The sequence below is a fragment of the Garra rufa genome, chromosome 5, assembly GCF_049309525.1.
Source record: "Garra rufa chromosome 5, GarRuf1.0, whole genome shotgun sequence".
NCBI lineage: Eukaryota > Metazoa > Chordata > Actinopteri > Cypriniformes > Cyprinidae > Garra > Garra rufa.
Genome location: NC_133365.1, coordinates 45,463,815 through 45,526,259, shown reverse-complemented (window position 1 = coordinate 45,526,259; position 62,445 = coordinate 45,463,815). Strand labels below are relative to the sequence as shown.

General features: G+C 34.2%; 1 protein-coding gene across 1 annotated transcript; it reads right to left on the bottom strand.

Moving 5' to 3' along the window:
• Positions 1 to 14,496: 14,496 nt before the first annotated feature.
• Positions 14,497 to 21,798, bottom strand: atad1a (ATPase family AAA domain containing 1a). The gene is made up of 10 exons (XM_073841123.1): positions 21,717 to 21,798; positions 21,061 to 21,289; positions 20,837 to 20,935; positions 20,444 to 20,564; positions 19,003 to 19,203; positions 17,540 to 17,646; positions 17,358 to 17,447; positions 17,219 to 17,269; positions 15,671 to 15,837; positions 14,497 to 15,401 (listed from the first exon to the last, which is right to left on the bottom strand). The coding sequence occupies exons 2-10, from the start codon at positions 21,229 to 21,231 to the stop codon at positions 15,269 to 15,271; spliced, it is 1,140 nt and encodes a 379-aa protein (XP_073697224.1). The 5' UTR covers positions 21,232 to 21,289; positions 21,717 to 21,798; the 3' UTR covers positions 14,497 to 15,268.
• Positions 21,799 to 62,445: the final 40,647 nt, after the last annotated feature.

The window sequence follows — 62,445 nt, the reverse complement described above, 5'->3', positions numbered from 1 at the left end:
GGTTTTTAAAGATATTTCTTATGCTCACCAAGGCTGCATTTATTTGATCAAATAACTAAAAACTGAAAAAAAAAAAAAACTGTTTTCTATGTGAATGAATGTAGTTTATTCCTGTGATACAAAGAGAAAGGTTTTCTAATATACACTACTGTTCAAGTAAATTGGGTCTACGGGTCAGTAAATTTTTATTCTTTCTTTTTTTTTTAAGAAATTAATAAACTTTTATTCACCAAGGATGTGTTAAATTAATAAAAAGTGATTTTATTTGAATAAATGCTATTCTTTTAACTTGTTATTCATCAAAGAATCCTAAAAAAGAATCACAGTTTCCAAAAAAAAATTTGTCAGCATAACTATTTCCAACATTAATAATTCTAATAATAAATCAGCATATTAGAATGATTTCTGGAGGATCATGTGACACTTAAGACTGGAGTAACAGCTGATAAAAATTCAGCTTTGCATCACAAGAATAAATTATATTTTAAAGTATATTAAAATAAAAAAATTGCAATATTACAGTTTTGAGTATATATTACATATATTTCTTAAATATATACATGCATATGTATATATTTATAATGTGTAAACACAAACTTATTTTAAATGTGATTAATTGTGAGTAGTATATTAATGTAAGATATTACATAAGCCAAATTGTTGGCTGTTTGGTTACCTACATGCTTCAAAATATATTCTTTTATGTTCCACAGAAGGAAGAAACTCTTACATGTTTGGGACAACCTGAGGGTGAGTAAATGATGACAAATTTCATTTTTGGGTGAGCTGTTCCTTGTTTATTGGACGGATATCTGTGCCACCAAATCAGTTTTTAAATCTTACTTATAGTTATCTATGTACATTAAACTGCAATATGATCAATTATTTTAACATTGGAAATCACCTTTACTTAAAAGTAATGTTAACACTAGAAAAGGATTGATTTGTTAGATCAGTATTTGACTCTCTGCTTTCACTTTCAAACACACACATAGATACACACAGGAAGCTGGGTTCAGAGTTAATGATCCATGGCTCTTTTACTTTGATTTGGTGGATTAAAGAGGTTTTAGATAACGGAGAGCTCTCGCTCTCTCTCTCTCTCACACACACACACACACACACACGCACGCACGCACGCACGCACGCACGCGCACACACACACACACACACACACACACACACACACACACACACACACACACACACACACACACAAACAAACATACAAAATGGCGCTTTAGGTACTGAAACAAACACACACCCAAAGACCACGCACACAATTCTATAAAGTCTCCAATACCCACCTTTATCTGATGTCTGAAAGGGTCTCTCAAATCTCTCTCTCTCTCACACACAACCTTTAAACTACTTTCATCTGAAAACCTCTCAAAACGCCCCTAGACTCAATCAGCAGTGGTAATGGAACGGCAGCCTTTATATCCTGACTCCAGCTCTGCTCAGAAGAAGAGAGAGAAAGAGAGAGAGCAGTGAACATCCTAATCATTTTCATATTAAGATCTAGAGCTGTGATATAACCAAGACACAAATATAGAGCTACATCCTGTCAGTGAGAAAGGTCATCACTTCCAGAGAATTCTCCTTTCATGGCAAAAATGGTTTCATGGGAAGCCCTTTATGGTTTTTACAAGGCAGCCATTATTCACATGATTTATTAATCATATCTAGGCTCTACACAACCACAAAAAAATTGTTTACTTTTGCTTAAAGCATGTTCTCTCCACTACTTTTATATTTTTATTAACATCATTTATATCTCTGAATTATTTTATTCTGCAAGAATGCATTAAATGTATTGAAGTGACAGTAAAGACTTTACATTTTATATGTATAATACTTTAAATAAATGCTGAAAAACACTGAAAAAAAAATTCAACACTGATAATAATAATAATGTTTCTTGAACACAAAACCAGCATATTATAATGATTTCTGAAGGATCATTAAAAGCTAAGTGAATCTGGCTGCTGAAATCTCAGCTGTTATTATATAATTAAATTATTTTTTAAAAGTATTAAAACAGAAAAGTCATTTTAGATTTAAAGATGATTTCACAATATCACTATTTTACACACTAATCTTTCCCACTAATTAACTGTGAGCATAAGTATGGATTAAAAATAAAAATAAAAAAGGTTATTGTGACTGTTTATCTCACAATTCTGGATGTTTTTCTCAGGACTGCATGACACAAACTCACAACTGCGAAAAATAAAGTCAGAATTGTGAGTTTCTTGCAAATCTGACTTTATTTCTTGCAATTGTGTTATTTTTGCAATTGCAAGATGCCATTGTGAGTTTTTTTCTTGCAAAAGTGAGTTTGTATCTCACAATTCAGACTTTTTTCTGAGAATTGTGACATACAATTGTGAGTTATAAAGTCCTAATTATGAGGGGAGAAAAAGACTGATATGTTCTCACAATTTTAAGTTTATATTTACCAATTCCGACTTAACCTACTGGGGTTGACGGTGGTGTCACTTAGATTATTAATGATAACAGCGACAAGAACTTTTTGATAGTACACATAAGAGTAATACATCGTTTGAATCTGTAAAGGTCTGTCTATTTTTGTGTACACTCACAATATCAACAAAACATTGTGCTTTTGTAAAATAAAGAAAATAAACAGTGCGCTTTTAGCTGTCTGTCTTTGTGCACAAACTCAGCGAATACTTTACAAACAGGCACATTTATGTTTTTTTTTATACAATTGTGACATATAAACTTGCAATTCTGAGAACAATTCTGATCTCTTTGCGAGACAAACTTGCAATTCTGAATAATAAACTCACAATTCTGACTTTATAACAAACAATTCTAAGAAAAAGTCAGAATTGTGAGTTTATTTCTCAGAATTGCGAGTTTGTCTACATAGGAGTAATATATCACAAGGCTATTGTGACTATTTATCTCACAATTCAGACTTTTTTTCTCGGGATTGCGTAATACAAACTCGCAATTCTGACTTTTTTCTTCCGAATTGCGTGATATTTCTCGCATTTGTGAGTTTTTTCTCGCAAATGCAAGATACAATTGTTTTTTTCTCGCAAATGTGAATTTGGATCTCACAATTCTGACTTTTTTTCTCAATCTTTTTTTTTTCTTTCAGAATTGTGAGATTTTTTCCCCCAAATTTTAAAATTGTGCTAATTTTGAGGGAGAAAAAAAGATTGCATGTTATAAAGTCAGATTTGCAAGATATAAACTTTTGAGTTGTGAGTTTACTTCTCAGAATTGCAAGTTTGTCTCGTAATTCTGACTTTATAACTTAGAATTCTGACTTTATAACTCAGAAAAAGTCAGAATTGCAAGTTTATTTCTCAGAATTGCAAGTTTGTCTCACAATACTGAATTTATAACTTTATTCACTCAGAATAAAAAAAAAAAAGTGAAACAGTGAGCATAAATATGGCAGCCTGTTTCCACCAATGAAAAAAATAAATAAATAAAAAAATGTTATTGCAACTTTTTATCTCACAATTCAGACTTTTTTCTCGGGTTGCGTGATATAAACTGAATGAAATAGTCAGAATTGCTGGTTTCTCGCAAATCTGACTTTATTTCTCGAAATTGTGACTTTTTTTTTCTCAGAATTGTTAGATAAAGACAATTGCGAGTTATAAAGTCCTATTTGAGGGGGAAAAAAGACTGATATTTTCACAGAATTGCGAGTTTATATCTCACAATTCTGACTTAACTCGCAATTGCGTGTTACAAAGTCAGAATTATAAGACATAAACTTACAATTCTGAAAAAAAAAAACACAATTGCGAGATATAAACTCGCAATTCTGACTTTATTTCTCAGAAATGGCAGTTTATATCTCACAATTCTGACTTTATAACTCAAAATTGCGAGTTCACATCTTACAATTCTGAGAAAAAAAGTCAGAATAGCAAGAAGTAAACTTGCAATTGTGAGAAAAAAGTCAGAATTTAAGGATAAAAAGTCGCAATTACCTTTTTTATTTTTTATTCAGTGGCAGAAACAGGCCTCCATGCATTTCAAAAAACATATTAAAAAATTAATATGTCAAACTTTTAAAAGGAAGCATACCTCAAAAGATTCAAAACTGACCTAATCCCTACAGACCTATTTGAAAAATACTAATTCTCTTCTAACATGTTTGCGGTGTTTCTTGTGCCCCGTGATTATTTTGTGCAATTATAGGAACATGATGAAAGTGTTACATACTCAACAAGGGCTTAATCTCAGCTGAACACATCGCATACATTTCGGTTCATCTCTATCAGAGATGGAAGAAAGCAGAAGTCTCAGGAAGTGAAGCCTCCTTGGAATATTAAGGCTGATGAGGGATTTGAACCGCATGCTACTGAACAAATGCTTTAAGCACTAATGCCCCTGAGCTTTTTTCCCTAAGATCTTCCACACTGCAGAAGACTTCTCTTTTCTAAATATCAAAGGAATATTAATATACCAAACTTCATTATACAAACAGAAAATTCAAACATGCCCTTCAGAACTGCAGTAGGGCAAAACATGACACTCCATTAAAAGTAACACACAGCAACGTGAAATCTCGGGCACATCTTTTTCTATAAGAAGTGAGAGAAAGAAAAAGCAACTATTTATAGTGCAAACACATAAACAAACATCAAAAAGCAATGCACCAGGGGAATAAATGATGCAGTGACATTTAAAACATTTAATTCTCCATTTAAAATGCTGAAGGAGTATAATTTCTGCCACTTAAAGCTATAGTAAAAAAAAAAAAAAAAAAAACGAAAATTGACTGAATATTTACTCACCCTCAGGCCATCCAAGATGATTTTGGGAGTCAATGGGTTTAAACAGATTCGGCATTGAAATTTAGCATTACATCACTTGCTTACCAATGGATGCTCTGCAGTGAATGGGTGCCGTCAGAATGAGAGTCTAAACAGCTCATAAAAACATCAAAATCCACGACTCCAGTTTATCAAATAACATCTTGTGACATGAAAAAATCTGTCCCTTAATAAAAAACAAATCCATCATTAAGGTGTTTTAACTTAAAACCATTGCTTCTGGCCAAAATGCCAGTCCATAATCCGTAATATTGCTTCCTCTAATGAAAAAGTCCATCCCCTGTTGTTCTGGAGGACTTGTATTTTAGCCAGTGGCAACAGTTTAAAGTTAAAACATCTCAATGATGAATTTACAAACACACAGCTTTTCACTATAAGTGATGGACTGGAGTTATGTGGATTACTTTATAAGCTATTTGGACTCTCATTCTGATGGCACCCATTCATTGATCCATTGGTGAGCAAGTGATGCAAAGTAATGCAAAATTTCTCCATATCTCTTCTGTTGAAGAAACAAACTCAACTATTCCTTTCAGATCACTCATGGTCTCTTTAAGTGGTAACATTCCCCTTCTGTCACGATTTATCCACCTGTGCAGTGAAAGCTTAGAACATTCCTCTAATTACTTTTGCACTTCCTGAATGGTTTCCTCTCCAGGATTCAGTTCTCCAGGACCCCGGTGCTGTACTTACTCCCCGAGGACTGTGCTTCTCTGCCCTCGGCTTCATTATTCTGTTCCTTGCTCCCTGTAGTAGACAGCAGGTGCCGACGCTCTAGCAGACATCTTCATACTGAATGTATCATTAGCACTTGGGCTCAGTGAGATGACAACACGTTCACTCGGGCGCTTAAAATGAATAAAATAACTCATGAACGCATCAATTAAATCACAGTGGGGCACTGAATAATACTTGGAAAACAGCCTTAAGTGCAATGCAGTTTTCTCATCAGCTCTGTTGTACTTCCTATTGAGGCTGATCAGGGTCAACAGAAAAAAATGGAGTCAGATAAAGATGCGCATCAGTTCCTTTATGCACAAACATTGTCAAACGACAATAACAAAATCTGACTTGAATAGAGGGTTTGCACTTACGGTCCTCCTGAATACATTGTTCTACTAATTTATGCTGTCTAAACCATGGAACAAATGTGGGGAAGCTGCTAAATCATTTAGAGAAGGACTTAGTAAGCAGGAAAGGGCGCAATATTTGGACAAACTTAAGTTAATAGGTGGTAAAGATACGTACAAGCAGTTTTATTTAAAGGTTGTATCAGCGATTCTAGGCTGAAACATAAAGTGTCAAATTCAACTGACCTTTCTTCACGATCCGCTCGCTGCCTGACCAGAGAGACGCGTTTTTTTTTTACAGCTGATTTATGGGGCAGGCAGCGAGCGGATCGTGAAGAAAGGTCAGCTGAATTTGACACTTTATGTTTCAGGCTTGAAATCGCTGATACAACCTTTAAGATATTAGCCTAATATTTCACCTACATGACCTGTAATAATAAGAACAAACACAAATGTTGTCAAGATTCTTGCCCTGAAAATCCTGGTTCAGTTTGGCTAACCACAAACGCTGTTTGTTCCGCAGACAATTTTTTGCACTCTTTCTTATGATTTGTTATAACTTTTGGCAGTCTACAGTACTCCAAATGTTTTTTTCAGTCTGACCGATTAGTACAGTCCAAAACATGACAATAACTGGCCATTTTCAGCAGCAATAATCAGCAAAATATGCAAGTTTCGTTCGGTTCAGTGGCTTTGTTTATGTTTAGTGCCGTTTGATGAGACGCCGTGAAAACACTCTATTGAAGCTACAATGGTTTTTCCACAAAACTACCATAAAGCAAAGAAGCTAAACTAGAGTTAATTTACTTTAGCTAAATTTACTAGCTAGCTAAAAACACTGAAGATAAACATCACATAATCACAGACTTTAGTAGGGCAGAGGTGAAAAACAAATAAAGGTTTTAGAAAATTCTGATCTGAATAAGAGCGACAGTATTATTTTACAGCTGATTTTAAGTTTATAGGCTAAATTTACACAATTAATATGACGTCGACATATAAGTGAATGACATTATATAAAAATGAAGAGACAAACTTGCCAAAAATGAAAATTATGTCATTAATTACTTACACCGTTCCAAACCTGTAAGACCTTTGTTTATCTTCAGAATACAAATTAAGACATTTTTGAATAAATCTGAAAGCTTTCTGACCCTACAAAGACAGCAACACTACTACCACGTCCAAGGCTCATAAAGGTAGTTAGGGAATAACAGAACAGACCTGAAATGCTACGCCTGCACCTTTACGCAGTTTTGTGTATTTTCCACCCCTACAGTGTCTGCTAAGTGAGTAGAATTAATTGTTCCAAATGTACAGTTGAAGTCAGAAGTTTACATACATCTTGCAGAATCTGCAAAATGTTAATTATTTCACCAAAAAAAAAAAAAAAAGTCCCTTGTTTGTCCTGAACAGTTAATCTGCCTGCTGTTCTTCAGAAAAATCCTTCAGGTCCCACAAATTCAGTTTTTTTTTTTTTTTTTTTTTTAGCATTTTTGTGTATTTGAACCATTTCCAACAATGACTGTATGATTTTGAGATTCATCTTTTCACACTGAGGAAAACTGAGGGACTCATATTACAGAAGGTTCAAACGCTCACTGATGCTCTAGAACAGGGATCACCAAACTCGGTCCTGGAGGGCCGGTGTCCTGCAGAGTTTAGCTCCAACTTGCCTCAACACACTTACCTGGAAGTTACATATTAAGACCTTGATTAGCTAGTTCAGGTGTGTTTGATTAGGGTTGAAGCTAAACCGGCCCTCCAGGACCGAGTGTGGTGACTCCTGCTCTAGAAAACAAAAAAACAATGCATTAAGAGCTAGGGGTATAAACTTTTGAATGGAATCAAGACATGTACATTTTTCTTATTTTGCCTCAATATCATATTTTTTTTTTCATTTAGTACTGCCCTTCAGAAGCTACAGAAGATACTTACATGTTTCCCAGAAGACAAAAGAATTTACTCTAATCTTCACATTCAAAAGGTTTTCACCCTTGGCTGTTAATGCATCATGTTTCCTTTCTGGAGCATGTTATTTTTTTATTTAGTGAGTGTTTAAAACTTCTGTTATAGTTGCATGTGTGTTCCTCAGTTGTCCTCAGTTTGAAAAGATGGATCTCAAAATCATACAGTCATTGTTGGAAAGGGTTCAAATACACAAAAATGCTGAAAAACCAAAGAATTTGTGGGACCTGAAGGATTTTTCTGAAGAACAGCGGGCAGATTAACTGTTCAGGACAAACAAGGGACTTATGAACAACTATCACTAAAAAACAAACAAACAAACAGCTGTGGATCATTCAGGTAACAAAACAGTATTAAGATTCAAGTGTATGTAAACTTTTGGTCATTTTTATAAATTCATGCATTTTGTATGATTTGTTTTGTAACACACACACAAACATACTTAATTTGAATTTTTTTCTCTTACTCTGCAATGCAAAGCATGCTGGAAACTAAACAGTTTCACTTATGTCAACACCAAAAATAATTTGATCAAGTACTTGATTGATTTACTTTTGCCCACTGTAATTTAATCTAGAACATTTAACATTTTACAGAATTACATTAAAATAAGCAAAGAAATCAAATTTAGAAGAGGCAGTTTTGTTGTATACTGTAGATCGCAAGTAATATGACTGAGTAAATCAGACAATCCTGAATTTACTAACCATTTAAAGATGCAGCAATCAGTTACAACAGCATGTAGCCTGCTCCTCTCAATCATACATAAAAAACAGATCTTAATAACTGTTTTAACAGAATACGCAAACAACAGATGATGAGCCATCTTTGATATGATTTGAACACAATACACGCTGATGACGTCTGGTCTGTATATTATTGTTATAATAAATACGTGCATACCCCACCTATAGTGTCTGCCTGTGAAAAATTATCCTAAATACATACAAGAACCCACATCTTCCTCCTGCATACTTACAGTGGATTGCATTTGCATGTTATGTCAGTATTGCATTTCCTGATCAAAGACATCTATAGGCTACTAGAAGTAAAATACCTCATTAAAGCTAATAAAAGTGAATAAAATGTTTCAAATGTTCCCTCTCTTAAACATTTGGCTCAGAAAGGAAGATCAGTCATAAAGAATGCATATGAGTATCACTATATTCTCATTATATATGTGACCCTGGACCACAAAACCAGTCATAAGGGTAATTATTATTATTATTATTTTTTTTACTGAGATTTATACATTCTCTAAATGTGGTTTGTCAGAATAGGACAATATTTGGCTGAGATACAACTGTTTAAAAATCTCTAATTCTGTTCTCAAACTTTCTATTCATCAAAGAATCCAGAAAAAAAGTATCACAGACCCAGTTTACACAAAGGGAAGACGCAGATATTTCCCTGTGGTTTGGCCTCTCATTTACACGAAAACCCCGTTTTTATCACAGAAAACGATTATTTCCAAATTGGATAAATTTGGAAACGCCGTTTTCACGTTGTAGTGTGGACTGTGAAAACGGAGGCTTTTGAAAACGATGACGCACATTTATAGTCATGTGACGCATATTGTACCAATAGATATATTTATGTTTACACCGGTAATTGTGCCTGTGGTATTCAGTGTCACACTGCTGCTAAAAAGATTTACCTTGTATACTCTTCAAATTACAGTCCTAAAATGATGACAGAAAATTTACTCACAGTTGCTGTTCTGCAAAACATGACGACAACTGCTTTTCAGATAAAATATGAATGAGGGCGATATAGCGATATATACCAAATCAACATATTGATTTCTGTGACACTGAAGACTGGAGTAATGGCTGCTAAAGAATTCAGCTGTGCTGTCATAGGAATGAATTAATTTTTTTTTTAATTAATATTTGACAATATTACAGTTTTATTATAAACCTTTTGAGCATAAAAGCTTTTTAAAAAAATCAAATCAACCTCAATTTTGTTAAACAGTAGTACACTTTAGAGGAGATCCATAAAACTCAAGAGATCCAGATTTAATAGGATGTCTTTTCTAGCAATGGATCTGGATTGCTGCCTTAGGAGAGGAATTAAAGAATTAGTTCACCCAAAAATGCGAATTCTGATTATTTACTCACTCTCAAATCATTCCAAACTCATAAGACTTACTTTCTTCTGTGGAACACAAAAGCAGTAATTTAAAATAATTGTACTGTTTACTCTTTTCTGTGCAATTACAAGAAATGTGGACTTCCAAGCTTAAAAGACGAAGTAAAAGTACTGTGGCAAATTCATCTGATTCATCTTTGTGAACAATTCAGAATGGTTTTGAACTGGCTTAAATGACTCAGTCATTATATAAAAAAAAATTATTCATTCACCAGACAATTTTGTTTTTGTCCTACAAATGTGCCAAGAGCTAGAGTTGATTTCAAGATTTTTAGTATATAATGAATTAAATTTGTGTCCGACTCTGACATGAAAGTATTATGTGTGACCCTGGACCACTGTCATAAGGGTTACATTTTTTAAATTTAGATTTATATAAAGCTGAATAAGCCTTCCATTGATGTATGACTTGTTAGGATAGGACAATATTTGGTCGAGATATAGACAACTATTTGAAAATCTGGAATCTATAGGTGCAAAAAAACAACAAAAAAAAAACCACAATATTGAGAAAGTCAGCTTTAAAGTTGTCCAAATTAAGTTTTTATCAATGCATATTATTAATCAAAAATTAGGTTTTGATATATTTATGGTAGGAAATTTACAAAATATCTTCATGGAACACGATTTTTACTTAATAACCTAATGATTTGTGGCATAAAAGAAAAATCTATAATTTTGACCCATACAATGTATTGTCGGCTATTGCTACAAATATACCCGACTTGTTTTGTGGTCCGAGTCACATATGACTTCAAAAGACTTAGAATATAGAACATAAATCACATTGACTAATTTTAGAATCTTAAAAGCATCAATTCCCATTCGTTGCAACTGCAAGAAAACAAAACAACATTTTCAGAATTTCTCTAAAATTTTGTGTTTTAGGTCAACTATTCCTTTAAGCACTTATTTAAAGCTCTTTTACAACGTCTCAGAAAAATTCCAATACAAGTACTGCCCTCTTGTGGACTCCTACCACAGACAGTGACAAATCCGGGTTAAAAATCATATTTTACAACATTCAAGCTTTAAAAGCTAATCTAACTATCAGTTACATTATTCCCAAGCAATCAGTTATTGACTTTTTAGCAATGAACAGGCCTAACCTAAACAAAGCCAACTCACTAACACAAGTTCTGAATATTTTCTCTCTGTTTCTATTTTTGACTGTTTACCAAGGAACAGAGAGAAAGTGATGAAAGCGCTTTATGATGAAAAAAAATTATGACTCACGGCTATAACTGAAAGGTTATGCAGTTTTGATGCAAACGAGGCACAAAGTACAGCAAAGAGCTGAATGTGAACAGCTTCCCTTACGATTGCCTGTTGTAATCATATTTTAAGAACAGAATGCTTTGTACACGTGTGGCGATTGCGAAAAGGCCAAAGACTGATGACAAAGACATTAGGCACGGCGAGGGTTCGCATTTTTACTGAGTGATGCACATTATTCTGACAACAGTTATTTAATATATTCCAGATGGGTTTATTATGATTTGGGCAAAACTGTCATGCTGAGTTTTTGGTGCAAGAGAAGCTTTTTATCTTAAATTTAGTCAGACAACATGAGTGAATGATTTCTTTCTGGGCCAAAGACAAACAATCAGCGAAAGATTACGAAATTTAACAGGGAAACAGTATTTTCAATAAAACCATGTCAACATTTGCTAAAAATTTACTCACTCTCAGGCCATCCAAGATGTAGTTAAGTTTGTTTCTTCTCCAGATTTGGTGAAATGTAGCATTACATCATTTACTCACAATGGCAGTGAATGGGTGCCGTCAGAATCAGAGTCCAAATTGCTGATAAAAACATTTGTTTTGGACTGTTTTCACTTGTTAACAGCAATTGATATGTGCATATTTCTCTCCTGATTCAGATGAGATGACTTTTTCACTGGAGAAAGCAATATTACAGATATTATGGATAGAGATAGACTCTCTTAAGTTAAAAGAAACTTAATTAACTTGTTCATTTTGCAGCTTTTTGCTTCACAAGATGTTAATTGATGGATTGGAGTAGTGTGGTTTACTTGTGGATTATTGTAATGTTTTTATCAGCTGTTTAGACTCTCATTCTGACGGCACCCATTCACTGCCATTGGTGAGTAAGTGATCTAATGCTAAATTTCTCCAAATCTGTTACAGTGAAGAAACTCATCTACATTTTAAAAGGCTTGATGGTGTGTACATTTTCAGCAAATTTTCATTTTTGGTCAAACTATTTCTTTATAACCAAGATTTTATGCAATAACAGAAGGGGATTTTAATAACAAACAGCAAGCAGAAGATTTGAGCTCATTTCCTCTTCTCTTTTCAGATTGCTCATTATAAAACAACCTAGTACCTGATTACCAAACCAGAACAACAAACATTCGAAGCAGAACGGAGCCGCATTAAAGATGTAATCTGGTGCCAAATTGCAAAAGGAAGCCAAATCTCCCCACAAGCATGGAATTAGTGTGGGCACAGTTTGCCAAACAAGCACATTTACATGTTAAATATGTCATATTGGCAAGACGTTAAAAATGCACGACATAATAAACAAAAACAAAAACAAAAAAAACATGAATCTGAATAAATTAAGACATTTATTTGCAATGTTTGATGGAACGTTAATCAAGCTGCCAGACACATTTTCCCTTCTCCTATTATCAAAGTAACACATGGAGACATTCAGCTGGCTTATAACACAGCAAACAGGAAAACACTTGCTTAAATCTTTGGAGCGGTTTGACAAGAGCAAAAAAAAAATTGCATTTAGAGCTGGTGAAAGGCCAGAAACTTGTGAGGATGGACAAAACTGGTAGTTTTAAGAAAGAAGCTAGTCTTTGTGCCCATATTAGTACCTGATCAATTATATCATGTTGCTGGTTTGACACTTTGAGTGATATATTAGTTATCTTCCAAGCTAAACCTTTCTAAACACTCAGACTCATCTGAACATCATTATATAACAGATCTTCATCCAAAAAAAAAAAAAAGACTTCTTAGTAGAGATACATGTAGCACCATTTATCCCCGTGTCCAAGCTTGCTTCAAGTGGTCACTTAACTGTCTAAATAATATATGTGACCCTGGACCACAAAACCAGTCTTAAGTCGCTGGGGTATATTTGTAGCAATAGCCAAAAATACATTGTATGGGTCAAAATTATTGATTTTTCTTTTATGCCAAAAATCATTAGGAAATTAAGTAAAAATCATGTTCCATGAAGATTTTTTGTAAAATTCCTACTATAAATATATCAAAATGTAATTTTTGATTAGTTATATGCATTGTTAAGAACTTAATTTGGAGAACTTTAAAGGTGATTTTCTCAGTATTTAGATTTTTTTGCACCCTCAGATTCCAGATTTTCAAATAGATGTATCTCGGCCAAATATTGTCCTATCCTAACAAACCATATATCAATAGAAAGCTTATTTATTGAGCTTTCATATGTTGTATACATCTCAGTTTTGTAAAATTTAACCTTACGACTGGTTTTGTGGTCCAAGGTCACATATATGAACCTCGAGAGTAATACGCTCTTTAGATATTTTTACTTCTACTACTAAGTGCTGTTAATCAACATGACAAGTAAAATGTAAATGTCTTGTCAGCTGGATCTCACAAACATTTTTTTTACACCAAAACCAAAAGATAAAAATAGAGAAATTATTCTCTTTCACAAAAAAATAAAATAAAAAAACAGTCATAGTCAAAAGTTTACATACACCTTGCAGAATCAGTAAAATGTTAATTATTTTACCAAAATAAGAGGGAAATGCATGCTATTTTTTTAGTACTGACCTGAATAAGATATTTCACATAAAAGACAGTTACATATAGTCCACAAGAGAAAATAATAGTTGCATTTATAAAAACAACCCCATTCAAAAGTTTACATACACCTGATTCTTAATACTGTGTTGTTACCTGAATGATCCATAGCTGTGTATTTTTTGTTTTTGTTTATTGATAGTTGTTCATGAGTCCCCTGTTTGTCCTGAACAGTTAAAACTGCTCACTGCATTTTTGTGTATTTGAACCCTTTCCAACGATGACTGTAGGATTTTGAGATCATCTTTTAAAACTGAGGACAACTGAGGGACTCAAATTACAGAAGGTTCAAACACTCACTGAGTGGTGTAAACTTTTGAACATAATGAAGATGTGTACATTTTTCTTATTTTGCATATTTTTTTTTTCATTTAGTACTGCCCCTCCAAAGCTACAGAAGATACTTACATGTTTGTTAGAACACAAAATAAGCTATATTTACCCTAAATCATAATTCAAAAAGTTTTCACAAAACAATTTATGGGACCTTAAGGATTTTTCTGAAGACCAGCAGGCAGTTTAACTGTTCAGGACAAACAAGGGACTCACAAACAACTATCACTAGACAAAAAAAAAAAAAAAAAAAAAAGCTGTGGATCATTCAGGTAACAACATAGTATTAAGAATCAAGTGTATGTAAACTTTTGAACTTTCTCTTGTGGACTTTATGTAAACGTCTTTTTATGTCAAATATCTTATTCAGGTCAGTATTAAATAAAAAAATAACATGCATTTTGTATGATCCCTCTTATTTTGGTAAAATAATTAACATTTTGCAAATTCTGCAAGGTGTATGTAAACTTTCGACTTAAACTGTATATAATTTTTCTTTATGCATAATATTTTTTTTCTTTTGATTTTGGGTTGAATATAACCCACACATGCTCCTGACACATATTAACACGGTCATTTTATCATGGCTAAATTGGTGTTAACGAAGATCACACATGCATCATTCAGTTTAACTTCAGAGTAACAATCATGCATCCTAATAAGACAGTTAGACAACACTCAGTGCTTCAGGAAACCTGGTCCTGATTACTAAAACATTTACAGACATAGCAATGTTCATATTCGTCTCTCTCATATCCAAAAAAGTAGTTTGACATCTGCTTCTACACAATATGCAACCAACAGATGATCACAAAAGAAATAACTTAAACAAGTTAAAATACTCAAAAAATAAAAAAACTCCATTTAGTGTGACTATTAGTATTGATTACTGATATAATAAATATGCACATAGTTACTGTCTTGAGTATCTGACTGTAAATTAATTATAGTGTGACATTCTAATGTTTTGGATGTAACAGAAATATAAAATACATAGGAACTCAAAGGAAAGAAAAAGATGAGGCAGAAAGAAAGAAGTGAGAGAGAGAAAATGAGTGCATGAACGTGTAAAGCAAGAGGTTTTCAGTCCAGAGGCACCTCTCTCAGATTTGCTGGGTCAGCTGTAGCTGTGGCTTGTTTGGACTCTCTCATCTTATCTAGGCCAAACAGCAGGTCCAGTTGAGTCACGGGCCTCAGCTGCGTGCTCTCCACATGCCTGAAGACACACCAGAGGACAGCAGGACAAAATCAGTGAGGAGTTATATTCTTTTCCATTCACTACTGTATATTTACACAGCACTCTTAAGAATACTTCTCTTATTTCTTTTCTTTTCTTAAGAATAATTCTATTCTAACAAAATGAATCAGCTGAGCAACTACTTGTGATTATCGGGACAATTTTCTCCAGATAATAGAAACCTCCTTAGTACATGGTGTGACAGCTGCATGCTATGCACATAAAATAAAACTCTATCTTAGACATACTCATCTTCATCCAGCTGGAACTGTTGTGCAATCTGTTTCATCTGCTGTTTGCGGACATAGTCTCTAACGCGGTACATGGCGGCGTCCCTGCATAGCTCTTTCAGATCACTGCCAGAGTAGCCCTCGGTTTGCTCCGCTATTTCCTTCAGGTTAATCGCGTTACTTAACTGATGGAAAAAAAAAGATTCAAATAAAATAATTTATATTATAAAGCGGTAATATTGTGAAGTAGTTTTACTATTTAAAATAACTGCTTTCTATTTGAATGTATTTTAAAATGTAATTTGTTCTTGTGATCAAAGCTACATTTTCAGCATCATTACTCCTTCAGTGTCACATGATCCTTCAGAAATCATTCTAATATGCTGATTTGCTGTTTAAGAAACATTTATTATTATTATTGTTATTATCAATATTTAAAACAGTTTAAATAATTTTTTTCAGGATTCTTTGATGAACAGAAAGATCCAAGATCAGCATTTATCTGAAATAAAAAGCTTTTGTAACATCATACACTATATCATTCAAAAGCTTGGAGTCTGTATTTTTTTGTTTTGTTTTTTGGGAAAGTATAGAAATTAATACTTTTATTTAGCAAGGATGCTTTAAATTTAACAAAGGTGATGATAAAGACATTTATAATGTTACAAAAGATTTCTACTTTAGATAAATTCTGTTCTTCTGAACTTTCTATTCATCAAAGAAAGCTGAAAAACATTTACTCAGCTGTTTTCAACATAATAATAATAACAAATGTTTTTGAACAACAAATCAGAATATTAGAATGATTTCTGAAGGATCATGTGATCAATGATGCTAAAAAATTAGGTTTGAAATCACAGGCATAAATTACATTTTAAAATATATTCAAATAGAAAACAGTTATTTTAAATAGTAAAAATATTTCAAAATTGTACAGTTTTGCTGTACTTTGGATCAAATAAATGCAGGCTTGGTGAGCAGAAGAGACTTCTTTAAAAAACATTAAAAATCTTACTGTTCAAAAACTTTTGACAGGTAGTGTACACAAATGTGCAAAGGTTTGGGGTCAGTAAAATTTGTTTAATTAATGCTTTTATACAGCAAAGATGGATTAAATTGCATCTATTTTAAATAAATGCTGTTCTTTTGAACTTTATATCCATCAAAGAATCTGGTTTCCACAAAAATATTAAGCAACTGTTTTTAACAATTATAATAATAAAGGTTTCTTGACTAAAATCAGCATATTAGAATGATTTCATTCAGCTTTGTCATCACAGGAATCAATTACATCTTAAAATATATTCAAACAGAAAACCTATTTTTAATTATTACTTATGTTAATTATTTCCCAATATATTTCCAATATTACAGTGTTTACTGTATTTTTGATTAGATAAATGCCATTTATAGCGATTTCAAAACCTTTCTGACTCCAAACTTTTAAATGGTTGTGTAAATATATGGATTTTCTGCCACATCACTTTTAATATAAGCATTATATTTAAAGACAAAACATTTTGTGAATGAACTGTGGTGCAGATGAAGAAGAGCTTAATGTCTTACATTTTCTCCAGACAGAATGAGTCTGAGGATTTCTTCTCTTTGAGCTGCATTCTGAAAATGGACCAAAAATAATTATGTCTTATCCTAAATTAATTAATAAAAACAGAGCATTAAAGCGTGTTTGTGTGTTCAGACTCACAGGCAGGCCTACGTGGAAGGTCGTGGGCATTCTGCGTAGTATTGCTGCGTCCACATCCTGTGGTCTGTTAGTGGCCCCCATCACCATTACCTGGACAAAGACATCTCATTACACTTTAACCTCCTATCAATCACTTTTGAGGAAATGCAGTGACCTCTGAAACCTAAAAATGTGTGTGTTACCTGGCTGCTTTCGTCAGTGACTAATCCATCCCACAGACTCATAAACTGAGCTTTCATCATAGCAGTGGCCTCATGGTCCATACTGGAACGATTCCTCAAGAACGAATCTGATGCAAGAGACTTATTTTATGTAGATATACATGTCATAAATGCAAACTATATGAGACTATGATCCACACTCACAAAAATTGTCTTCTTTTTATTTTATTTTACATGCATCAACAACAAAAGACAAACGTTTCCGCTCAAGGCCTTCTTCAGAGTGTACTAAGTAATTTAATAGATTGACGGACCAAAATAAAATATTAAGCGACAGATGCACACTGAAGAAGGCCTTGACACACTATGCACACTATAAAATAAACTCAAATAGAAATTTGATTTATATTTACATAAACAATACAGTTCAAAAGTCTGGGGTCGACAAGATTTTGTTGTGTTTGAAAAAAGCGTCTGACTTGAATACAACTAAAACAGTAACATTATGAAATATGTTCACAATTTAAAATATCTACTACTATTTAAATAAACAAAATATATTTAATATTTAATGGAATTTACATTACTCCACTCTTCAGTGTCACATGAGCCTATAGAAATCATTCTAATATGCCGAGTTGGTGCTTAAGAAACATTTCTTCTTATTTTTTTCTTATTAATGTTAACAACACTTAATATATACGCTTAACATATCAGTGGAAAGTGAAACTTTTTTTTCTTTCAGAATTCTTTGATAAATAGAATTGTTTTATTGTTTTTGAAAGTTTTGGCATTTATTTAAAATAGAAATGTGTTGTAATCTTTTATATAATTAATTTAATGCATCCTTGCTGGATAAAAGCCTCTTTTTTTAATCACCCCAAACTTTGGAACTTTATTGTAGATTAAATATTTAAAAATATGTAAAAATATTCATACTTTACAGTTACATTAAAATAGCATACAGTGCAACTATTTATTATTTTTTTAAACAAGAAATTAAAGCTACTACTAAATTAAACTACTTAGAAACATTTGCAGACATTTTTATGATCTGTAATTTAATATGTGGTACTGGCTTTCAAAGAAGTGTAACTAATAAAAATCAACTTTTACTGCCATTTCAGCTAGTACACTATGATAAAATGCCTGAGAGACTATGTGTGCAGCGTCCACATTCTTCAGTTTCACAGATGATGGGTCACAGTACCGTATTATTCAAATGTCATCAGCACTAAAAAATACAGTACTCAGACTGAGCACTGAAAACACTGCAGTCATTATGTAAATGTACATGTACCACGTTTTCCATAAAACCCATGAATATAAAACACCTGCGTAAGGATTACAGGCAAGTTTATCACTGTAGTAGTGCTGAGTGAAATTATTCAGTACGTTCAACAAGCTGGCATTGTAATAGTTTTTCCTGTCTGTCTGGAATCCCTAAATATCTGGCAGATATTAAGACCATATTTAGTAGTTACCTATCTCATCAATGAAAATGATGCAGGGCTGAATCTTCACAGCCATTGAGAATACAGCAGCAGTCAGCTTCTGTGATTCGCCATACCACTTGTCAGTCAAAGTGGAGGCCTGGAGATTAATAAAGCGGCATCCAGATGCTTTCGCTGTTGCTTTGGCAATTAAAGTCTTTCCGCATCCTGGTGGCCCATACAATAGTACACCTGGGAATTGGAAGAAACAAATATGAATAACAATCTTCGCTTTGATATGACGGAGATGCACAGACTTGCTTTATTATACTTTCATTTAAAGGAGAAATTCACTTCCAGAACAAAACTTTACCTTGTCATTCAAGAAGTTTATGTCTTTCTTTCTTCAGTTGTAAAGAAATTATGTTTTTTGAGGAAACAATTCAGGATTGGTCACTTGTAGGGTAACCACAAGTTTGAATTTCCAAAATGCAGTTTAAATGGAGCTTCAAAGGGATTTAAAGGAAGGAAGAAGGGTCTTATCTAACAAAACAATCAGTTATTTTAAAAAAAAATTGACAATTTATATACTTTTTAATCTCAAATGAACTCTATGCATTCCAGTTCATGACAGTTAGGGTATGTCGAAAAACTCCCATATCATTTTCTCCTCCAACTTCAAAATCGTCCTACATTACTGTTTTACCTTTTTTGTAAAGTGTGTTTGACCCTCCTTGCATGTTCGCTTTGTGAACACTTCTGAATACTTCTGCAGCGATGTAGGATGATTTTGAAATTGGAGGAGAAAATGAGATGGGAGTTTTTCGACATACCCTAACTGTCATGAACCGGAGTGCACAGAGTTCACGCAGAGCTAGACAAGACGAGTTTTGAGGTTAAAAAGTATATAAATAGTCAATTTCTTTTGAAAATAACTGATCGTTTCACTAGATAAGACTCTTCTTCTTCTGGGATCGTTTAGAGCTCTTTGAAGCTGCATTTATACTGCATTTTGGAAGCCATTAAAGTCCAGTGTATGGAGAAAAATCCTAAAATGTCTGCCTCAAAAAAACTATTTCTTAGGACTGAAGAAAGAAAGACATGAACATCTTGGATGACAAGGGGGTGAGTAAATTATCTGTAAATTTTTGCATGTTTTCTGGCATTTTTAAAACTATTATAAGTGTTTTTTTTCCCCCTCAGTGCAGAGAGAGTGTAATCATGGTTGACAGATTGGGTTGATTAAATTTTACACTGGGCAGAAAATACATTCATTAAAAAAAGCTCTAATTCGGGGATTTAAACTCTTGACATCTAGCAACACCAAGCATGAATGTATGTGGTGGCTTGTTACAAATGCAAAATAAAATCAGAATAAATAAACCACTAGCTAATAATAATAATGCCTATTCAACTGAGAGAAGCAATAATTGCGATCATGATTAAAAAGTCCAAAAGAACTGTGATTTCAAATGATTTCTCCATGTCTCACCTTTGGGAGGTTGCAAGAGTTTGGAACCACAAAAGAGGTGACGTTTCTGAAAAGGCAAGATGACAGTGTCTTGCATCTCTGAGATGATCTCATCTAGTCCTGCAACATCTCTCCAGGTCACCTTAGAAGGAAACAAAGAAGATATAAGCTACCAAAGCTACTAATGACTTGGCTGGCTGGCAGGAGGCAAGCAGTTACAATGATTACAGATCACATCACTTCAACGACTTCCAATCTGTCAACACAATTTAAAATCAGTTGAACAGAAAGTGTAAAACGACAACCAATGACGTAAATAAATCATGTCTTTTCTTCAGAATTCTGATGTAATGAGAGGCAGAGTGTGAGATTTGATGAATGGTTTGCACTGATTCCAACAGTATCGGTGGTTACTTTGATGCTGCGAGGATCGACGAGATGAGTTGCGATGTTCATTTCATACTCCGTCAGACTGACACCCTCTACTCCTATCTGCTTCATCAAACGCTCAGCCTGAGAAGATAGAAGGAACATGATAGATAGACAGATAGACTTAAAAGTTATATTTAAATTCAAAGTCTTATTACATTTACTTTCACACATCATCAGCACACATCCAGTAGCTGAGATATCTTTACCCTTTTCTTGGCTTGGGATTTTTGTTTCTGTGTTGGGTCCAAAGCCTCCACCACCCATTTGATGCTGTAATATGTTGCAGCTCCAAAGATGGTCAGTCTCACCAACATCCCCACCACCTCATTCCGGGTGAGAGGGCGGAGGAGGGCGTCCCGAGGAATGTCACTTAACATTTTGGTCCGCCCCCGCTGTCAGCCCATTTGGCAAGAAAAACTAACTGGGTGTGTAAATCTAGAAAAAAGCAGGTAGAAATCTTCACAGTGCATGATCTAGTATATGACACTGACCTCTATCTTGCTTACTTGTCACACTTAAAGGTCAAAATTTAGGTGGATTGACCATTGATAACAATTCATATGCTTCATATTTAATTATGTGTGAAAGATATTTACAATAAAACAGTGTTATTATTCTGTTAGTATTAATATTCATAGATTCGGTTAAACAAAGAATAAGGACGTCAGCTAATAATATATTTTAACGGCAATGCATAATAAAAGAGACAGACATATCTTCATGAGGGACTAAATTAATTGTGCGATTAACTACTTTTTCTCAGAGACGGTAATCACGGAAATCACAGGCAAGTTACAAGCACTGTATCATAAACAAGACATAAACATCAAAACACAGTACATTCATAACAAAATTCACTCACATTTCACAGCATCACATTCATCGACTTGTGTAACCGCACTCCACGCACCGTCCGGAAACAATCACTATAAACACAGGTTCCTACGTTCGAGATTTTTTTGTAATTAATAGAAGATTCTTTTCTTTTCTTTTTTATTATTATTATCATTAATAGAAGATTTCAAAAATACACTACTCGTTAAAACACTACTCGTTTTTTTCCAAGTCTGCATTTATTTGATCCAAAACTGCAGCAAAAGCAGTAATATTGTGAAATATTTAGAATTAGAATACATTTTTAAAATGTGATTTATTCCTGTGATCAAAGCTAAATTTTTAGCATTATTACTCCAGTCTTCAGTGTCTCATGATCTTTCAGAAATCATTAATATGCTGATTTGCCGTATTCAGCAATATTATCAATATTTAAAACAGTTGAGTACATTTTGTTTCAGGATTCATTGATTAATAGAAAGATCCAAAGATCAGCATTTATCTGAAATAAAAAGATTTTGTTATAAAATACACTATACCATTCAAAAGCTTGGAGTCAGTATAATTGAACGACATTTATAATGTTACAAATATTTCTTTTTTAGATAAATGCTGTTCTTCCGAACTTTCTATTTATTTAAAGAAACCTGAAAATAATGTCTGCTCAGCTCAGCTACTTTCAACATAATAACAATATAATAGTATTAATAAGTAAAATGTAAATAAGTAAAATGTTTTGGAGCAGCAAATCAGAATATTAGAATGATTTCTGAAGGATCATGTGACTGCAGTAACGATGCTAAAAGTTCAGCTTTGAAATCACACGAATAAATTACATTTTAAAATATTTTCAAATAGAAAACAGTTATTTAGTAATAAATATTTCACAATATTACTGTATTTGCTGTATTTTGGATCAAATAAAAGCAGACTTGGTGAGCAGAAGAAACTTCTTTAAAAACATAAAAAAAATACTGTTCAAATCTTTTGACAGCTTACAATAAGAAATTGACATGGAAGACTCAACATATTAGATTAATTTAGATAAATAAACAACACAGACTGTTATTCAATGAATGAACGTAAATTGTCTTGCTCAAAATGTAGTTTAAAATACATTGAATATCGACCTACTGTAGCAAAATATGACCATTGTACACTTGTTTAAGCTCTTGTTGTCTGTATGTCTTTTATCTAAACTTAAATTTGATTGTATTTATTTTAGTTATTTCGTTAGTTAAAGTAGTTGTATGCTATAAGTTCCTACCACCAAACTAAAAGAAGCCCTGTGTGTTAAGCAAAACAGAGAGCTTATGAAGCAATTTTTAATTATCAAACGATTAAAGAGCAGATGTTGCTTTGGAACTCACAGGGGTTTTATTAAAAACCCACATCTGCTAATAAAAAATATGTAGGACAGCTTTATGCACAATGCAAAGTAGCCTACTCACCTAAAGTCTTGCGTAGCTGGTTGTATTGCACACACCATTTTCTCAGCATTTTATCATGACACAACACATGACCCTGACCACAAAGAACAGTCAGGGTCCATTTTTGGAAACTGAGATTAAACATTATCTGAAAGATGAATAAATATGTTAATTGAACATGATCTTTACCTAATATCCTAATGATTTTAGCATAAAAGAAAAAACGATCTTTTTGACCCATACAATGTATTGTTAGCTATTGCTACAAATTGCTACTTAAGGTTGGTTTTGTGTTCCAGGGTTACTAGGTTCGCTTTATTGACGTTCCGTGTCCTCAAATTGATTCTGACAGACAGTTATTAACGTAATTTTATCGGTTTACCAATCCGGCTGTCAGCTCCTTCAGAGACCACGTGAGGGCAGACTTGGCATATTCAAATAAACTGTGCCAGACAGAAAGCCCAAACACTTGAGATTGTATCAGCCTCCGTAATAAACCAGAAACATGGATGCATGTAATATATTGAAGGTTAATTAAACTGGAGAATGGATGCTTGCTGGCATCAAGGAGTCATTATCTACAAGAACAGGGACTGGTTTTGGCTGCAAGCCAGTGACTAACCTAAGAATTGCTGTGTTTGATTAGTTGCCATGGAGCTCGCATCTTGCTGTGATGGATGTAAACTGGGAGATGCATTCATCTAATTTCTTCAATCTTTCAATTAGAGGAGGAAACAGTGTGCACTTAGATAATGCGGCAAAAGAGAATTCTGTTATTAATCTGTTCATTTGGCATTTTTTAGACATTCCTGCTAGCGCCCTGTTGGCTGCTATTCAGAAATATTAGGCTCTCCAGTGATATCTGGGCTAAAGAACAGAGTATTCTCTTTATTAAAGAAATAGATAACTCAAAAAATAAAATTTACTAACTTGCAGAACTTACTAGCCGGAAGCAAAAGGTTGAAGTGAAAAATGTTTTAATGATGGATTTAATACAAACTGCTTTTCACTACTATTGATGTTCTGGAGTCGGGTGGATTACTTGTTATGTTTTTATTAGCTGTTTGGATTCTCATTCTGATGGCACCCATTCATTGAAGAGGATCCAGTTGTGAGTGGTGCATTACTGAAAATTTGTTCTGATGAAGAAACAAACTCATCTACATTGGATGGCCTGAGGGTGAGTACATCTTCAGCAATTTTTCATTTTTGGGTGAACTGTTTCAATAGATGGTTTGCACTTACGTCACAGATTGGTCAATTGCTTTAAACAGCATGGATTGCACAGTTAATGTACTACTGAATACATTGTTCTGCTAATTTATGCTGTCTAAACTACAGAAAAATGTGTGGAAGCTGCTAAATATAGAGAAGGACTTAGTAAACAGGAAAGGGTGCAATATTTTGATCAACTAAAGTTAATAGGTGGTAAAGATATGTACGAGCAGTATTAATTAAGATATTAATGTACTATTTCACCTACCTGACCGGAAATGATAAGAACAAACATGAATGTTGTCAAAATTCTTGCACTTCATGGTTTAGTTTGGCTAACCACAAACACCTTTTGTTCCTCAGACAGTTTTTTGCACTCTTCCCCTTGATTTGTATTAACGATCTAGTCTATAGTACTCCAAATGCTTTTCCTGGTCTGACCAATTAGTACAGCCCAAAACATGACAATGGTTGAGCATTTTTAGCAGCAATAATCAGCAAAATATGCGAGTTTCGTTTGTTTAAGTGGCACTGTTTACGTTCAATGCCACCAATATGGCTGACTGATGCTATAAAATTTTATTTTTAAGACAGTGTAGAACAGTGTTTGCAACCCATTTAAAATTCATTAAATACATTATTTTCCAATGAAAAATATTGAATGAGAATTTTTGTTTCTTAATACAGCTGATTCAGAAACAGCAACCGCCATAATGATGTGTCAGTGAAGTGCAGTACCGTTAAAAGTGCAACAAGAGACCTGCTCAGCAACCTCTATCATCCTAGTTCGACACCCCCCACTCCTCTGAGACTATTAGTCTCTCTCCTTCCCTGACTTCAAGTCACTATTGCATTGAACGTGACTTAAAAGGATCAAGTAGTTCCTTTGGGAAATTTTTATGGTGATTGTTCCTGTCACCTCTCTCCCCTCTGTTGATAGAAATACAAGCTATGACAGCAGTGTACACTTCAGAGGGAACTGGATTCCCAGAGCACCCAAAATCTAATCTTTTATTATGCTGAGAAATGAGGCCAACTTTTTTATGTCGCTGTAATTAAAAAGCCAATCAAACTGCATGTTGAGAAAAGTGGTGCAAAGATGCAGATGATTCCACCTTCATCCAAAATCAAGCAGGCTTTTAATTTATATTTTTCTTACAAAACCAGTCAAAAGGTACACAGGTATATTTGTAGCAATAGCCAAAAATACATTGTATGGGTCAAAATGATAGATTTTTCTTTTATGCCAAAAATCACTAGTATATTAAGTAAAGAAAGATCATGTTCCATGAAGATATTTTGTAAATGTCCTACCATAAATATATCAAAACTTAATTTTTTTAGTAATATGCATAGCTAAGAACTTAATTTGGACAACTTTAAATTTCTCAATATTTAGAATTTTTGCACCCTCAGATTCCAGATTTTCAAATAGTTGTATCTCTGCCAAATATTGTCCTAACAAACTATACATCAATGGAAAGTTTATTTATTCAACTTTTAAATGTATATCAATCTCAATTTACCCCAAATTTACCCTTATGGCTGGTTTTGTGGTCCAGGGTCACATATGTCATATTTCTCAGCTATTTGATTTAAACCATACAAAAGACAGCGAAGCATCAACATTCGTGGGAAAAAAATGGACAACAGTACAATAAAATAAATAAAGCTGGAAATAGGCTGTGGCAACTGTGAACCAAAAAAGTAAAATATATATGTGCAGACTCTATATCCACTTGTTCTTTCTGCCTGCTGTATCTCTATTGTTAGTGTAAATGAAGTTCCTGGTTGTCAGTGACAACCCTGTCCACCAAACACTGTACATGATGCAATGCTGCCAGATCTATTTCTCAGAATATACCTTTTATACGAGTGCAAGTCCCAAGGCTTGACCATGTGTCTGGCTGCATTTGGCTCGTTCTGTCTTTACTCACAGAGATGGAGGAAAACCTCTTATACTTTGCTATACGCTGCAGATCGTGGCGTAAACACACCGTGATATAATTACATTTTCAGTCAAGCTGAAAAAGGAAAATATATCTGTCACAACGAGTGCAGAGGCCAAGCTGTGCGACAGAAAGGACCTGAAAAAAAAAGTAGTATCAATAACAATTGGACACTGTTGTCTCTTTATTTTTTTTCAAGGGTGTACTTTGTTTTTTTTAGTAACTTTCACAGTGCATTACAGTTTTTCTTCAATGGTGCCCGGGAGTTTGAACTTCCAAAATGCAGTTTAAATGCAGCTTCAAATGGCTCTAAATGATCCTAGCCAAGGAAGATGGGTCTTATCTAGCAAAACGATTGGTTATTTTCCAAAAAATAAAATTTATTTATTTTTTAACCTCAAATGCTCGTCTTGTCTAGCTCTCTGTGTACTCTGTGTATTCTGGTTCAAGGCAGTGAGGGTATGTTAAAAAACTCTCTCATTTTCTCCTCCAACTTTAAAATCGTCCTACATCGCTGTGGAAAGTACTGACCCAGTGTTTACAAAGTCATAAAAAAAGGGAAAAAAACAATGTATGATAATTTTGAAGTTGGAGAAGAAAATAAGATTTTCTCAGAGTTTTTCAACATACACTAACTGCCTTGAACCGTAATTTTAAGAAAATAACTGATCGTTTCGTTAGATAAGACCCTTCTTCCTCTGGGTCGTTAAGGGCCCTTTTGAACTCTAATTCTGACGGTACCTATTCACTGCAGAGGATCCATTGGTGAGCAAGTGATGTAATGCTAAATTTCTCCAAATCTGTTTTGATGATGAAACAAACTCATCTACATCTTTAATGGCTTGAGGGTGAGTGCATGTTCTGCAAATATGAATTGCTGATTTTTCTTGATTTTTAATTGACACTTATTTGCTAAGCCAGAAACTCTTGTCTCAGTTTTGCTGCTGGAGTTTCTCCAGTGTGATGACTCCAGTCACCTGCATTAATCAGACGATACTTGATATTCATAAGCAAGCCACCAGCCCCAACCTTTTTTAATGCAGATATCTTATGAAAACTCATTTCTGTATGATGAAGAGATAGAATTGTCTATTAGTGCAACTGGAAACAAATTTGCAGAATAATGTTCTTGCCAGACAGATGTGCACAAAGCAAACTAGTAGTGAGCAGCCCAATCAAGAACATAATGGCGTAGCTGATTTGGCTCCTCATGCAAGAATCCGGTAATAAACATCTGATTTCCCAAATGAGCTTCTTTAGAGACTTATGGTAATGTCGGGAGAGGGTTATCACTTTCTTTGTGAGGGACATTTGGGTTTCAAGGGAATGAAGGCCCTTTACTGAACAAATACAATTGGCTCTTTCCAGCTCTCATTCGTCAGTGTGACAGTGCTTGTCTGCTGGAAATGAATGGATAAATAGAGAGAACACATTTAGGTTGCAGATTATTCCTGGCGCATGGAGACAACTCTGACGCCAGGGTGACAGAACATGTTTGGCGGACTGTCTTTAGCAATGCATCAACTTCAGCACAGTAGCTATTAAAAAGGGGGTTTCAAACTTAGGACCCCCATAAATTATGATACATTTTTTCATCATTGAAAAAACCAAGCTTTTAATATATTAGCAACATCACATGAGTAGAAGTGCGATATTGTTGATGTTGTTTAAACAACAGTATGACGGCATGAGTGTGTAAAACTTTTTTTGTGCAGAACTACTTCCTTCCACTATGGATTCAAATCTCATTTTGACGGTATAAGGTGGGCCTAAACCTTTGTTACTAATTAGAAAATTTCACTTTAGAACTAGTAACGAATAAACGTTGAGTTGCTTAATTAAAAGCTTATTATATTACTGTATTAAACGCTCACTTATGTAGAGTTGAGAATTATGAGCGATAGCTAGACTGAGCGAGTATGATTACCTGCATCTGATACAGCATTCATTATTAAATCCAATCTCATATTCACAATAAAATATTAGTTTGAATGTTAGCGGAGGAAAGCGATATCTTTGTCGTAATATCATTTCATCTGTTAAAGGTGATTTCTGATGCCAGCGCTGCTCAGTGCATTTGTTGGCTGCGTCGTACAATGTGCTTTTGAAAGTAAAAATAACTTGCTTATACTACTATGATTTATATAAAATATTATTTATTGTATAATAATATTTAATAAACAACAACAACAGCCATCATAAAAGTTGCTAGGCAATTCAATCAAATATACAAAGGCAGCTCTCTGAAATACAACGTTAATGTTACATAAAATACAACATGATAAGATTTTTTCTCAGCCAAAATGATTTGCTCTGGAACAAATAATAGATTAATGAGACCAAAGACTGCTTGTTAGATTTACCCAAAATGAATTACATGTTTAACCACTATAGAGACATCAGAGTCAGTGTCAGTAATATAACAAGCTGTTATTTTTATTAACAAACCGCATATTTGAAATCTAAGTACATTCTCACCTAAAAAGCTCTTAAAACTACATTCCGTGACACAAACAGTATTATTTTTAAAATTGTAGTGGATTTGGGGATCCTCCATAACACTCCCTGTGAGAAATACCACAAGCAAAGTGTTACAAACGGTGAAACAGTTATTTTATCACTGGAACATCACACTTTTATCAGCCAATCAGATTTGAGAACCAGACTGAACTGTTGTATAAAGTAGAATAGTATGCATTATATAATTAGGACAACATGTTTTTTTTTAAAAAAAACTTAAATAATTAGCTTTTATTTTTAATTGTATTAATACTGAGGAAATTTAGATTTAATTGTTTAGCTGTTTTCACATTAATTTTTCTAATGCAGTTTTATAGATAAAAATGCAAAACTATTTTTTAAAAATACTGCACGCTGCAAAAAAAAAAAAAAAAGACAAATAGTTTTTAAAAATCACTATATTCTGTTTTTTTATTTCTTACTATTAAAATAATTTTTTAAATAAATAAATTTACTCTAACGTTTTCAAGACAGTGATTATTTATGAAATACACATAAATACACAATCACTCAAACTAACTTGAAACAGTAAGAATGACTTCTTTTTGAGTTCCTGGCTTTCCAAAAATACCTTTTCACTGTGCTGGTACGCCTCTTGAGCTCTGACCTCCATTCCTTGTTTTATTGATTATTACATCCCCCTGTGTCACCCAGAATTCTGTTACCATAGTAACCCATAGAACTGATGTATTCATAGCAAATAGGGGAATTGGTCAACATCAACATTGTACATACTGATGAAAAATGAATCTGCTGAGTATTGGTCCATACTGATTTAGTAAGACCACTGAGGGTCTGTGACTTCTGAAATTTCACATTCTGCTCCATAAGATTGAACGTATTAAACGCACTTGATGAACAGATGAGAACAGGTTTTCTAGGTGAAACGCATCTGCAAATTGATTCCTCAAAACTCCTCACCTGAATTAAATTTCATGTCATGCTACATTTCCGGGCTGTCCTCTTTTTGGTTCAACAAAAAGTTCTTTTCATTATCTCACTGCATCCTTAATTCGGATGGCATCACTCTAAGACTGACACTTCCATCATAAATAACACGTCTGGCATTCCCCGTCGACCGCTTTCCTCCCAGAATCCACCAGGTGGCTGAACTAACAGCAATAAGTGTATCTCTCCCGCGAACAAGCCGCCATATTGATCACAGCTCATGTTTCTTCTGAATCAATCTCCATCACCCAATGGCCATTTTCCACATCATATTTCTCTTTTCACAGGAGGCCGATGTTTCTGAGGCTTCCAGAGAGGGAAAGGGTCTCAAACAAGGAGATTCCATCAAAGTAAAGGTCCCTAGATCCCCCACAAGGCACCACTGCTAATGCAACCCAACACATCAATGTCATACCTCCGGGTCTCTCAGGTCCGGAAAGACAACAATATCTGTAATGGATTTAAAAGATGTCAAAATAACTCAGATGCCTTCGGCAATCATGGCTTCATTCCTTAGAAAACTTTCCTACTCCTGGAAACTCTCAGTAGCCTACTTTCTATTAGTGGTAACCTACGTGCATTTAGGTGTCAGTTTTATAAGGCAGCTAGAGTTTCTGAAGAAAATGTACAAACCTTTTTACTTGTCAACAGATGATAGAATAAATGTGCAGTCACATTTACCGTTGCTCGCTGAAATTTCACAGGTAAAAAAATCACTACAATAGGAATCCGTGCTATTGGGAGTTTCGCATGAGGGGGCAGCCGTGGCCTAATGGTGAGGAAATTGGGCTTGTAACCCAAAGGTTGCCGGTTCGATTCCCACACAAGCAGGGTTTGAAGGTGGGGATTGTGAATGAACAGCGCTCTTTCCACCTTCAATACCATGACTGAAGTGCCCTTGAGCAAGGCACTGAACCCACTGCGCCGGTGTGTGTTCACATTGTGTGTGTGTGTGTGTGTGTTTGTTCACTTTTCACTGCTGTGTGTGTGCATATGGATGGGTTAAATGCAGAGGGCCAATTTCGAGTATGGGTCACCATACTTGACAATACGTCACTTTTTTAAAAATATATTTTTGATGAAATTCAAGAGTTTTCTGACCCTGCATAGACAGCAATGCAACTCGCACGTTCAAGGCCCAGAAGGGTAAGGACATCATTAAAATAGTCCATGTGACATCTGTGGTTAAAATGTAATTTTATGAAGCTATGAAAATACTTAAAATAACGACTATTCAACAATTTCTTCTCTTCCATGTCAGTTTCATTCACGTTGAGTCGTAAGCTCTAACTCAAGCGCCACTTTTTAATCACTTTTAGTGTGAATTTTGATTTGGCTCAAAAGGGAGTCAATCACTTGGGAATCATATTACACTGACTGTGCTGTTTAATTCACTGAAAATAACCAACTCACATATGGAAATGGTACTCCACTAGTCACACTAATTCACTAAAAAGTACCGGCTAATAACAGTCATTCATTCAGTAAAGGGGTGGACATTTTCTGGTAAATTTTTCTACAAACTTTCCAAAAGTTTCAGAAAATGTACCATTTTTTTCTGAAAGTTTCCAAAAATTCTGAAAGGTTTCCAGAAAATTGGACTACATTGGTTGCGCTGTATGTTGATGAACTAACTCACATTCAGGGTTGAGTTTCTTAAAGGGATAGTTCACCCAAAAATTAAAATTTGATTTGTATCTGCTTACCCTCAAGGCATCCAAGATGTAGGTGACTTTGTTCCTTCAGTAGAACGAAAACCAAGATTTTTTAACTCAAACCGTTGCAGTGTGTCAGTCATATAATGGCAGTCAATGGGCTCTACGGCTTTGAGAGTCAAAAAAAACATACACAGACAAAAACCAAATTAAACCCTGCGGCTTGTGACGATACATTGAAGTCTTAAGACACCAAACAATCGGTCTGTGCAAGAAACTAAACAGAATTGAACAGATCAAACAAAGTTTTTAATCGGTTGCAACAATCAGGATAAGCACAAGTAATTACCATTTTAAGTAGCCGTCATATACACATCTCTCTGCACTGTGTACACAACGAGTGACGTACACACTTGATAGATCGCTTCTGTGCATGCATCTACTATGCCAGAGCACGTTAAAGCGTCACGTGCCAGCTGTTGTGAACACGCTCAGGACAGTTGGACATTGCGGTGGATCAGAGGTAAAAAATTATATACATATTGTTCAGTTTCAGAATGCACAGACCAATTGTTTGGTGTCTTAAGACCACAATGTATCGTCACATGCTGCAGGGTTTATTTTGGTTTTGTCTGTGAATGATTTTTTTTGACTCTCAAAGCCGTGGAGCCCATTAACTGTCATTATATGACTGACATTCTGCAACGGTTTGAGTTAAAAATCTTTGTTTGTGTTCTACTGAAGAAACAAAGTCACCTACATCTTGGATGCCCTGGGGGTAAGAAGATAAACATCAAATTTTCATTTAGGGTGAACTATATATTTAAAAGCATCATCGGATGCCCATTTTCCAAAAGGTGATATGATTCTTTAGGGTCTTAATGAAACGTCTATAACATACTTTGGTTAAAATTTCTCAATGGTGGTGTAAAACATCATCCTTTTTACCTTGTCAAAACAGCACACAGCGAGCTGTTTCAATGCATGGCCCTATAAATGCTAATGAGCTCCCTGCCCCCTCTTCCATTGTGCGAACATAGACGCATTTAGGCAGATCGGGGGGCTCATTTTCTTCAAAAACAAAAGTAATCCTCTGCATTTTCAGCAGCTCAGATGTGGAGAGTAAATGATGACTGCTATGTTCATTATCACAACCAACAGAACACCTCAATCACTTAAGGAGACATTCGTGTCTACACTGTTGCGGCGTTGAAACAATGCCAGAGAGTTTACAGCTCACTCAGGGTGACTCTATGCTAAAACGCCAGTGTCAGTCAACACGTGTGGGAGGGTGTCACACAGCCAAGAATCTGAGAATGGCTTGATTTGAGAAAGGGGTTATGATTTATAGGGATTAAAAAAATTATAGGGTGGTTGTGTACACACATATATGTCTTGATTCACTAAAAAAGAGCCAACTTTAAAGAGTCAATCATTTGAGAATGAAATACCTGATGACTGTGAGTCATGTTTTTGATTCAAATAAAAGAACTGCCTAATAGAGAACTATTAACAGAATCAAATGTCATGAGAATCATTTGGTTGTACTTAAAAATAGAAATAAGAGGGTGATTTAGCCTAATCACTACTAATTACTGAAAAAAAAGGTATAAGTGTTTTAGATAGCTTTACTCTAGTAATGATCTTTATATCTGGATAACTTGGTTCGGGTGCTTGTTAGAGTCCCCATAGTGACTCTGAACTGTGAAACAGGGTTGAGTTTCTATTACTTTTCTTATCTCCAATGGCCGGTCCCTCTCTAAAGCTCTTAAATGGGTTTTTGGCCCAGAGAAAATTAATATTGACTTTCTATTGACACCAGACCATTGCTGCAGGTCCTCAGTATTACACCCAAATGCATTGTTCATTTCCCAGCGAGGCTGATTCAAATTTGCGGTCCAGCTCTTCAGAGTGTGCACTGAACCAGTTACTGAATGCAATGATGAGAACTGTCTGTACAGCTCACCTCTAGATTATCTTATATATTCAGATGGCTCCTTGACATTGAACTCTTTACTGACCATTTTAATTAAATTTTCACAGTATTATAATCTAGGCTAATTCAAGCCATTAAAAGGTCACTCAGAAGATGTAAATCACAAAGATTTATTGTGCATGAATTGGTAGGTGATGTTCAACAGGAAAACGTCATTTCTCATTCTTGGCATGTTATTAGCATTGAATATGCAGTAGGCAAACAGATATGTTAAATGCTTAATGATCACTTTGTGTTTTCTGGTGTCATGCTGTAAATAACATGTTGTGTTTGTTTTTTGCTAGCTGTCATTATGAAGAAAGAAAAATGCCATGACAATATCTTGTTAAGGCCCACTCAACAAACACAGTTCCACAGTAACTGGAAAACCTTTTTTTGTCCAATAAATAACACTGTCTCCTTTTTATGCTCTTTAAAAAAATCAGTCAGAAAGTTTCTCTCCTTTTTTGCTGTATGTACTTGCCTTGTCTATAAAAATATAACTTTTCTATCCATGAAACACTGTGCTTGTCAGCTTGAGTCAAATGGAGCTGTCAAGGAATGATTCCCTCATCAGGCCCGCTCTGTTGAACAGCTTTACAGCGTGGAATGGAGGTTTGGATAAGAAGCCAGTCTTTTCATTGAATGGTGGCCTGAAGTGACAAATTTTAGCAAAGGTTCACAAAAGCTGGCTTTTCTGATAAGCAAAACATATGTCTCAGGTGCCACAGATGTAAAAACCACAAACCAGATCCACATTACATGGTGCACATTGAAAAGTAAAACAATTGGCTTTATGAAGTGTGACTTTATATATTACTGTGAGAAATGAAAGCCAGCACTGTGGTTGTGAGTTATGTTGGACAGGATAACAGGGTCCTAAATCATGCAGTGGAATTCAGTGACACAATTCTGCCATAGTATGACAGATATAGTGTCTGAATTCATTACATAGATTTGCTACCGACCTCACAAGAACAAAATGGATTATATACTAAATACTACGAAACCTTGGCTTGTTATAATCATTTTTATAACAAAGTTTGGAAGTTTGAACTGTAACCCATTTTCTGTTTGTTAAACCATAATGCATAAAATGACAATAAAATGTTTTAAATACTGATTTAAAACATTAAGACAAGAATACTAAACATAAATGTGGCAATAACATGTTGTGCATGTTTTAGGTTGTCTCTAAACAAAGACTGGTGAGAACGGGCCTAGGTTGTCACTTTTTACTTCACTGAATATTTTTAAAGGTTTATTTTATCTATATACCACGTTGAAAAAATCAGCATATTCTGGTTATGCAGGTTTTGATGCTGGGAAGGACCAGCATAAACCAGCAAAGGACCAGCATAAACCAGCTAAGGACCAGCTTAAACCAGCATCCCAGCATCAAAACTACCTAACCAGCATATGCTGTTTTTTTCACCAGGGACATACCTTAAACCGTTTACTAAAACAAAAGATACTTAACATGTACAGAAAGAAAGATGCAGGTAATTTACCATATGTTTACCTTGTCCTTTTGTGACAACATGCCCCAACAACAGGCCATAGTCACACTATAAAGTCAAGTCAGGTCACCTTTAATTATATAATGCTGTAAATAGAGATTGTTTCAAAGAAGTTTCACAGTAATAAACAGAAAATATAGCTGCAAGCAGCAATTAAGGGGCCAAGCATAACAGTGGTAAAATGAAGAGCTAAGGAGCTGTCTTTAATTACTCAGTAAAGACCAGCATTTTCCAACCCTGCTCCTGGCAAACTACTTTCCTGCAGACTTAAGTTCCAATCCTGCTTCAACATACCTGTCTGTAATTAAGTAGCCCTAAACACCTTGAACACCTGGTCCAGGTCTGTTGGATTAGTGTTGAAGCTGAACTCTGCAATATGGTAGCTCCAGAAGCAGGGTTGAAGAACCCTGTTAAAGACATTTGTTGAAACATAATTTTATACAAAACTCAAAATGGCAGACTGTTCCGAATTGAACAAAACCAATCTAATGATTTTTGACCAAACGGGTCAGAAGTTACAAGCAGAAATGTCAATATTTGATATCTTTTGACCAGTATGTGGTGCTGTGCTGAAACTACGTATGTGCCTTCAGGTCATGCTTGTTATAACACATACATTCAAGTTTGGTCAGAATCCACTAAAGCATTACAGAATTATAGCCTTGTTTTGTTTTGTTTTTTTGGCAAAAACTTAATCAAATTTGTTAGCATGCTTTATGAAAATGGTTTGGTATATTAAAAAGCTTTTAATAACTTTTTGCCAGAATGCTCTGAATATGCTCTGAGCCAAATTGGGTGAAAATTGGACAAACTGTCTACAAGGTTGAAAAAGTAGATAATTTGGAAAATTCAAAATTGTGAAAAAATTTGACCATATAAATTCAAATTTTCATATGCGTTCAACTTGGTATGAGCCAAGGAATCAGAATTGCTTTTGGACTTTATAGTACTAGTAGAAACATGAGTGCAAATTTGGCCTGTTGGTGGCGCTAGAGAGTTTGAGTTAGAGACTCCAAATTTGCTGTGTTTAATGATGAGACTGTCCTCTATCCGTGTGCCAAATTTCATAACTTTCTTACAACAATTCCCATAAGATTCATATTCATAAATATACAGCATTTTACTACAAAATTCTAAATGATCCACACTCAAAATGGCTGACATAGGAAAATATTGTATCGTTTGATTTGATATGCCGTTTTGTATCTAACGAGATGACTCTTGGTCAAACTGTTCAGAAAATATACACAAAAATGGCACATTTATATATCTTTTGACCATGGCTGCTCATGTGCCCTCAGGACATGCTTGGTATAACAGTGTTTCGAAGATATAGCGTCATATCCATTTTTGCTCAAATTTCGTCAAATTTGTTAACAAACTTTATAAAAAAGGTTTGGCGTATCAAAAAGCTTTTAATAACTTTTTGCCAGTATTGTCTGAAGATGATCTGAGCCAATTCGGATGAAAATCAGACAAACCGTCTAGGACGAGTTCAAAAAAGTAGATCTTGACCTGTAAAAATTCAATTTTGGTATGCATTCCACTCAGAGGAAATGGAATTTTGCTTCTAGACCTCATGGTTCAAAAGTTATTATCAGAAACATGAGTGCAAATTTGGCCTATTGAAGGTGCTAAAGAGTTTGAGTTAGAGACTCCAAATTTGCTATGGTTAATGACGAGATTGTCCTCTGTCTGTGTGCTAAATTTCATAACTTTCCCACAAGCGGTTCTATGGGCTGCCATAAACTATCAGAGCAGAAGAATAATAATTAGAACAAAACCAACAGATACAATAGGTGCATAAATACCAGAATCAATGATGCAAACTTAGTTCAATCCAGTCAAATCCAAATTCAGTTCAGTATTGATAAAATTCAGTTCAGTAACAGTGTCAATATGTCATAATTCTCAGTTGTGGAATGAGTTCAATTCAGCTATAAAGCAGCTCTAAATAAGACAACAGCAGCATTATTCAGTTCAATTCAGTTCTCATCCGAAAGCATCCGAGCAGTCAAATAGTTAATATTACTCAGTCTTTTTTAACATCATATTGCTAACCAGCCAATATACTGCCTAGAGGGGTTTTGGCAAAACTTGAAATGCAAAATGAAAAAATGTTAAAGATAAACTAAAAAAAAACATCTCTCTCTCTCTCTCTCTCTCTCTCTCTCTCTCTCTCTCTCTCTCTCTATATATATATATATATATATATATATATATATAAATATACGCATTTGGAATTTTGACTCAGAATGTTACTGAAATACTGCCTTTGTGACAACTAGCCCCACTTTCCCTATTTGCACTTTCAAAAGTAACATAAAGGTCAGATGTGTTAAAGTGTTGGATGGTCTGCTAATATACTTCTTTGAATCAATTCCTGGCACCATCGCTGTCTTACAATGAATGTGCTGAAGGACCTGTAGGCCCATGGCAACTTTCTGCTCTGATGCAAGACTTGCGCATACCATGAAAATGATTTCTGTATTGTAGCTCAAAGAGATATTGTGAAGACATTTGCCGATATGAATGAGGGACTGAAAGTGCACCTTGCAACAGCAGGTCTTTTCTCTACTTTTTCATCTCTCTCCGTCAGACTTTCACACTGCCCTATTTTTCCCACTTCTCTCTCTCATCAAAAGCCTCATCCTCCCAGCTCTGACCCCTCTTCCTCTTTCTAAACTTCAGCCTCATTCCTCTCCCGGTCCTGAATTCATTTCATTTCCACCTAACCTTGTTCTTCCTAGACTCTTTTGGCCCACAAAATAATGTTTGGCTGAATTCATAATATAGCATTATAGTATTTCTGCCAAGTAAAGAATAAGCATAAAATCTAATATTAATGCAATCTGTGCAATAGTAATGAGAATTTTTAACTAACTCAAGATAGACACACCAGTATGTGGTTTCTTTGTAAGTCATTGACTCAATTATTCAACTGCTTCATTCAATGACACAGATTCTTTTAAAAAACACTAAATAATAGACCATAGTCAGTTTAAACACCATATTAAATATAACACTGACGAAAATGAATGTATAAAAAGGTCCTAGATTAATAATTTTTCACAAGAATCTGAATACCGTGTTCGGAAAAGGAAATGAGAGTACTGAACCCCTAAAGTGAAAAAATAAGAGATGGGAGGAAAAAATATATTTCAATGCTTTCTCTCGGAGTTATATCTTTGGGTATTTATACTTTATATAAATTGCGGGCATGAGCTGCTGTTAATATGCAGGGCACTGAAATCACTTTTGAATGCTTGCTTGCTTTTTACTTTCAAGATTCAAAATCTACTCTGTGTAGAAGAGTGGCAGTACTTACCAAACATTTATATAGTAAGTTAAATTTTATGTAGCATACTGTAATGTAACAGGAAACCGGTAGCAAGCGGCTAACCATGTCCCCTTAGTGGCTCCGTAGGCCCCGTTATTCATTTTACGTGCCTTTCTGAATACGGATTCACTATTCGGCCCATTCATATGACCACAACCCACAACTTTCAAAACTGTTTTATGAAGTTTTTGTCTACTTTTTCTACTTTTCTTGAAATATGTAACAACTAAACAGAGCTTAATGTCAGAAATTAAATATGCTGCTACCCCGAGGTCTATTGACTGTCTCAGTCAACTAGTTTGTACATAAAAAATTACACATTTGTGAATGAAACTGTGAATGAGTTGCTTGGATTTGCATCAGTTAATTCTTCTGTGGCTTCGTTTGGGCCTAATTTTGCTGGCAGAGAAAAAAAGTACTGGCAATTGTGTCTGAAATAAAAGTTACTCTGTAAGTTACTCTGAACTGCTGTATAAAATCAATCACAATTGCAATCAACTGTTTAATTTGCACAACTCTGATTACCTGTGCTGATATTTGGAACACTCTTGCTCATAGTGTTGCATGATTATAGGCTACAATTATTTTCACACAAATCTGTTATTGTATTTTAATCAATTTCAGATAAACCGGCTTGCTTCATGTGAAACAAAATTAACTGTGATTTAATGTTGATTGTGTGGCTACAACAAAACTGTTATCCCCATTTTATCTTCTCCTCTACTCTTGTTTTCTTTCTTCTCAGATTATCTTTAATCTTCCTTCCTGTACAGTCTGATATCTTTTTTTTTATTTTGTCAGGAAAGAATGAGGTTTAGATACCCTTACGATGTTCCTTAGCACGAGGTTATGCAACTGCGTAACGTCCCCACTCAACGCTATGGTTCAGTGGGAGAATATCAGTATCAGACTGATGAATAATACATCCTGATAGCTGTCACATTTATGGGCTATGATGCACTACAAACACAGGGTTCATGGTAAGGGTAAGCAAGTTGCTCACCACAATAAACATAAATTGTCCTGCTACTCAGCTATCACGGACTATGATTCTATAGAAGCAGTTTTGATTGAGATCATTGTTTCATGAGAAGGTCTAAAACATTAGCCTAGAATCTAGACGCGCCCCTAGCGGCAGCAAATTACATTTGCTTCTAAGGGCAGTCTAGTAACTCTCCGTTCACTTGAGATTTCCAAAAATCCAAAATCGACCGGGCCAATCACGAGTCGGTGGGCGGGTTTAACATGATGACGACTGACCTGCGACCATTAGTTCCGTCAGACGTTCTCTGGTTCCGTGAATTACGCGTGAGAGATAAAGCAATGGCTGCTGCTAGCGAACAACTTTCTTTCGAATCGGCTTTGGCCGCCACTCTGAAAGACTTGGAGTTAAGCTTTTCTCTGAGAAAAGAACAAGAAACTGCACTGAGGTCGTTCTTACAAAAGAAGGATGTATTTGGAGTTGACTACTTCACCTTCTTCGTTGCTCCGATTGGTTGTAGCGCTATCCTATTGCGTGGAGAGTGAGTTTGAAAGACAACCGTTTATCCCGCCCCTCCGGTTGAGCGCTGTCTATGGAGAGTGCCCAGACCCTACATTTATGTGGGTCTGGCTTGTCAGGCTACTAAAACATGTCAGCAAGGTCTGAATTTAAAAAAAGTACAACCAAACCAACTAATCATAAAATATAATGCAATATATTGAAACAGCAATGTTATAATGAAAATGTTATAAACCTACAGTGAGGGAAAAAAAATATTTGATCCCCTGCTGATTTTATACGTTTGCCCACTGACAAAGAAATTATCAGTCTATAATTTTAATTGTAGGTTTATTTTAACAGTGAGAGACAGAATAACAACAACAACAAAAACATTTTTTGCAGGTAATGAGCTGAGATTAGGAGCACTCTCTTAAAGGGAGTGCTCCTAATCTCAACTTGTTACCTGTATAAAAGACACCTGTCCACAGAAGCAATCAATCAATCAGATTCCAAACTCTCCAGGCCAAGACCAAAGAACTGTCCAATGATGTCAGGGACAAGATTGTAGACCTACACAAGGCTGGAATGGGCTACAAGACCATCGCCAAGCAGCTTGGTGAGAAGGTGACAACAGTTAGTGCAATTATTCGCAAATGGAAGAAACACAAAATAACTGTCAATCTCCCTTGGTCTGGGGCTCCATGCAAGATCTCACCTCGTTGAGTTTCAATGATCATGAGAACAGTGAGGAATCAGCCCAGAACTACACAGGAGGATCTTGTCAATGATCTCAAGGCAGCTGGGACCATAGTCACCAAGAAAACAATTGGTAACACACTACGCCATTAAAGACTAAAATCCTGCAGTGCCCGCAAGGTCTCCCTGCTCAAGAAATCACATGTACAGGCCCATCTAAAGTTTGCCAATGAACATCTGAATGATTCAGAGGAGAACTGTGTGAAAGTGTTGTGGTCAGATGAGACCAAAATCAAGCTCTTTGGCATCAACTCAACTCACCGTGTTTAAAGAAGGAGGAATGCTGTCTATGACCCCCAAAACACCATCCCTACCGTTAAACATGGAGGTGGAAAGATTATGCTTTGGGGTTGTTTTTCTGCTAAGGGCACAGGAAAACTTCACTGCAAGAAAGGGATGATGGACGGGGCCATGTACCGTCAAATCTTGGGTGAGAACCTCCGTCCCTCAGCCAGGGCATTGAAAATAGGTCATGGATGGGTATTCCAACATGACAATGACCCAAAACACACGGCCAGTGGAACATAGGAGTGGCTCAAGAAGAAGCACATTATGGTCCTGGAGTGGCCTATAATTCCATAGAACATCTGCGGGGGGAGCTGAAGGTTAGAGCTGCCAAATGTCAGCCTCAAAACCTTAATGACTTGGAGAGGACCTGGAAAAAGGAGTGGGATAAAATCCCTCCAGACATGTGTGCAAACCTGGTGACTAACTACAAGAAATCTCTCTGTGTTTTCCAACAAGGGTTTTGCCACCAAGTACTAAGTGATGTTTTATTAACGAGTTTCGGGAGGAGCTCGCGCAGATAATTAACACGGCCAATACATCATTAGTAATCAGTCTCCCTATCTAATCAACACAGGGAAAATCCCTATAAATAACACAACAATCCTACCTTCCTCATCTCTTGTCTCGTCAAACCCATCCTCCACCCTCACCTTCAGCCTATAGGGGGAGCGCTTATAGGGTTCGGGCAAGTGCTGAGCTCGGACCCCTCCCCCTGGGCGAGGGAGAGCCCCGGGCTCGGGAATTACCACCGAGCTCGAGGCCCTCTCCCGGACAGCACGCCAAACACGCACAACCTTTCGCTCAGTTTATTATCAGTAAGAGGGAACTCGTGAAGTCACGTTTTGCGAAGGGGTCAAATACTTATTTCACTCATTAAAATGCAAATCAATTTATAATTTATAATATAACTATAATATAAGTTTGTAACTTAATCGACTTAATGCGCACAGAACACAATGGCGCCAAAACCAGTCATTCGACGAGTGCAGATGTTAGTAAATTGTGTTGCGTGATTCATTTTAATATTCTCCTCCCATAAATTTTGTGTCTGAAATGCATAATTAGTAAGGTCAGGTGCAAAAAATACTGTGTCCACGCCTTCTTTAGTAAATCCTGACAGTACTATTTTAACGCCAAAAGACGGTTTGCTCTGGCACAAGCTGTTAGTAAATCTGGCTCTGTACAACAGTGAATCACTAAACAAACAGTTTCTCTCCAGACTATCAAGGTCACTTTGCACAGAAATTGGATGAAGGCATCCCGGATGGGAAGTCAAGGTTTCATTTGTTTGGTTTGACTGTGAAAAGAACTAGAGGTTCAGTTCACTTCCTGTGAGGATTTGGGATGTGATATTGTTCTTGAACAACGGGAGGCCTCCTTTAGCTCATTCCTCAAACGGAGGCTGGCGTTTCACCCTCAGTTCTTACAAAAAACCTGCATAAATATGATTCCTCAAACTTCTTTAGGATGTTTGGGATGAAAAACAAAGCTAGCACCTTAAAATGCCCAGTCATGCTGGCTTATATAAACAAAATGCAGTGTTTTAGTACAGTAAAATGCAGTTAATGAGTTAAATAAACGCAAAGTAGTAGTACAGTTGGAATGATGCAGGAAAGATTAATGAGCGTACGTTGGCATATCATTTTAAAAGTTGTTGTAGTACAAAATCATTTGACAAGCAGTAATTGATTACAAGAGTCTGGCATCAGGTACAGAATATTGCTTTTATCTCTGAATGCAAATTGTGTGATTATGATTAATGGGCACTGGCCTCGGGAGTTTTGACTTTTGCTTATTCTGCATCTGGGGAAAAGCAAAAGTTGATGCTGCATTTGGAAACAGAACGGCTTGGAAAACACAAAATTGCCCTTGTGTCATTCAGCCATCGGTGAGGCTGTCACTGGCGCAGCGTTTTAAAAAAGTAGGGTACAACAAAGGCAGATTTAATAAAAATGCCATCGGCATGACTGGAAAGGTTTAAAAGCTGAATTAATAAGCAAAATCTGCTTTTAATGTAGAGAAAACCCATGATGAAAGGTTAGTTCAAGAGATATCATTTCTAAACAAACCATTCCCTTTACATTACCCATGCTAGGCTAGCAGATCACCAGAACTTTTGTATAGAACAAAGAGAGAAAAAATGTGAGGTGAAATTTGATCAGATTCAAGTTTAGAGCTTCACTTTTAACTTCAGATGGAGAAAAAACAATAACTGTGAAGCAAAGCCCTGAAGACAGTTCAGAGATTCTGATGTTCACTCAAAGCTGTTATTCTAACAGAGGAAATATGACCTTATAAAGCTGGAGGGAGGGACACTTTATCTATGTCATCAATCAAACTCAGAAAACAATTTAATGCCTGTCAATAGAGAATGTTGCATGGCGTTCAGCACAGACGCCTCCAGAAGACATGACTAGTCAAGCAGACGACTGACGCCTTCTCTAAATAACCTTTTGAAGAAAACTCAAAACTGAGATTTTTTTCTCCTTGTTATATAGATACAATTAATGTTCAGTTGATATTGAGTTTTCATTGATCTTTCTGTTTGGGGTCCCAGAGATCGCAGTATCATATTTGTTTAAAAATAATATTTAAAAACAATAGTAATTTCTAGGGCTGCCCCCTTGTAGTGAACTAACCATTAGTAGATTATAAGAAGCTTGATTTCTGCTCAATCTAATGATAACCTAGTAAAATGTGCGATATTTAAGTGTCTGTGCGGAGTGTGGAAGCTGAACAGTAGTGCACTCACTGCATATCAGATGGAGGCGCCGGTGCGATCACTTGCTCTTAAAATACTCTGTCATTTCTGGTCATACAGATAAAAGTAATACATCTTTTGAATCTGTAAAGACTGTACATTTATTTGTGTACACTCACAATAACAACGAAATGTTGCGCTTTTGTAAAATAATTAAAGCCAACAGGATGCGCTTTCTGCAGTCTCGGTCTCGGTGAACCTGAGTGCGAAACTTTGGTTCATTTAAAAGACATTTCAAAGAGTTTCAATTCAAATAGAACCAAATATTCTCAGATTATGTAATCCGTATGAAACATGCATAAAGGTGCATCCACTACTTACGAATATTGTGTCTTGATATTATTGTGGTCACATGATGATATGAAACGATAGGTCTTCCGGGAAAAATTGTAGTTTTAATAATATATTTAAACTTCTTATTCTAACATAAAAAGGTCTTTAAAGTTGTGTTTTGGGCCATTATGCTTTGACACAGTATCTGTCAAATGAATTTAAAACCGAAAGGAATGACACATTTTAATTTCCCTACTCTAGTGTAAATCAAAAATAATATACCTATGAAATATTCATTTTCATTTATTTTACATTGCAATTGTTTTACAATATATGGCTATTACTGTCATTCACTCTTAAAAATAAAGGCCCCAAGGGGGTATTTTTGCAGTGATGCCATAGAAGAACCATTTTTGGTTCCCCAAAGCACCTTTTAGTGAACATTTCTTAAAATAACCATTTTGAAGAACATTTAAAAAAATCTGAAGAACCCTTTTTCACTATAAAGAATCTTTTCTGCATTTGAAAGGTTACATGGATGTTCAAGTATCTTCAGGGAACCATCAATGCAAGAACTTTTATTTTTAAGAGTGTTGTTGTTGTTGTTGTTATTATTATATTCTAATTTGTTTGGCTTCCTAAAACACCAGTGTGAATGTAATTTAGACTGAGACAGTATACCACAAATAAATAAAGGGTTGAGTCCCCTTTAAAGTTCAGGTATAAGTCAATTCATTTTTAATTCAAGTTTTATTAGTTAAGAAGATGGGTTGGAGCTCTTAATTTTGAACTTTCAAAGTGCATTAGATTAATAGATAATTTAACTTTAAAATTCTTTATGCCTTTTTTTAAAAAATATTGTGTGGTGGACTTTGTATCGCAATATTACTGCATTGTGAGATTTTGCTATTGTTACATCCATATGTACTACAATACTGAGATGCAGATAAGTGCCACTATTTGCAATAAGTAGTATAAATATCACAAAATCCTGTTATTTTAACATATTGTAAATAGAATGCATAGCTACTTGCATATCGCTAAAAAATACTGGGGGGTTTTGTGTGTAAACAGAATCCAATGCTATTTGCACTTAGTGGAAATAGCATCCATCTCTATTTGCATTTTGTGTAAATAGCATATATTGCTAAGAAAATATGGTATTTTCACTTAGTGTAAATAGCGTGTATTGCAATTTGCACTTAGTGTAAATAGCTTCTATTGCTATTTGCTTTTAGTTTAAAAAGCCTCTGTCGCTATTAACACTTGCAATTAGCTGCTGCATTTAATTTATGTTTTTCTGATCTATTCAAACCCCAGCAGACAAGGTTGAACATCTCTGTTGCATAACAAAGTAGACATGTACTTTCCATATATTTAACTTATCCAGAATAGTAAATAGTTGCTCCCTTTGGGGTCATATTCAAAACATGATATGCCAGAGAGAAAAGCACTGATAATCTGAAAATGCATTGCTTTTAATCATGCTCGAGTCTCCAAGTCCTCAAAGGGTTGATTTACAATACATTTTCTTAGAAGTTTCAACCTGACATTTCAATTTTCAATAACAAAAGAGTGCAGGACACTAACTTGTCTGACAAATGGTTTTCAGAAGATATTCCAGGTTTTTGTTGAAAAGTCATTTCTGTGTGATGGAAAGGAGCCCACAACTTTTCCCTATTGATGTGTTCTGAGGACAAATGTGCCTTGATCTTTAGAGACAAGAGGGCTTTATGGAATGAATCGAAAAGAATGAATTTGCAGCGCTTTCCATGGCAATAAAGCTTCACCATCAAAGGTTCTCTTATGAAGGAAAACTGGCTCTATTGAAGACAGAGGGATTGTACTGCCATTCACTACACTATTGGCCTTGTTAAAGAGAATACAGATAATTTCAGCTCCTTACTCTGGGACAGTGAATGTAGTTTTACTTTTGTGAACATCAGCATTCCATTTTCCATTTTCACTGCTTCAGTTCTTTTTAGAAATGTAACCCAACGCAACATTTGACGAACTCATTTGCTCATATTTGACTAAAGCTATTTCTGGTAATCCAGTAGACCGTGACTGATTTTATTGCGTATTCTCTGCGAGTGCTTGACTATTACTTGCCATATTAGCAAAAAATGAATTTGCACACATTAGCCTGAAGTCCTTCTTGTGTTGAACCACTTTTTATATTGATGATAATCTTCTTCTCCAAGAAGCCTGGAAATGGTGATTAAATGTTGATTTTCCATCAGTGGAGCGGCAGATGAGATTTTACATCCGTGTATCCCTGAAATCAGTCGAGGACAGATAAAACGAGCCATCTGAAAGCAATATCCCCTATGTTTCAGGGGTGATAGGGTCTGCATTCTGTGTAATAAATGATCTTATTGCTTTTTAACTAGATGACAAAATAGGAATTTGCAATTTTGCTTCAAGCCACATCTTCATAATGAAGCGCTGTACTATCTCATCAGGTTTAGTGCAGTTCTTTAGTTCCTGGTGGAGAACTGTACTACTCCTGTGTGTATATTGTAATTATGAGTTTTGAGCACATGAATATTTAAGCAGTGTGGTTGGAAGTGGGAAACTTGGAATTCTAGATGATACAGTTGGCAAGTTGTGATGTTAGAAAGGGCAAGTCGATTTGAAACATGTTAGAAACACGTCTGTTATAATATTTTATATATACAGTTGAGGTCAAACGTTTACATCCGCCTTTCAGAATCTGCAAAATGTTAATTATTTTACCAAAATAAGAGAGATCATACAAAATGCATGTTGTTGTTTATTTAGTACTGACCAGAATAAGATTTCACATAAAAGATGTTTACATATAGTCTACAAGTGAAAATGAAGGTTGAATTTATAAAAATTACCCTGTTCAAAAGTTTGCATCCTCTTGATTCTTAATACTGTGTTGTTACCTGAATGATCCACAGCTGTGTTTTTTTGTTTAGTTTGTTTCCTTCAGGTCTCACAAATTCTTTGGTTTTCAACAATGACTGTATGATTTTGAGATCTATCTTTTCACACTTTTTCCTTCTGAAGCATCATTGAGTGTTTGAACCTTCTGTAATAGTTGCATATGAGTACCTCAGCTGTCCTCAGTGTGAAAAGATGGATCTCAAAATCATACATTCATTATTGGAAAGGGTTCAAATACACAAAAATGCTGGAAAACAAACAAAAAAAAAAAAAGTGGGTTTTTTCTGAGTAACAGCAGACAGTTTAACATTTCAGGACAAACAAGTGACTCATAAACAACTATCACTAAACAAAAAACACAGCTGTGGATCATTCAAGTAACAACACAGTATTAAGAATCAAGGGGATGTAAACTTTTGAACGGGGTCATTTTTATACATTTATTTCGTGGACTATTTATAAACATCATAAGGAAACACGATGCATTAAGAGCTAGGGGGTGAAAACTTTTGAACAGGATGAAGATATCCAAATTTTCTTATTTTGTATTTAAATATAATTTTTCTCCCATTTAGTACTGCCCTTCAGAAGCAACAGAAGATACTTGAATGTTTCCCGGAAAACAAAGTAAGTACAATTTCCCTCGATTTTTTAATAGCTCTTAATTCATTATTTGTCCATCTGGAGCATCAGTGAATGTTTAAACCTTGTTTAATAGTTGTGTTTAATAGTCCCTCAATTGTCCTCAGTGTGAAAAGATGGATCTCAAAATCATAAAGTCACTGCTGGAAAGGGTGCAAATATGCAAAAGATGCTGGAAAACTGAAGAATCTGTAGGACCTGGAGGATTTTTCAGAAGAACAGTGCTCAGTTACTATATGTAAACATCTTTTATGTAAAATATCTCACTTAGGACAGTACTAAATAAAAAATAACATACATTTTGTATGATCTCTCTTTTTTGTTAAAATTATTCACATTTTCACAGATTCTGCAAGGGGTCCACTGTATGAGACAGAGGACAGTTTACTATAGTGCACTTGATAATTGCATCAGCCCAGTGGTTTGCTGGCCTAAACTACAGGTTTGAAAACAACTCAGCTAGGCCTACTGTTTACATACCCAAAATGTATTTTAGTGAGGTCACAGTACCCCCCTGGTACTTTACATTCATTCATATTGTTTGATATCCTCTCTGTCAATAATCCAGTACATTTATCTAGTCTTTATTAAAGCTAAATTGTCCCCTCCAATTTCATACTTTTGTTTATGAGTCTATCATTGAGCGAGTGCCGAGTAATTTCAGAGTCCGTCACAAAACGCATTTCATTCCACCACTGATGTCAGGAAAGATGGAGCACTGCGCAATGTATCATCGCAGGGCTTGGACGATGCCCAATGAGGGGACGCCAACTCTGACAATTCAATTAAATCATCCAGCGGCCATACCGTGCCCAGCTGACCCGCTTGTCCGCACTGAGGCTGCAACAAAATGATGGTGTCATTTGCCTGAGTGTTAGAGAGTTAAAATCCATTTAAGCAGCTCAAGCAGCTATTCATCAGACTAACTAGAAAGGTACTAATAGAAGGCAGTGAGCTGAGAAGAAATCCATATGTACGATGAAATAAGACGCATTGTATGATGTACTCATTTAATTTTACTAGAAAGAACGCATTGTTCTTTTTGGAAGCGCATTCGTGGCACCAGAGCGTGTGCAGTACAGCTTAATTGTGAAATGAGGTGCTTTTCTGCTAATTGTCCTAGGCAGAGAGGGACTTGCCTCAAGTGCTAAATTACCAGTGTATTTCTGACTTCATTAGCAAATTGTTCTACTGTTGCTGGAGGCAGAATAACGATGCCTCTGTGCTTTTGTGCTTTTTTTGTCAGCAGCTGTGCCCAGGTGCGCTTCTCACCACTGTACGTCATTTGTTTTGTAACAACAAATAATTTCAGATCAAGTATTAAATAGCTATTTGGGTTTGTTACATGAGCTTTTCATCTAAGTGCGACCATTGTTTTAAAACAACGCAGAACAAAAAGTTTTCACACACACTTTCCAGACAGTTTGTGCATTAGTGGTGGAGATTTCTCAATGACTCTTTTGCAGGTTACATACATATGCCAGTAGGTGGAAGCATGGGACCATCTTTCTGAGCGAGTCAATGAATTATTAATTCAAACGATTCCTTCAAAACGCTGATTCGTTCAGGAACTAAACAAATGGAAATCCTGGTTCAGTTTAGCCAACCACAAATGCCTTCAGTTTCTCAGACAGCACTCTTATCCTTGGTTTACGTTCGGTGCCACCAATATGGCCGATTGATGACACGTCATTATTTTACACCGGGAAAAGGTGGGACTTTTATTATTTCTATTTCATAATAAACTGTAACATTTTCCCCATTTTTAGCGAGGAGTGTGTTATATTTTGTATAGTTTAATTTTATATATAAAACATATGGTTTTAGGTATGAGTTAGCATCTTACATTTCAAGAGTTTATTTCTGACTTTTAGACCAGACTTTCTGCCAGTATGCATATCAAACGTGGTCCAAAAAAGGTATATCTTCTAGAGAGACCTCAAATGCACTTTCAAATAAAGTATGGGAATCACATTCTCCAGGCTCACATCAGAGAGCTCTACTGTTTTTTCAGCCTTCTAAGAGGCAACCATTATAACTGTCACTTCTCATGATGCATAAAGGACTCTGAGCCGATTGGATGACCTTGGCAGAACTAATTTGCATAACCCTCAGCACCCCACCACCCCTGCCAGTATGCCATTCTCAGTTAAGGCATGAAAATGCAGCTTGCATTCTGTAAAAAAAAAACCCACACCCTTTTCCCTCTCAGACACACAAACATTACAAGACACAGACACTGTTAGTAATTTGCTGGAGAGCTTCAGATATTACAAGATCTGTGGTTCGTTGTAAATAGAGTCTATACTTATGACTTTGCAGAGTGCTCACTGATGCTGATCTCCTGCAGTGAATTCATCCTTTATTAGTCTTTAAAAGTAGAAGAGAAGTCGCAATGTAATTATTTGAGTATTGTCTATAATGCCGCATAGCTTCATGCAAGCTAATTAATGTCTTTGTGACTGCAGACAGAGAAAGAGAGGAATACAGACAGATGTTTGCGTTTGCATTTAGATTTTTACCATCATTACCGAATAATTAAATCTGAGGCTTTTTGAAAACAGAAAAATATAATTTACAAATAAATTGCACTTAATGATTGTGACTCAGATGTACAGGCGCATTGTGTCTTTTTTGATGTTCAAATGAAACCTGTAGATCACTGCTCAGATCAATGTTCATTTTCCTCATATAGAGGATATATCAAACTTATAGGTCTGATAGATTATTAGTTTTTGATATATTTCTGACATCAGTTGATAAAAATCAATATTTCATATCGGCTGTGTTCTTAACTTTCACATAAATCTCACGTTTACAGAGGATCTCTAACTTTTGGTGAATAGGTGTGATAGTCCATTCTTTAGAGTAATTGCAGTGGCTTTTTAATTACATTTTCAATCTTGGTCCAATCACATCCTTGCATTCCTACAATAGAGATTTACATTTAAATTGACATTTTATCATGAGAGCCTGGCAGAGGTAAGATGATGTTTCATTCTCTCAAGCTTTAAGTGAAAACTTTTCAGTCGCTATTGAATTCAATGCATCTGATACGAGTGCAGTAAGAGTTTAGAAGATTTTAGAAGGGTTTAGTAGCATTTTATGTATCTTTAAATCTATTGTATTAAGCGTTACTTAATTTACCGGGCAAATCAGATGCTTCCCAGAAAAACTGTATACCATCATAAAAAATTTTGTAAAAGAAATATATATGTGACCCTGGACCACAAAATCAGTCATAAGGGTAATTTATTTGAAATTGAGATTTATACACCATCTGAAAGCTGAATAAATAAGCATTGATGAATGGACTGTTAGGAGACAACTATTTAAAAATCTGTAATCTGATTATGCAAAAAAATCGAAAATATTGAGAAAATCGCCTTTTGGTATATTTATTTAAAAAAAATTATATATAAATTTACAAAATATCTTCATGGAACATGATCTTTACTTAATAACCTAATGATTTTTGGCCTTAATTTTCTTATGATGGATAGATGCATTTTATTTGACTTCAAAATCTCAACCGCCATTCACTGCCATTAAAAAGCTTGGAAGAGCCAAGACTTTTAATATTTGATTGAATTCGTCTGAAAGAAGAAAGTCATAAACACATAGGATGGCTTGAGGGTGAGTAAATCAAGGGGTAATTTTCATTTTTCAGAAAACTATCCCTTTAAAAGTTATATTTCTTTACTTCCTTTAAAAAAAAAGGATGATTACATTTGGCCTTGGGTGTAATTGGTCTCAAAAGTACATGAAACCCTTTACAATCCAGCCTAATTGGACTGGGAAACCAGCTAAGACCAGCAGATACAGTTTAAAGCAATATAGTCCGACAAGCTCTTGAGTTACAGTAAAACCAAGACCAATTTCGTATGATTTTGAAATTGTTCCAATGACATGCACTTAAGGCAGCACTGTGTAGATCAATAGAAAATCAACGACAACCATTTGAAAGCCTGAAATAAAAATACAGGACTTTGCAAAGATCACTTTAGAGAAGAAGTGCTACAGAATTATTGGAAAAATGAGGAGTGCAGAGGCTCCGAATCATATACGAGGGCTCTTAAATACACCGCACCCCACTTAGAGATGACCCAGCCATGCTGCAATTCAGCCGAATCTCTCAGTCAATGACCTTGACGTCTCAGCCAAAGAGAGTCCCTGATATCAAAAATAAAAAAAAACAGATGTGAGAACAGTGGCCTGCTGTGACCGGCAGGCAGAAGGCATTAGCCAATCAGATGTAAGGACATAGTGATATGGACACACAAGTGATTGTTGCTAATGAATATTCTGCACGTCTAAATCAAAAGCTGAGCAGAGCGGTCAGTTACAGTGGAATCCTAGGAATCAAATGAAACATTATAGACATTTAATGAATATCAGTCTTTGAGATTTTAAATGAGATTTACTCTCCATTCTCACTGTAATAACCAGTACAATGAAATTAGTGTAGCTGCAGCAGCCTTTTCTGGATTTCAAAGTCTTGGTGAAAGGGTTAATTCACCCAAAAATGAAAATTAGCCCATCATTTACTCACCCTCCAGGCATCCTAGGTGTATATGACTTCCTTCTTTCAGACAAATCCAGTCAGCGTTATATTAAATTAAAAATTATCCTGGTATTTCCAAGCTTTAGAATTGCATAGGTGGGTCCCAAAGAAGTCAATATTTGGCTGAGAAATATTAAGAAAATCGCCTTTAAAATTTTCCAAATGAAGTTCTTAGCAATGCATATTACTAATCAAAAATTAAGTTTTGATATATTTAAGAAACGGAATTTACTAATCTTCGTGGAACATGATCTTTACTTAATATCCTAATCATTTTTGGCATAAAAGAAAGAATTATAACTGACCATACAACGTGTTTTTAGCTACTACTACAGCTGCTATTTCTGGATTTCAAAGTCTTAGTTAAAAGGTTAGTTCACTCAAAAATGAAAATTAGCCCATCATTTACTCACCCTCCAGGCATCCTAGGTGTATATGACTTCTTTCTTTTAGACAATCCAGTCGACATTATATAAAAAATTATCCTGGCATTTTCAAGCTTTAGAATTGCATAGGTGGGTATTTCTCTTCATCAGTCCAAAACAAGTCCAATAAAGTGCTCAGAGCAATGAGCTTTCCATTGATGTATGGTCTGTTAGGACAATATTTGGCTGAGATAGAACTATTTGAAAATGTGGAATCTGAGGTTGCAAAAAAAAAAAAAAAAAAAGTATTGAGAAAATCGCCTTTAAAATTGTCAAAATGAAGTTCTTAGCAATGCAAATTACTAATCAAAAACTAAGTTTTGATATATTTATGGTAGGAAGTTTACAAAATATCTTAATGGAACGTGATCTTTATTTAATATCCTAATCATTTTTGTCATAAAAGAAAAATTGATAACTTTGACCCATACAATGTGTTTTTGGCTGCAACAGCAGCTTTTTCTGGATTTCAAAGTCTTGGTTAAAGGGTTAGTTCACTCAAAAATTAAAATTAGCCCATCATTTACTCACCCTCTAGGCATCCTAGGTGTATATGACTTCCTTCTTTCAGACAAATCCAATATGCGTTATATTAAAAATGTTCCTGGCAATTCTAAGCTTTAGAATTGCATTGGCGGCTGTTTCTCTTCATCAGTCCAAAACAAGTCCAATAAAGTGCATCCATCCATAATAAAAAAAAGTGCTTCACTCGGCTCCAGGGGGTGAATATAGGCCTTCTGTAACAAATTTGTAAGAAAAATATCCATATTTAAAACGTAATAATCACTTTAATCTAGTTTGCGGCAACTAATATGTAAAATATGTATGTGTTTTTCTTACAAAAATGCATCAATTCACTACAGGAGGCCTTTATTCACCCTCCAGAGCCATGTGAGGCACTTTTTATTATGGATGGATGCACTTTATTTGGACTGATGAAGAGAAACACCCGCCCATGCAATTCTGAAGCTTGGAAATGGCAGGATAATTGGAATACAACTCCGATTGTATTCGTAGAACAAGTCATATACACCTAGGATGCCTGGAGGGTGAGTAAATGATGGGCTCTTTTTCATTTTTGGGTGAACTAACCCTTTAACATTAATTTTTACATTTACGTTTCAGTAAGTCACATTTTTGACAGGTGTCCGTGGGCTGTGAGCTGAGGATGAATTTTCCAGATTTCGACAGGTAAATGAAAAGTCAGTGCTTGGTGACCAGTCACATCTGATCAAAGCGTTCTAGCTGACGTGTACGGTTTGTATGACCAGGTCATTCGCTGCACCGAAGACCAAAAAGTGTCTTGAAATGAATCTTGGCAGCTGCGGGGAGCCATGCAGAGACCCGAGCAAAGATGTGATGTGTGAAAATACATCAATGTCAAGAAGTTCTATTCTCAACGTTGATGCAGTCCAAAAGGACTGCAAAAAGTTACCATAGTTTGATACACTTGAGCCACTTAAGTTATTTGTTTATTTATATTGATGTGTGAAAAGTAATTGTTTGAATTGAGAAATTGTTAAATAATTGTATTTTAATAATAAAATGTTTCTTATAAAAATTAAAAATGATACTGATGTAATTCCCAGCATAAGCTGTTAGAACTTCAACCGTTCAACATTTTTTTTTTTTTTTGTTATTAAACTTGCTGAAAGGAAATTAATGGACTTGTTTTCGAGTTCAAATATTAATATAATTAATATAATTTCAGGATACAGTACCAGTCAAAAGTTAATATTTAAGATTGTTTATAAAAAAAAGCACTTTTTCTGATCAAAAATACAGTAACAACTGTAATATTTTAAAATATTATTACATTTTGAAAGGACTGTTTTCTGTTTTAATATATTTTACAATGTAATTTATTCCTGTGATAGCACAGTTGAATTTTCAGCATCATTAGTGCAGTCTTCAGTTATATATATATTAGTCAGTTATAATTATTCCGAACTTTACATCGCCAATTTATTTATCATCTCGTTAATCTCTCACATACACTACCAGTCAAAAGTTTTTGAATTGTAAGATTTTTAATGTTTCTCTTCTGCTCACCAAGCCTGCATTTATTTGATCCAAAGTACAGTGAAAGCAGTAAAATGTTGAAATATTTTTACTATTTAAAATAACAGTTTTCTATTTTAATATATTTTAAAATGTAATTTATTCCTTTGATCAAAGCTGAATTTTTAGCATTATTCTTCAGTGTCACATGATCCTTCAGAAATCATTCTAATATGCTGATTTGCTGTTCAAGAAACATTTATTATCATTATTATTATCAATATTTAAAACAGTTGAGTAATTTTTTTAGGATTCTTTGATGAATAGAAAGATCTAAAGATTAGCATTTGTCTGAAATAAAAGGCTTTTGTAACATTATACACTATCACTATGCCATTCAAAAGTTTGGAGTCAGTATATTTATTATTATAATATTTTGGGGGGATAGAAATAATAATAAATGCTGTTCTTCTGAACTTTCTATTCATCAAAGAACCCTGAAAATTTTCTACTCAGCTGTTTTCGGCGATAATAATAATAATAAATGTTTTTGGAGCAGCAAATCAGAATATTAGAATGATTTCTGAAGAATCATGTGACTGGAGCAATGATACTGAAAAATTCAGCTTTGAAATCACAGGAATAAATTACATTTTTAAATATATTCAAATAGAAAACAGTTCTTTTCAATAGCAAAAATATTTAAAATTTTTACTGTTTTTGATGTACTTTGAATCAAATAAATGCAGACATGGTGAGCAGAAGAGAGTTCTTTAAAAACATTAAAAATCTAACTGTTCAAAAACGTTTGACTGGTAGTGTATGAGATTCTCTATGCTTTGTAATATATCCATGCAGTCAGCAGCTTTAAAAACAAATGATTGCTGTCGCTACTTTATTATAATTGTCAACGGTTTTTTTTTTCCAGGTGTATTTGCATACAAATACAGTCACGCAGGGTCTAGTTTTAATTGTGTCTTGGAGCGGCGTCTTTCTCTCTCTCCTCTGGAGATCTCATTACAGTTTCTGCAAGCTGTTCGACCTCAGCAGTTGTCGCACATGCTCATCATTATAACACGCCTTTGCTCACTGATCTGAGAACGGTTGTGGTGGACCACCTACAGTGTCTAAAATTATGTTGAAAGTGCTCAGTCGAGATCAGCGCATCAAGCCAGATCCTCACCTTTATTGTTCGGATTTACTCTTATTATATTTACATCAAATGAGCGACAGCTATGTACCTAGAGCCAACAGACCTCTTGATTCACTTCCTATTTTGCCAACAATAGCATTTTCTCACTTCTATTTTATTCCCAATGGTTTTTTAGGCCTCTAAAGCCAACTCTTACAAAAAAATACTATATTGTGATGGTTTCAGATGATAATACCACAAATATATCTACATATAGATAGATACAGTGGTACTTAGCCCCATGCCCTATGTACATTGACAGGTGCTTTAAGGAATACCATAATAATAATACAGTGCAAAATAATAAAAAAATAAAATAAAATAAAAATCACTGTACTCACTTAATTGCTTATGACTGTAATTTCATTCTACATTATTAATATGGTGATGATTATTATTATTATTACAATTTACGGCCTGTTTATTTAAGAAGCAAGGGCACATTCAATTTATTAAAAGTAGTAATTTCTAGAATTTTTTTTTATAGTTTCCACAAAAATATTAAATCAAATTTCATAATTAATAATTTAGCACCAATAATATTTAACCACCAAATCAGCATATTGGAATGATTTCTGAAGGATCATGTGATGTAATTGCTATTCTTGATGACATAACACATTTAACATTTCAATATTAATTAATACAATGAAAATTTTTTTTTAAATTAAATTAAATAAAACAATAATCAATGCCAAACACTGAGACACAATGAAAGGTAAATAAATAAATAAATAAAATAAAATAAAATAATAATTGCCTTATCATTGAGACACAAAGGAAGGAAAAATAAAACAAAATAAACTCATCATTAAGTCATAAAGGAAGAAAAAAATCACTGACTAATCATTGAGACACTAAGGAAGGAAAAATAAAATAAAATAAATAATCATTGCCTTATCATTGAGACACAAAGAAAGAAAAAAGTAAAAGTAAATAAATAAATAATTATTGTCTAATCATTGAGACACTAAGGAAGAAATAATACAAAAATAAAATAATAAATAACATACAATAAAATAAATAATATAAAAAATTATAAAATAAAAATAAAATAACCATTGCCTAATAAAATAAAACAAAATGTAAATAAAAAATATATATATTTAAAAATAAAATAAACATTGCATAATTATTGAGACACAAAGGAAGGAAAAATATAAATAATGAAATTAAATCAAATTAAATAATCATTGCCTAATTATTGAGACATAAAGGAAGGAAAAATAAAAGAATCATTAAGACACAAAGGAAGAAAAAAAACAATTGCCTAATCACTGAGACAAAAAGGAAGGAAAAATATAAATAATTAAATTAAATTAAATTAAATAATCATTGCCTAATTATTGAGACACAAAGGAAGGAAAAATAAAAGAATCATTAAGACACAAAGGAAGAAAAAAATAATTGCCTAATCACTGAGACACAAAGGAAGGAAAAATAAAGTAAATAATCATTGCCTAATCATTAAGACACAAAGAAAGAATAAAATACAACAAAATAATCATTTCCTAAACATTGAGACACAAAGGAAGAAAAAATAAAATAATACATACATACATATATATATATATATATACTGTATGTATATACTGTACATAAACTATCAGACAAGTGTTTGGAATAATTGAGATTTTTTAATATTTGTGAATATTTTAAATACTTCTAAATGTATTATTACAGCTTACTTATTAATACTTTTTATTTTTAAAAGGGCACATTAAATTGATCAAAATTAAAGACATTTTTAATGTTACAAAAACATTCATCAAAAAATCCTATAAAAATACCACAAAAAATATTACATTTAAATTAAAAATATTGGAACCATAATTAATAATTTAGCACCAATAATTAACCACCAAATCAGAATATTGGAATGATTTCTGTAGGATCATGTGATGTAATTACTATTCTTAAATTACATATACCACATTTATCTGCCCTAGCAATAACCCATGTGTTTAATTAGTATAGAGAAAAACACAAAATAATGTGAAACAACCTTTAGTTCAGCAATGTCCTGTTTTATCTTGATCAGACTTTTTTTCTAGCCAGTACCTCAGTGAAAGTATTCTTGGGAAGGTGTCCTCGTGACCTGCTTCTCTACTTCTTCTCATTCCCATCCTGCCTTCCTCTTCAAAGCTCCCCATTACTCTGTCCCACCATCCATCCTGAGTGTCAGAGGAAAGAATGGAACGGATAATGTGAGTCATACATCAGTTTCCACTCTGTTGTTTTGTGAGGGGGGCTGCCCTTGTCAAAGGCGTGAACCTGTAACTGTCCTCTTTGGGCAAATTGAAAGCTGTCTCTCTCCTTTTGTGTCCTCTGGGTGTTTAACAAGTCAGGGAGTGAAAACATTAACATTTTACAACTTCTACTTTTATCCTGCAAGGCCAGACTACACAACAAATTTGTTTTTTCTCTCTCCCTTTAACATGAAAGAGATGCTGTTATGGAGACACTAGTTATCTGAAGACATTCACAATCATAAGGTACACATATCTCGTCTGACAGAGTTAAGATAAAAGAAGAGGCATTTATCTTGCTTTGTTTTAGACACAACAAGACTTAACGTGACATTTTTTAGAATTTGTTTAATGAATCATTTTTTACCACAGTTTAGCAGACATTTTGGTCCCTTGTGAGCTTATTACAAGGATGTTTTTTTTACAGCAGCCTTGGTTTAAAGTTGGCATGAAATTAATATTCATCATATGTGTTAAATCATTTTTAATAAATAAATTAATTATTGACATTGCAAACACTAAATAAATAAATGGTAAAATATTGATTATATCTACTATAATATAATACAATAAAATATGTGATTTATATCTAAAAAGTGTAAACAGATTTTTTTTTCTGAATAAACATCAGTGAAGATGATTTATTTTTTTAAATAGATATTTTTTTAAATAAACAAACAAATAAATAATTGATCGTTGGTAAACCATCTATTATATCTACTATAATATGATAACATTTTAGTAAAAAATAATTTATGTAATAAAATTTAATACATAATTTAAATACAATTTAATGATAAAATAATTCATAAATAAGATGATTATTGGTAAAACGTCTATCATATACAATATTTTTGTTCAAATAAATAAATATTTAAAAAAATGACTATTGATAAAACACTGATTACATGTACTATAATATAATAAAATATTTGTAAATTTTTTTTTAAATAAATACATGCATAAATAGGATGATTATTGGCAACATGTGTTATATCTACTATAATATTTTATCAAAACAAATAAATATTTTTTAAATAAATAAAATGTCTATTATATCTACTATAATATTTTTTATCAATATAAATATAAAAAATAAGAAATAAATGACTATTGCTAAAACATTGATTATCTACTATAATAACTTTTAGTAAAATATATATATTTTTATTTTCTACTATAATATTTTAATCAAAATATACTTTTTAAATAAACAAATCAATGACTATTAATAAAACATTGATTATATCTACTGTAACATAACATCTTTTAGTAAAAAAAATATATATATTTTAATCAAAATAAATAAATATTTAAAAAATAAAATGTCTATCATATTATCTTCTATAATATTTTTATCAAAATAAAAAAAATTAAATATATAAATGACTATTAATAAAACATTGATTATATCTACTATAATATAATAACTTTTAGTAAAAAAAATTAACACACACACACACACACACACACATATATATATATATATATATATATATATATATATATATATATATATATAATTTTTTTATCAATAAATAAATGACTATTGATAAAACACTGATTATATCAACTATAATATAATAGCTTTTAGTTAAAATATTATATATATACATATATAAATAAAAAATATATAGTTTTAAAATAAATTGTCTATTATATCTACTATAATATAATAACTTTTATGAAATAAGTATATATATATATATATATATATATATATATATATATATATATATATATATATTTTTTTTTTTTTTTTACTGAAAGTTATTATATTATAGTAGATAATCGATGTTAGACGTTATACCAATAATCATCCTATATATAAATAAAAAAATCAAAATAAATATTTTTAAAATAATTAAATGACTAAGTGATAAAACATTGGTTATCTACTGTAATATAATAAAATATTTGTGATTTATATCTAAAAAGCATTCTAGACAGAATACATGCATATTTCTGCATCTACAGCATCTACAGTATGGAGGAATATGTTTTTTGAAACCAAATAATGTACTGTAGTTACCCCCACCAACTAAACCCTGGTCTCTTTGTGCTATGGAGCCAAACTCCATATACAAACCTGTCTTCTGTTTGGCTGAGTTTTTAATTGGCCAGAAAAAAAAACAAAAAAGATGTGCTGGCCACCTAAAACTTTGTTGTTTACAGAATCTATGGCTGTCACAGACGGGGGAATTCTCAGGACACCTATTTCAGTGATATCTGTCAGGTAGCAGGAACATTTTATGCGTGGTATTCAAGAAAAGCACCTTTTAAATAGCTTCTCCTATCACAGCTTAATGTGCAGAGACAAGTCTAAGTAAGCCTTTGGTAGACTGATTTCCCCAAAGACTGTAAACACAGTGACTCCGCAGAGCTTTCAAAACATGCTGTGCTTGTTTGCTGTGTTCCCACATGTCAACTTATGAATCAGCCAATGGCGTGAGTTTAGGGCCGGACTATCAGCTTTTTTCACATTACTGCGGAAAGCAGTGATATTATTATTTATTTATTTTTAATACATTTTCATAGAATTACATCAGTGAATCACCAGTCTTAGTATTTGAATTGCAACATTCATGACCGAAATAACCAAATTAACTTGTACAGAATGACAAATGAAGTCAACTTAACATGAAATACATCAACCGTATAAATGTAACTTAAAGAGTCATTTAAATCTGAAAGTTAATGCAACACAGTACTAATTCTGTACTAATACATTCTGAACAGTACCTTCTAAACGTTATTTATAAAATTATTGTAATGTTTTATAATTACACTACTATTTAAAAGTAATTACATAAGAAACAACACCTTAGTGTCTTTAAAAACCCTCTTTTGTGCAAACTACTTCCTTCTAGTGATGTGTCGTTCGCGAACGAGCCGATTCTTTGTCACGAACGAGAAGAGCCGACTCCCGTTGGGGAGAGCCGAATCTTCTGCCGTAAGTAGGGGCGGGGCTTCATTTGGGAACACCCAGAGCCATATAAAAAGAGAGTTGCGACACGCTTTGATCTCGTCGCCGCGTGGTCACGTGGTTCATGGAGCTCTCAATAGTTCCAAACAGCTCCGCGCTGTCAATGTGTTTGAATGGAGTTAAAAAGGATAGACAGCAGTTTTACTATATTTGCAGCTATTTCGAGTAATTATTAACACATAATGTGCATTGATTGTGTACTGATAACTTCTCTGAATACGCTTTACAATCGCATTTTATTCTGGGGAGTGATAAAGAGACATAATTAATATGTTCTCATACTCTTTGGCAGTCAAATGTGACCAAACACCTTAAGTGTAACTTTTATTCAATTAAATAACTGTAATATATATATATAGTTAAGTTCTATTTAGTAAATATTTTGAGGAGGTTTTTTTGTACTTAATATGTGCAATAATGATCCTGACCATTTAAAAGATAACATTTTCTAATATAGTATTTAGATTACAGTTAGTGTAATATTTAAGGTTAAATACATCTGCATGTGTATTTGGACATGATCAAACACTCTTTTTTATACAATATGTTTCGATTTAACGATTTAATGTTAAATAAAAAAAATGTAATTTACTCTTGTTTTATGATATTCAAATATACAACATAAGTGAATATTATAAAAGGCAAGCAAAAATGGCATTTAACATAATAGAAAAGATTAAAATAATGTTTAAAAAAACACAAGGCAACGAATTGCATTCAGCATACATTTTTATCGTGTTTCTTGAATGCAGTCTTTACTGAAACTCATTCAAGCTCCTACAGTGAGAGAAAGATTGCAGAAAGACTAAAAACATAAAAATATGACAACTAGTATCTGGTTATGGTCGCTATTACGGTGTTTCTCACGTTATCCAGCTGCATTTACAGTTTAACTGTTTATTTTTTAACGATAAACATTAACTATAACACGCTTCATAAAACACCACTATTGGCCAGTTTTTCGAGAGGTCAACTGATGCGTTAAAATGTAAAGAAATGCAGTAATTTCTTCAATATACTTGCGACTGTGCTTGAGAAGCGCTGAAATGAATGAGCTTCAATAGAGGAGCTATTGGTTGTTTGGAACTATTGACCGCTCCATGACACGCTTTACTTCCGCATTCCTCAGTTCCTATGGAAGCCTATGGGAGTGTCGCAACTCTCTTTTTATATGGCTCTGGGAACACCATGCGGCTAATCACATGGGAGGACCCACTAGGATCGTACCATTATGTGAAAGAAGCGATAGCGAGTGTAGTGGTTGGGGAGAGTGGGGACAGTTGCAACACTTTTTGCATTTCCTTTAGTTTCTCAGAGACTGTTTGTATTAGAAAGCCGAAATTTTAATACAATAAAGCCACATCTGTCAGCTACTCACCCATATTGCTGCAACATGCGTACATATGATAATATACGTACAATTTACACTTAAATAGACAAAGTGAAATGTTGCAACTGTCCCCACAATAAAAAACCAAAGAATAGTAAATGAAAAACATTCTTGAGTAACAAGCTAATTTTTTACCTATTCACTTAAAAAAGGAGAGATAACTAACTATTAAAGGGGTTAATTTCTATTATCATTATAAAATTACAATTATGTAACGTTATGGCAAGCTTTTAAATCAATTTTGTGGTAAAGGGACAGCATGTTGGGATGGTTGGAACA

What these genes read in the sequence shown, in the direction of transcription:
- atad1a (XM_073841123.1), bottom strand. Translation starts at nt 21,231, where the DNA reads ATGTTAAGTGACATTCCTCGGGACGCCCTCCTCCGCCCTCTCACCCGG. An exon ending in ACTCTTGCAACCTCCCAAAG is followed by an intron (nt 19,204 to 20,443) that starts GTGAGACATGGA and finishes TCCAATTCCCAG; the next exon opens with GTGTACTATTGTATGGGCCA. An exon ending in TCACTGACGAAAGCAGCCAG is followed by an intron (nt 17,448 to 17,539) that starts GTAACACACACA and finishes GTCTTTGTCCAG; the next exon opens with GTAATGGTGATGGGGGCCAC.